At 46.4% G+C, this 72,089-nt stretch overlaps 1 protein-coding gene and 2 long non-coding RNA genes across 3 annotated transcripts; 1 reads left to right on the plus strand and 2 right to left on the minus strand.

Annotated features, from left to right (window-relative positions):
- Positions 1 to 11,494: 11,494 nt before the first annotated feature.
- Positions 11,495 to 16,662, minus strand: LOC134956864 (uncharacterized). The gene is made up of 6 exons (XM_063938757.1): positions 16,568 to 16,662; positions 16,166 to 16,185; positions 15,318 to 15,432; positions 15,046 to 15,236; positions 12,601 to 13,365; positions 11,495 to 11,645 (listed from the first exon to the last, which is right to left on the minus strand). Exons 2-5 carry the CDS (start codon positions 16,181 to 16,183, stop codon positions 12,853 to 12,855), a joined length of 837 nt encoding a protein of 278 aa, XP_063794827.1. The 5' UTR covers positions 16,184 to 16,185; positions 16,568 to 16,662; the 3' UTR covers positions 11,495 to 11,645; positions 12,601 to 12,852.
- Positions 16,663 to 17,127: 465 nt separating this feature from the next.
- LOC134956867 (uncharacterized) lies at positions 17,128 to 52,273 on the minus strand. Its single transcript, XR_010186242.1, has 5 exons — positions 52,251 to 52,273; positions 40,868 to 41,009; positions 37,956 to 38,097; positions 17,306 to 17,407; positions 17,128 to 17,223 (listed from the first exon to the last, which is right to left on the minus strand). It is a non-coding gene; the product is annotated as an uncharacterized LOC134956867 (long non-coding RNA).
- On the plus strand, positions 30,969 to 35,184 carry LOC134956865 (uncharacterized). The gene is made up of 3 exons (XR_010186241.1): positions 30,969 to 31,071; positions 31,504 to 31,607; positions 34,923 to 35,184. It is a non-coding gene; the product is annotated as an uncharacterized LOC134956865 (long non-coding RNA).
- Positions 52,274 to 72,089: the final 19,816 nt, after the last annotated feature.

Raw genomic sequence — 72,089 nt, forward strand, 5'->3', positions numbered from 1 at the left:
TCTATATTAGCAGCAGACACAGTACGTTAGTCCACGGCTGTAGCTACCTCTGTGTCGGCACTCGGCAGTCCATCCATAAGTATACTAGTATCCATCCATCTCCATTGTTTACCTGAGGTGCCTTTTAGTTGTGCCTATTAAAATATGGAGAACAAAAATGTTGAGGTTCCAAAATTAGGGAAAGATCAAGATCCACTTCCACCTCGTGCTGAAGCTGCTGCCACTAGTCATGGCCGAGACGATGAAATGCCAGCAACGTCGTCTGCCAAGGCCGATGCCCAATGTCATAGTACAGAGCATGTCAAATCCAAAACACCAAATATCAGTAAAAAAAGGACTCCAAAACCTAAAATAAAATGGTCGGAGGAGAAGCGTAAACTTGCCAATATGCCATTTACCACACGGAGTGGCAAGGAACGGCTGAGGCCCTGGCCTATGTTCATGGCTAGTGGTTCAGCTTCACATGAGGATGGAAGCACTCAGCCTCTCGCTAGAAAAATGAAAAGACTCAAGCTGGCAAAAGCAGTAGCACCGCAAAGAACTGTGCGTTCTTCGAAATCCCAAATCCACAAGGAGAGTCCGACTCCAATTGTGTCGGTTGCGATGCCTGACCTTCCCAACACTGGACGTGAAGAGCATGCGCCTTCCACCATTTGCACGCCCCCTGCAAGTGCTGGAAGGAGCACCCGCAGTCCAGTTCCTGATAGTCAGATTGAAGATGTCAGTGTTGAAGTACACCAGGATGAGGAGGATATGGGTGTTGCTGGCGCTGGGGAGGAAATTGACCAGGAGGATTCTGATGGTGAGGTGGTTTGTTTAAGTCAGGCACCCGGGGAGACACCTGTTGTCCGTGGGAGGAATAGGGCCGTTGACATGCCTGGTGAAAATACCAAAAAAATCAGCTCTTCGGTGTGGAAGTATTTCAACAGAAATGCGGACAACAGGTGTCAAGCCGTGTGTTGCCTTTGTCAAGCTGTAATAAGTAGGGGTAAGGACGTTAACCACCTCGGAACATCCTCCCTTATACGTCACCTGCAGCGCATTCATAATAAGTCAGTGACAAGTTCAAAAACTTTGGGTGACAGCGGAAGCAGTCCACTGACCAGTAAATCCCTTCCTCTTGTAACCAAGCTCACGCAAACCACCCCACCAACTCCCTCAGTGTCAATTTCCTCCTTACCCAGGAATGCCAATAGTCCTGCAGGCCATGTCACTGGCAATTCTGACGAGTCCTCTCCTGCCTGGGATTCCTCCGATGCATCCTTGAGTGTAATGCCTACTGCTGCTGCTGCTGCTGTTGTTGCTGCTGGGAGTCGATCGTCATCCCAGAGGGGAAGTCGTAAGCCCACTTGTACTACTTCCAGTAAGCAATTGACTGTCCAACAGTCCTTTGCGAGGAAGATGAAATATCACAGCAGTCATCCTGCTGCAAAGCGGATAACTGAGGCCTTGACAACTATGTTGGTGTTAGACGTGCGTCCGGTATCCGCCGTTAGTTCACAGGGAACTAGACAATTTATTGAGGCAGTGTGCCCCCGTTACCAAATACCATCTAGGTTCCACTTCTCTAGGCAGGCGATACCGAGAATGTACACGGACGTCAGAAAAAGACTCACCAGTGTCCTAAAAAATGCAGTTGTACCCAATGTCCACTTAACCACGGACATGTGGACAAGTGGAGCAGGGCAGGGTCAGGACTATATGACTGTGACAGCCCACTGGGTAGATGTATGGACTCCCGCCGCAAGAACAGCAGCGGCGGCACCAGTAGCAGCATCTCGCAAACGCCAACTCTTTCCTAGGCAGGCTACGCTTTGTATCACCGCTTTCCAGAATACGCACACAGCTGAAAACCTCTTACGGCAACTGAGGAAGATCATCGCGGAATGGCTTACCCCAATTGGACTCTCCTGTGGATTTGTGGCATCGGACAACGCCAGCAATATTGTGTGTGCATTAAATAAATATGGGCAAATTCCAGCACGTCCCATGTTTTGCACATACCTTGAATTTGGTGGTGCAGAATTTTTTAAAAAACGACAGGGGTGTGCAAGAGATGCTGTCGGTGGCCAGAAGAATTGCGGGACACTTTCGGCGTACAGGCACCACGTACAGAAGACTGGAGCACCACCAAAAACAACTGAACCTGCCCTGCCATCATCTGAAGCAAGAAGTGGTAACGAGGTGGAATTCAACCCTCTATATGCTTCAGAGGTTGGAGGAGCAGCAAAAGGCCATTCAAGCCTATACAATTCAGCACGATATAGGAGGTGGAATGCACCTGTCTCAAGCGCAGTGGAGAATGATTTCAACATTGTGCAAGGTTCTGATGCCCTTTGAACTTGCCACACGTGAAGTCAGTTCAGACACTGCCAGCCTGAGTCAGGTCATTCCCCTCATCAGGCTTTTGCAGAAGAAGCTGGAGACATTGAAGGAGGAGCTAACACAGAGCGATTCCGCTAGGCATGTGGGACTTGTGGATGGAGCCCTTAATTCGCTTAACAAGGATTCACGGGTGGTCAATCTGTTGAAATCAGAGCACTACATTTTGGCCACCATGCTCGATCCTAGATTTAAAGCCTACCTTGGATCTCTCTTTCCGGCAGACACAAGTCTGCTGGGGTTCAAAGACCTGCTGGTGAGAAAATTGTCAAGTCAAGCGGAACGCGACCTGTCAAAATCTCTTCCTTCACATTCTCCCGCAACTGGGGGTGCGAGGAAAAGGCTCAGAATTCCGAGCCCACCCGCTGGCGGTGATGCAGGGCAGTCTGGAGCGACTGCTGATGCTGACATCTGGTCCGGACTGAAGGACCTGACAACGATTACGGACATGTCGTCTACTGTCACTGCATATGATTCTCTCACCATTGAAAGAATGGTGGAGGATTATATGAGTGACCGCATCCAAGTAGGCACGTCACACAGTCCGTACTTATACTGGCAGGAAAAAGAGGCAATTTGGAGGCCCTTGCACAAACTGGCTTTATTCTACCTAAGTTGCCCTCCCACAAGTGTGTACTCCGAAAGAGTGTTTAGTGCCGCCGCTCACCTTGTCAGCAATCGGCGTACGAGGTTACATCCAGAAAATGTGGAGAAGATGATGTTCATTAAAATGAATTATAATCAATTCCTCCGTGGAGACATTGACCAGCAGCAATTGCCTCCACAAAGTACACAGGGAGCTGAGATGGTGGATTCCAGTAGTGATGAGCGGGTTCGGTTTTACTCGGTTTTACTCGGTTTTACTCGGTTCTCAAAACGGCATCTTATTGGCTCACGGATGTCACGTGTTTTGGATAGCCAATAAGATGCCGTTTTGAGAACCGAGTAAAACCGAGTAAAACCGAGTAAAACCGAACCTCGCTCATCACTAGATTCCAGTGGGGACGAATTGATAATCTGTGAGGAGGGGGATGTACACGGTGATATATCGGAGGATGATGATGAGGTGGACATCTTGCCTCTGTAGAGCCAGTTTGTGCAAGGAGAGATTAATTGCTTCTTTTTAGGTGGGGGTCCAAACCAACCCGTCATTTCAGTCACAGTCGTGTGGCAGACCCTGTCACTGAAATGATGGGTTGGTTAAAGTGTGCATGTCCTGTTTATACAACATAAGGGTGGGTGGGAGGGCCCAAGGACAATTCCATCTTGCACCTCTTTTTTCTTTAATTTTTCTTTGCGTCATGTGCTGTTTGGGGAGTATTTTTTGGAAGGGCCATCTTGCGTGACACTGCAGTGCCACTCCTAGATAGGCCCGGTGTTTGTGTCGGCCACTAGGGTCGCTTATCTTACTCACACAGCTACCTCATTGCGCCTCTTTTTTTCTTTGCGTCATGTGCTGTTTGGGGAGGGTTTTTTGGAAGGGCCATCCTGCGTGACACTGCAGTGCCACTCCTAGATGGGCCCGGTGTTTGTGTCGGCCACTAGGGTCGCTTATCTTACTCACACAGCTACCTCATTGCGCCTCTTTTTTTCTTTGCGTCATGTGCTGTTTGGGGAGGGTTTTTTGGAAGGGCCATCCTGCGTGACACTGCAGTGCCACTCCTAGATGGGCCCGGTGTTTGTGTCGGCCACTAGGGTCGCTTATCTTACTCACACAGCTACCTCATTGCGCCTCTTTTTTTCTTTGCGTCATGTGCTGTTTGGGGAGGGTTTTTTGGAAGGGACATCCTGCGTGACACTGCAGTGCCACTCCTAGATGGGCCCGGTGTTTGTGTCGGCCACTAGGGTCGCTTATCTTACTCACACAGCTACCTCATTGCGCCTCTTTTTTTCTTTGCGTCATGTGCTGTTTGGGGAGGGTTTTTTGGAAGGGACATCCTGCGTGACACTGCAGTGCCACTCCTAGATGGGCCAGGTGTTTGTGTCGGCCACTAGGGTCGCTTATCTTACACAGCTACCTCATTGCGCCTCTTTTTTTCTTTGCGTCATGTGCTGTTTGGGGAGGGTTTTTTGGAAGGGACATCCTGCGTGACACTGCAGTGCCACTCCTAGATGGACCCGGTGTTTGTGTCGGCCACTAGGGTCGCTTATCTTACTCACACAGCTACCTCATTGCGCCTCTTTTTTTCTTTGCGTCATGTGCTGTTTGGGGAGGGTTTTTTGGAAGGGACATCCTGCGTGACACTGCAGTGCCACTCCTAGATGGGCCAGGTGTTTGTGTCGGCCACTAGGGTCGCTTATCTTACTCACACAGCTACCTCATTGCGCCTCTTTTTTTCTTTGCGTCATGTGCTGTTTGGGGAGGGTTTTTTGGAAGGGACATCCTGCGTGACACTGCAGTGCCACTCCTAGATGGGCCCGGTGTTTGTGTCGGCCACTAGGGTCGCTTATCTTACTCACACAGCTACCTCATTGCGCCTCTTTTTTTCTTTGCGTCATGTGCTGTTTGGGGAGGGTTTTTTGGAAGGGACATCCTGCGTGACACTGCAGTGCCACTCCTAGATGGGCCCGGTGTTTGTGTCGGCCACTAGGGTCGCTTATCTTACTCACACAGCTACCTCATTGCGCCTCTTTTTTTCTTTGCGTCATGTGCTGTTTGGAGAGGGTTTTTTGGAAGGGACATCCTGCGTGACACTGCAGTGCCACTCCTAGATGGGCCCGGTGTTTGTGTCGGCCACTAGGGTCGCTTATCTTACTCACACAGCTACCTCATTGCGCCTCTTTTTTTCTTTGCGTCATGTGCTGTTTGGGGAGGGTTTTTTGGAAGGGACATCCTGCGTGACACTGCAGTGCCACTCCTAGATGGGCCCGGTGTTTGTGTCGGCCACTAGGGTCGCTTATCTTACTCACACAGCTACCTCATTGCGCCTCTTTTTTTCTTTGCGTCATGTGCTGTTTGGGGAGGGTTTTTTGGAAGGGACATCCTGCGTGACACTGCAGTGCCACTCCTAGATGGGCCCGGTGTTTGTGTCGGCCACTAGGGTCGCTTAGCTTAGTCATCCAGCGACCTAGGTGCAAATTTTAGGACTAAAAATAATATTGTGAGGTGTGAGGTATTCAGAATAGACTGAAAATGAGTGTAAATTATGGTTTTTGAGGTTAATAATACTTTGGGATCAAAATGACCCCCAAATTCTATGATTTAAGCTGTTTTTTAGTGTTTTTTAAAAAAAACACCCGAATCCAAAACACACCCGAATCCGACAAAAAAAATTCGGTGAGGTTTTGCCAAAACGCGGTCGAACCCAAAACACGGCCGCGGAACCGAACCCAAAACCAAAACACAAAACCCGAAAAATTTCCGGCGCTCATCTCTAATTACAGAGTAAACAAATAAGCAAAACTTGAAGACAGTGACTTACTGTTCAAAACAATATAGGAAAAGTACATATATTAATTAATATAAACACATACCTCCCAGCTGTCCCGATTTTCGTGGGACAGTCCCATTTTTTGGGGACTGTCCCGTTGTCCCACCCGCGGGCTGCAGTGTCCCGCGGTGTGTGGGGGGGCAGTTGGGAGGCTCCTGCACTCCTGCAGTGGTAAATAGATGCTGTGCGCGTGCGCACAGCGTCTATTTAGTGGAGACAGAAGAAGATGGGGCACGCCAGTGGCTCACGGAGCGCTGTGCATGCACCCTCAGTGACTAAAACGGGGCGTGACTCGCAAAGCCACACCCCTTTTACACAGGGCATGCCCCCTTTTCGGGAGCGCGCCCCGCGTGTGTCCCTCTTCAGATGACCACAAAGTTGGGAGGTATGTAAACATATCTTCATCAGTAAACAGCACTGAAATTAGTATCAGGGTGGCAGAAAACCGAAAGATTTGGTGCCATTAAAGGGAGTATAGAAAAGAAGAAAGGTTAAGTAAGAGACATAAAAGCACATGAGGGAAGAGGACCCTGTTCGTGAGAGCTTAAATTCTAAAGGAAAGGGGCACTCAAACAGGGGTGACCAGTGACAAATGCAGGATTTCTAGAGGGGGGTTTCTCATGGTAAGACTCCTGGCTCCTCTTCTTCATAGCTACTCTCTGGTCCAATGCACATATTGAGGACTCAGATCCACACACAAATCAAACTTGGTAGAAGAAGCTGCTATCACTGAGCATGTGCAGCCGCAATGCTCTATCTCTTAAACTGTATAATGTTGTGGCAGCTTTTGTACTTATATTCAGGGGCAAACGCAGGATTTAGTGAGGGGGGTTTCCGTGTGGGTGTATGTGTGAGTATGTGTGTATGTATGCATGCACAGTATGTATGTATGTATGTATGTACATACGTACGAATATGTATATATATATATATATATATATATATATATTACAGGTGTGCGGTGGGTACTTTTTTCGTGTTTTGTGTTTTGGTTCTAATTCCCCGCTCGTGTTTTGGTTTTGGATTAGTTTTGCCAAAACCACGCTTTCGTGTTTAGGTCTTGGATCTGGATGATTTTTTAAAAAAACATAAAAATGGCTAAGATCACAGAATTTGGGGGTAATTTTGATCCTGTGGTATTATTAACTTCAATAACATTCATTTCCACTCATTTCTAGTCTATTCTAAACGCCTCACACCTCACAATATTGTTTTTAGGCCAAAAGGTTGCACCAAGGTGGCTGTATGACTAAGCTAAGCGACACAAGTGTGCAGCACGAACACCTGGCCCATCTAGGAGTGGCACTACAGTTGCAGACAGGATGGCACTTAAAAAAACTAGGCCCCAAACAGCACATCATGCAAAGAAGAAAAAGAGGTGCAATGAGGTAGCTGGATGGCTAAGCTGAGCGACACAATTGGCCCACCTAGGAGTGGCACTGCAGTGTCAGACAGGAGGGTAGATATAAAAAAAAAGGCCCCAAACAGCACATCATGCAAAGATGAAAAAGAGATGCAATGAGGAAGCTGTATGACTAAGCTAAGTGACACAAACAATTGGCCCATCTAGGAGTGGCATTGCAGTGTCAGACAGGATGGCACTTAAAAAAAAAATAGTACCCAAACAGCACATCATGACAAGAAGTAAAAGAGGGCAATGAGGTAGCTGTATGACTAAGCTAAGCGACACAAGTGTGCGGCACAAACACCTGGCCCATCTAGGGTTGGCACTGCAATCCCACTGCACTAATGGCGGATACCAGACGCATGTCTAACACCAGCATAGTTGTTATGGCCTCAGTAATCCGCTTTGCAACAGGGTATATACAGTATATATATGGCAGTATCACTGGAATTATATGGCAGTACCACTGGACATATATGGCAGGATCACTGGAATTATACGGCAGGATCACTGGAATTATGCAGCAGGATCACTGGACTTATACGCAGTACCACTGGACATATACAGCAGTATCACTGGACTGGACTTATACGCCAGTACCACTGGAATTATACAGCAAGATCACTGGAATTATATGGCAGAATCACTAGAATTATACAGCAGGATCACTGGAGTTACAAGACAGTACCACTGGAATTATACGGCAGGATCACTGGATTTATACGCCAGTACCACTGGAATTATACGGCAGGATCACTGGAATTATACAGCAGGATTACTGGATTTATATGCCAGTACCACTGGAATAATACGGTAGGATCACTGGAATTATATGGCAGGATCACTGGATTTATACGCCAGTACCACTGGAATTATACAGCAGGATCACTGGATTTATACGCCAGTACCACTGGAATTATACGGCAGGATCACTCGATTTATACGGCAGTACTGCTGGACATATACGGCAGTATCAATGGACATACTCAGCAGTATCACTGGACGTATACGGCAGTACCACTGGACTGGATTTATACGCCAGTACCACTGGAATTATACGGCAGGATCACTGGATTTATACGGCAGTACAGCTGGACATTTACGGCAGTATTAATGGACATACACGGCAGTATCACTGGACATATACGGCAGTACCACTGGACATATACGGCAGCACAGGGACACCACCACTGGACTGATGCAGGACAACACAGCACCACTGCAATGGACTGGAGTTATACAGCAGCACTGGACATATGGCAGCAGAGGACACCACCACTGTGACTGGACTGATGCAGCACAATACACCACAATTGAACTGAGCAGCACTGGACATATGGCAGCAGTGGACCTCACAACTGTGACTGGACTGATGCAGCACAAGACACCACCACTGGACTGATGCAGCACAACACAGCCCCACTGGACTGGACTTATACAGCAGCACTGGACATATGACAGCAGAGGACACAACCACTGTGACTGGACTGATGCAGCACAAGACACCACCACTGGACTGATGCAGCACAACACAGCACCACTGGACTGGACTTATACAGCAGCACTGGACATATGACAGCAGAACACACAACCACTGTGACTGGACTGATGCAGCACAAGACACCACCACTGGACTGATGCAGCACAACACAGCACCACTGGACTGGACTTATACAGCAGCACTGGACATATGGCAGCAGAGGACACAACCACTGTGACTGGACTGATGCAGCACAAGACACTAACACTGAACTGATGCAGGACACTTAGCACTGAGGATGGAGACATGTCCTCTCTATACACTCACCAATGCCGGAGTGAAAATGGTGGCGACGCGCGGCTCCTTATATGGAATCCAAACCCTGCGAGAATCCGACAGCGGGATGATGACGTTTTGCCTCGTTCTGGTTTCCGAGTCAGGTGGGAAAACCCGAGCCTGACTCAGGGTCGGGCTCAGGTAGTGAAGTCCGGTAGGGTTCGGTACCTGAGCCCGTACTGTATATATAACAAAAAGTAGGCACTCACTGTTGATGTGGCTCAATACCGAGGTGCCCTCCTTATATGTAATAGGTGCAATGGTTCCCTGGGTGGAGACTGGCATGCCCCCCCCCCCCCTCCGTGCAGTAGAAACCAGGCGGCACTCAGCGGTCTCTGTGAGTAAATGAATGTATTAAAGTACAAAAGGCATAGTGTACAGATGTTTCAACGTCACACAAGGCGGGTTTTTTTTTCAAGCCTACAGTAAAGCACCGTGAAAAAATGCCCTGTGCAGCATTGAAACTTCGGGACTCTATGGCTTTTGTACTTTAATACATTAATTTACTCACAGAGACCGCTGAGTGCCGCCTGGTTTCTACTGCACGGAGGGGGCATGCCAGTCTCCACCCAGGGAACCATTGCACCATATAAACAACAGACACACACACACACACACATATACACAAACACACACATACATACACAATCACATACACACTTAATCACATACACACATACATAAATTACTACAAATACAAACATACACATAGATACAGTATGTGCATACCGTTCCACCAGGCACTGGCAGCAGACGGGCAGCAGTGTAAGGATGGAGGGAGCTGCTGTGGCCGAGCATGCGCAGCCCATAGCTCCCACTTCACCCCTCCGGACAGTCTATAGTAGAGAGCAGTGCTAGCTCTCAGCAGTGCAGTGGCTTCGCGGTTGTGGCTTTTAACTGATACGGAGACAGCTGTGTCTCTGTCTCAAGAACAGAAGATTCAGCCCATGGGGGGAGGGGTCCAGGTACTTGGAAACCCCCCTGCGTGCGCCACTGTTGACACAGATGAGGTGTCAAATATAAACTTGCACTATTCGTGGACAACCTACTGGCTGTTCTATCTAGCCCCAATGTTTCTATCCCCAGCCTGATGCTTGAATTTCGTAGATTTGGATCCCTATCTAACTTTAAAATCTATTTTTAAAAGTTTGTGGCAGTGAATGTGTCGGCTTCATCTCAATCATTAGAGGGTTTAGTTAAATCTTTCCCGTTCACCTGGGATGATTCCTTTCCCTACCTTGCAGGCACAGTGGAAGCTTGCACCAACAGAGATTTGGAAATATCTCCAATTGAAGCATTTTGCCATGGGGAGCATAGTTCGTTCTGGCGCTACTAGACCTCTGACAATTGTTGAGAATATGTCTGTAGAATCCTCCCATCCTGCGCACTTTCTTTCCAAATGTTATAGACTTCTATTTGAAAACAGGTTCCCTTATCTCCCTAAATATGAGAGGGATTGGGGATATGACTTGCAGATCGACCTGGCAGAGGAGGACTGGGATAAAAGCTTCCAGGCCACCTTTTGTAAGCTCGATTAGCTACTCTGTATTCGAAAAACAATTCAAAGTCCTATTACATTGGTATAGGTGCCCCCTGACATTGCCTAAAATGTTTCCTGGGGTATTAGATGTGTGTTGGCATTCTGCTAATGACACGTGCTCCCCGATTCATATCTGGTGGAGCTGTCGCTCACTATGCCTCTTTTGGTACAATGGTGGTCATTCCGACTTGTTCGCTATGTTTTTCGTTCGCACAACATATTCGCAAAGTTGCGATTATGTTTTAAAACTGCGAACATCCGCCCCCAACGTACATTTGCTATTTCATACGCAGTACTACACAAAGTAGGCGTATGCCAAATCACAACGCATTAATGCGAATCCATCGCATACGCACACTCCTCATCGTAAAAAAACGATCTCATCGTAGATTTACGCATTCCTCTTAAATGTGCTAGGGTTTGTGCAAACAAACGCACAGCAATGGTTTATTTTTCATAATTTAGATGACACCTTGCAATTCAAACTCAGCAAGCGTCCCTCAATTATAAATCCAATTAGTGTAATAATTGATTGTGTGCATGACCAATTAAGTCTGCAAATAATACCTCAAGAACACTTTGTAGGCATAATTGGACATTACCATGTTTGTTTTTTAAGAAGTGCAAGAGATGTGTAAACTGTGCCTGACATAAATGTAAATAGCATAATTTGGTGTGGATGTTTAGTGTGTGAATGTATGTGTTTACATGTTTATTTTAAAAATAAGCTACTAACTATTTTAAAAATAAGCTACTAACTAACCTAATTTGTATGTAATAAATAAGACTTAAACTCGTAATTTGTTTGTGTTTTTTTTTGTTAGGTAACCAATTTCTGATTTGCAATATGCTTTAATATTTTGGCATTAAAAACATCACAAGCGCATAACAGTAAATTAATTTTTTTTATTTTTGGAACATTTTTTGTTTTAAGCTTTTTATAAACATATATATATTTTTTTTTTTAAATTAAATTTGCCAAATGGTTTACTTCGGCCAACATGGCCTCCAAATGTGCCTGCATCCGGCCAACGATGCCTGCCAGGCTTGTGGGATCTCCAATGGCACCATCTGAAATGCAGAGTCAAAATGCAAATTAAAACAAAACTCACATTACCTATTACATCACAATTCCAAAAAGCACACTTTCATATCAAATGATATACATCATGGATGTATAAATGACAAAACAGTAGCATACCAACACACAAGCATACTCAGCAATGTTTGTCCTTGCAAAATTTCAATGTGTAAAAGTCTACCACACCATGATGTACATTTACTAAGATGGGAGTTATATTTAGGGTGTGATGTTGTCCATAGCAACCAATCACATTCTACTTCTCTTCTAGAAGGTGGGAAATAACTGAAACTTTGTTTTTGTTTGGTTGCTATGTTCAACATCCAATCTTGAATCACACCCCCAAATTAGTACATGTAACCCCATACTGGTCTTCATTCACATCTGTAGTGAAGCAGACTTGTCTTTTGTGCTGTTTTGCCCTGCATCATCACACTGCATATCAACATCTTCAGAAGGACAACATATCCTAGCATGCCCACACTCCCTGAAAGCCTGCCTTACTAAATAAATAAGGTCAAACAGGTTTTGAAAAAGCAAATAAGCATTTTGGGAGTGTAACTTTCACAACACAAATCATTGTGTCGTTAGGCTGGCTAACAAAGTGACTCCTGCGACTTTTTACGGAAAATATTGCAATACCCAAGCTCAATTGTAAAAGTAAAACCACACAAAAATGAACACTCAGGTCTAAATGTGTTGCATATAATGTTTCACATACAAACCTTGTTGTGCAGGCAAACCTGTCGACATAGTGATTAGCAACCAGATGTAGACACTGTACATATAATGTCCCGCACACAAATGTGAATGCATCATCCATACCATGCTGAAGAAGACAAGCATTTAACCTTGTCAAAAGATTGGCCACAGTACAACACAGCATTTATTTGAATGTGTTTTGTATTTTTAAAAATTAAAAATAAGGAATGTGTGCGAACTTACTCTCCTCTGCCACTTGGCCACCTCCCTCTAGTGGCTCTGGGGCCTCTGCTGCCCATTCTGTAGGCGATGTTGGCTGGCTGGGGGATGGAGGCTGGATGGGTGAGGTTGGCTGGATGGGGGATGGGGGCTGGCTGGGGGATGGAGGCTGGATGGGTGAGGTTGGCTGGATGGGGGATGGGTGCTGGATGAGGAAAGGAGGCAGGATGGGGGAAGGAGGGTCCAATTGGGTGAGAGGATGGAAGGGGGAGGTACTTACAGAGGGTGTTTGGGAATGATAGGGTGAGGGTGGTGGTGTGCTTTTTTGTGACACAGAGGGGAAGGGGGGCAGAGAGGGGAATTTGGAAAGAGAGTGGGATTGGGCTGGAGAGGGGGTGTGGGCTGTAGAGGGGAATTGGGAAAGAGAGTGGGCTTGGGCTGGAGAGGGGGAGTGGTAAAATGAGGCTGAGGTGGCTGGAGAGGGTGAGGTGGCTGGAGAGGGGGATTAGGCAGGAGAGGGGGATTGGGCTGGAGAGGGGGATTGGGCAGGAGAGGGGGATTGGGCAGGAGAGGGGGATTGGGCTGGAGAGGGGGATTTGGCAGGAGAGGGGGATTGGGCAGGAGAGGGGGATTGGGCTGGAGAGGGTGAGGTGGCTGGAGAGGGTGAGGTGGCTGGAGAGGGAGATTTGGCAGGAGAGGTGGAGGGGGAGCCAGAAGGGGATGGTGTTTGTGGATGTGCCTGTTGTGGCCTCCCTGCACCAGCAGCAGCACCTTGCCGTTGTGCTCGCCCTAGAATGACATATGTAATTTTTAGGTTTTAACATATACATTTAGAACATCCGCATATTCATATTACTCTGTTCTGTACCATGTTAAAGAGACAGGGGTAACATTACTAAGTTATTAAAATGTTTATACTGGTGATGTTGTCCTTAGCAACCAAACATAATATAATTAAACTTTCTTAAGCACCTTCTATCCGATAATATATAGAATATGAATGTTTGTTATAGCCAACATCACCAGTTCTCAAAACCACCAACATTTTTTAAAAGAAACCACTGAGCAGGTTATTGTGTTCAGTTGTGAGCCTGTGTAGTAATTATGCCCAACAACATACAGTCAGTACCATACCTCCCAACATGACCCTCTCCAGGAGGGACAGAATGTTGTGCTCTGTCACTTCCCTCTTAATGTATGATTGCCATCATCTGTGCTGAAACACCTTTATTTACTAAATTAAGTGACAAGTCCAGAAGCAGAGTATTCTGTCCCTCCTGGAGAGGGTCATGTTGGGAGGTTTGCAGTACTGCTTGCCTAACCCACACACACTCATGTTTATTGTAAGTGTGCAAATTTTCACACTCTCACTTAGTGAAAGTATGCAAAGGTTATGCGTAAAATCCGTCATGCGCCGAAATGTTACTTACTGCGCCCACGTAGGGTCCGGATCTGTTGGCGTAGCTCCGCCAACAAGTCCGGCGTACGCCTTCGCTCCAGCGCCTCTCCAGCTGGATAATGGTCCTCCGGCTGCGGATGCAGCTTCTTAACAAGCGGCGGACCTCCGCGTAGGCCTCGCACTTTACCCGGTTTGGGATAAAGCGCCTTACGCGGCCTACGCGGCGGTCCATCACCGCCACCAGGACGCGGAGCTCACGCCGTGTGAACGGTTCAGCACGCATCATGGCAATGGCGTTTTCCATATATGGGCATATATTTATAGTGTGTGTTGGCATGTGATTGGTGTAAAATCTGTGCTGTCATCTAAATTAACTTTATTGATGTGTGCATTGAATAAACTTTATTGCTGTCTGCAGTGCTGTGAAGAGCAGAGGGGTTATTTCGCGAAAGCAGAAATTCGCAGTCGCGGAAGAACATGATAATAAAAGAACCTACCCTCACAATTCCACACACACACACACACACACACACACACACACACACACACACACACACACACACACACACACATTTTTACTAAAATACTTGTGACAATCTGTGTACTCACCACATTTTGGAGGAACAATCAGCTACACAGTCAGAAAGTTTTCCACATTTAGTATCATATGTTGTGTATTTGGTTTTGAAAACAGGATTAGTATAAAAAAAAAAACATTTTAACAACGGAAAAATATTTTAAAATAAAAAAAAACATTGTAAGGTTAACATGTTTGAATATTTACAGAAACAACTAATAATATATTCACACACACCAAAACAATTACACAATGAACTTTCAAAAGCTACCTAAATGACATCAGAGCAAAATGAACATAAACATACATTGACTTTGTGTTATATATTTTTAATTTGTTAAAAAACACTATACCTGAAATATTCCCGAACAATGCGTGCCCTTACTTCGTTTCCCCTCCGGGAAACACTCCCCCCACCGACTCTCCGCCCAACCCCTGGCTCCCTTACAGCGATGTTATGTAGAATGGCGCACAGGACCACAATTTTACTTACCATCTCTGGCGAATACATGATGTCGCCACCAGTGCGGTGGAGCACACGAAACCTCCCTTTAAGGACACCAATCGTGCGCTCCACCAGCTGTCTAGTGGCAGTAAGCGCGGAGTTAAATGCCGTCTGTGGTCCTGGCCTGGGCTTACTGTAAGGAGTCATGAGCCAGGGGGTGCAAGGATATCCACGGTCTCCTGTTTGATGAGAAGAAAATAAAATAATTAGAATGTAAATTTAAAAAATATTATTGTAAGTAAATAAATAAAAACACTCACCCAATAACCACATGTCTTGTCCTTCCATCGATCTTAATCTGTGCCATATCCCTGATTGTCTAATGACATGGGCATCATGGGAGTTCCCCAGGAACTTAGCATTCAGGGACAGGATCTGGAGGGATGGCCCACAAACAACCATTACATTCAGAGAATGAAACAGTTTCCTGTTTCTATAAATTTCTTCATTATGTCTTGGTGGTACAATAGCTACATGTGTGCCATCCACAACCCCAATAACATGTGGGAAGCAACTACCACCTTCCTCAAATTGCCGCTTCACCACATCTAGGGCCCCAACATCCAAAGGCATAGCAATAAATTGCTTAACGCGCTTAATAAAAGCCTGGCTGACACGCCGCAGGACCTTACTGAACTGGCCCTGCGACATGCCAACCAGATCGCCCACAACATGCTGGTATGAACCAGTGGCCACAAAATGTAACACAGCAAGGAATTGTGTCAATGCTGGTATTGCTGTAGGATACCTAATGGATTGTTCTAGATCACTCTCTATTATGGAGAGAGTGTCTAGGATTAGATGAGGTGGCAGCCTGTATCTGAGCAAAACCACATCATCAGGCATCCCAAAAAGGAGGACACGGGTACGGAAAATTGGTGGCCTAGCACGCCTCCGTTGCCTTGGATGATGAGGAGCCGGTTGCGGTTGGAGGGCTTGCAGCGGTTGGGGTGGGAGTGGTTCCGTGGGTTGGGGTGGGAGGGCTTCAGCTGCCACATGAACGGACATCACCAACTTAAAATGAAGGTAAGAATCATTTTTATAAAATTTAAAAAAAAAAAACATTGTCAGCCATAATTAAAGGCAAAGTGTATGGGTGTTAACTTACTGCAGGAGCATACTCCATTTCTTCAAGAATAAAATACGGGTCCAAAACACAAAATTGGAAACAAAACAAAAAGAAACCTTTAGCTAATTATTTCAAACATAGGTTAACATCACAAATCAAAAAGTATTTGAGATTTCAAACATACACATATAATAACTGACACAATATATATTCAAACAACTAAGTATGAATAATGTAAATTAGTTTGTTAATTAAAAAAACCTTTATAAAAAAAGGGGGTCCTTTAGTAGCTAATACAGCAAAAATCAGCCCTACTTTGTCAAAAGTAAATGCTTTGTAAACCAAGAAATAACACCTACTAGATAGAGAAATGGCCAATCAAAAATAACATACACACTTGCTACAAACACACTCCAGGACACACAGGGATAGACTACTTACCTGGTCAATCAATGAAGTTACAAATTTATTTGAAAAAAGAACAAAAAATCAACCAACTTGGTCAAAATCAAAATATGGATCCTAAATCCAACAATGAGACACCTACAAGAGACACATAAGGAGTCTAAGAGATCATATAGACAATTACAACAAACAGCAGCACACACAGGGATAGGCTACTTACCTGGTCAATCAATGAAGTTACAAATTAATTTGAAAAAAGAACAATAAATCAGCCAACTTGGTCAAAATCAAAATATGGATCCCAAATCCAACAATGAGACACCTACAAGAGACACAGAAGGAGTCTAAGAGATCATATAGACAATTACAACAAACAGCAGCACACACAGGGATAGGCTACTTACCTGGTCAATCAATGAAGTTACAAATTAATTTGAAAAAAAGAACAAAAAATCAGCCAACTTGGTCAAAAACAAAATATGGATCCTAAATCCAACAATGAGACACCTACAAGAGACACAGAAGGAGTCTAAGAGATCATATAGACAATTACAACAAACAGCAGCACACACAGGGATAGGCTACTTACCTGGTCAATCAATGAAGTTACAAATTAATTTGAAAAAAAGAACAAAAAATCAGCCAACTTGGTCAAAATCAAAATATGGATCCTAAATCCAACAATGAGACACCTACAAGAGACACAGAAGGAGTCTAAGAGATCATATAGACAATTACAACAAACAGCAGCACACACAGGGATAGGCTACTTACCCTGTCAATCAATGAAGTTACAAATCAATTTGAAAAAAGAACAAAAAATCAGCCAACTTGGTCAAAATCAAAATATGGATCCTAAATCCAACAATGAGACACCTACAAGAGACACAGAAGGAGTCTAATAAATCAAACAAACTGTGTGAACAATATAACATACACACTGTAAAGTACAGGTAAGAAATAAAAACATATGGCATACTAAACCATTTAAATATCAAACAGATATCCTCCAAAATACATAAACCCAGTTCCATTGCACCACCATACATACTTGGCTTGATAATTGACTAATGTAGGAATACTCACAAAAGAAACTTAGCAAAAAAAACGCACTACGCTATACAAAATGTTTAAAGCGAATAAACGGACATCTGTCTGCAAGACAATGCAAAAATTACTCACTGCAAAGTTGTACCAAAGACGACCACCTTCGAAGATAACACACAGCAGTTTTTATCATCATACACCCACTCACACAGGCTGCAAACAAGGCTCTTAAATAAGCAGTACAATCAGTCACACAATTAGCATAATTTACACCTGTGTGATTTTTCGCTGCGCACGTAGCTATAAATACCTACACACCTGTGCGTACAGACATGTCATTAGCAACATGGCTACTCGTGAGGATTTGGCAGCAGAGATGGACCGCGTGCAGCGGCAGCAGGCCGCATTGGCACAAAGACAAATAGCATTGCGTCGGCAAATGCTGGAATCCGCCTCTGCGGATTCTGAAGAAGCAGGACTCAGTACTAGAGACATTCCACCTTCTGATACCCAGCAGTTAGGAGGGGTTACCCTGCCAGACAGACAGACTGGGGAAACTGAGGGAGATTCAGCATTAGCCGCACAACCACAACATACACAAGCAGCTAGTGACGAGGAAGATGGTGAGGAAGAACAGGAACAAAGCTCACAGGCTACTTCAAGGCGAAAAAAAAGGCAGCCCGCATTCACTAAGAGGGAGTTGCGTGTTTTGGTCACACAGGCCATGTCAAAAATACATAGAGGACCAAAAAACATGGGTGCTGCTACCAAAGATCGAATCTGGAGGGACATCACTCATTCTGTGAATGAAGTCGGCTCTATAGTCCGAACATCACAGGAAGTTAGACGACGGTAAGTGTATATTGGCAGTCCATTATCTGTGCAAAGTATTCTTAAAAAGCAAGTTACATGTGATGTTGGCTATAGCAACCAAATGCAGAACATGTGTCCTATATATTAGATGTGATGTCTACAGCAACCAAATGCAGAACATGGGGTATATTTACTAACATTCGTAATTTTCGGAAAAAGGTCAAAGTTCAATCACGAATGACATCGAAAGTGTAAAACTGCAACTTTTTGAATTTATTACGCCTAATTTACTAAGCTGTCGTATTCGGATTTTTCATTTGTTCCGATTTGTTCCGATGTCGATGTCATTCGTGTTTTTTCCCGTTTTTTACGGCAGTGATTAGCAAAACACTGCCGACTTTATCACAATGAATCTCGGCCGGATCTGTGTGATCCGTGCTGGGGTTCATTTTTTTTTTTTTAAATAAAAACACTGTAAAACGGAGAAAAAAAATGCATAAGCATAACCAGCCTCGGGCTCTTTGAGCCGACCCTGGTTGCAGAAATATGGGGGAAAAAATGACAGGGGTTCCCCCATATTTAAGCAACCAGCATCGGGCTCTGCGCCTGGTCCTGGTTCCAAAAATACGGGGGACAAAAAGAGTAGGGGTCCCCCGTATTTCTAAAACCAGCACCGGGCTCCACTAGCTGGACAGATAATGCCACAGCCGGGGGTCACTTTTATATAGTGCCCTGCGGCCGTGGCATCAAAAATCCAACTAGTCACCCCTGGCCGGGGTACCCTGGGGGAGTGGGGACCCCTTCAATCAAGGGGTCCCCCCCCAGCCACCCAAGGGCCAGGGGTGAAGCCCGAGGCTGTCCCCCCCATCCAATTGGCTGCGGATGGGGGGCTGATAGCCTTTTGTGAAAATGAAAAGATATTGTTTTTAGTAGCAGTACTACAAGGCCCAGCAAGCCTCCCCCGCATGCTGGTACTTGGAGAACCACAAGTACCAGCATGCGGCGGAAAAACGGGCCCGCTGGTACCTGTAGTACTACTACTAAAAAAATACCCAAAAAAAGACAATACACACACACCTTGAAAGTAAAGTTTTATTACATACATCCACACAAACATACATACATACTTACCTTATGTTCACACGAGGGTCTGTCCTCTTCTCCAGTAGAATCCATGGGGTACCTGTTGAATAAATTCTACTCACCAGATCCAGGGTACCAGGCTCCTCGGATAATCCTTTTGTAATCCACGTACTTGATTAAAAAAAAAAACGGAGAGCCGAGCCACTCACTGAAAGGGGACCCATGTTTTCACATGGGTCCCCTTTCCCCGAATGCCAGAAACCCACTCTGACTGATGTCTAAGTGGGTTTCTTCAGCCAATCAGGGAGCGCCACGTTGTAGCACCCTCCTGATCGGCTGTGTGCTCCTGTACTGACTGACAGGCGGCACACGGCAGTGTTACAATGTAGCGCCTATGCGCTCCATTGTAACCAATGGTGGGAACTTTGTAGTCAGCGGTTGACCGAAAGTGACCTCACCGCTGACCACAAAGTTCCCACCATTGGTTACAATGGAGCGCATAGGCGCTACATTGTAACACTGCCGTGTGCCGCCTGTCAGACAGTACAGGAGCACACAGCCGATCAGGAGGGTGCTACAACGTGGCGCTCCCTGATTGGCTGAAGAAACCCACTTAGACATCAGTCAGAGTGGGTTTCTGGCATTCGGGGAAAGGGGGCCCATGTGAAAACATGGGTCCCCTTTCAGTGCGTGGCTCGGCTCTCCGTTTTTTTTTTTAATCAAGTACGTGGATTACAAATGGATGCTAAGAGGAGCCTGGGACCCTGGAGCTGGTGAGTATAATTTATTCAACAGGTAACCCTTGGATTCTACTGGAGAAGAGGACCGACCCTCGTGTGAACATAAGGTAAGTATGTATGTATGTTTGTGTGGATGTATGTAATAAATCTTTACTTTCAAGGTGTGTGTGTATTGTCTTTTTTTGGGTATTTTTTTAGTAGTAGTACTACAGGTACCAGCGGGCCCGTTTTTCCGCCGCATGCTGGTACTTGTGGTTCTCCAAGTACCAGCATGCGGGGGAGGCTTGCTGGGCCTTGTAGTACTGCTACTAAAAACAATATCTTTTCATTTTCACAAAAGGCTATCAGCCCCCCATCCGCAACCAATTGGATGGGGGGGACAGCCTCGGGCTTCACCCCTGGCCCTTGGGTGGCTGGGGGGGGGGACCCCTTGATTGAAGGGGTCCCCACTCCCCCAGGGTACCCCGGCCAGGGGTGACTAGTTGGATATTTGATTCCACGGCCGCAGGGCACTATATAAAAGTGACCCCCGGCTGTGGCATTATCTGTCCAGCTAGTGGAGCCCGGTGCTGGTTTTAAAAATACGGGGGACCCCTACTCTTTTTGTCCCCCGTATTTTTGGAACCAGGACCAGGCGCAGAGCCCGATGCTGGTTGCTTAAATATGGGGGAACCCCTGTCAATTTTTTCACCATATTTCTGCAACCAGGATCGGCTCAAAGAGCCCGAGGCTGGTTATGCTTAGGAGGGGGGACCCCACGCAATTTTTTTAAAGAAAATAACCACTTTCCCACCCCTTCCCACTGATATACATGCACGGATCTCATGGATCCCTGCATGCCTATACAATCACGGATTAAAAAAGCAGGTCTGTTTTTTTTTTAGCACTTTTTTACGAGTTGTAATTTTTAACGGCAGTGTTTTATTTTTTTTTGCTTTGCACTTCTTAGTAAATGACCGAGATTCATACTTAAACAGCCGTGTTTTGACCGATGGTGTATTCATTCGTAATTATTTTCTTGGACTTCCCAAAAAATACGAATGCCCTCATCACTGCCGTGATTTGAGTTTAGTAAATTACCGAGATGACACTTTGAAGAAAAAACGGCATCTCGGTCAAAATCGGGACCTTAGTAAATATACCCCCATGTGTCCTATATATTAAAGCAGGATTTTTTAAAAAAAATATACCTTGCCCCTATTTTTCCTAATATATGTAGTTGGGCCGACTTCAAATCCCGCCTGAAGGGCAAGAGGTCTGCGGAGTGGAATGCCTCAAGGGCTACAGGGGGCGGACCATCTGTCGCTGTGGAGTATACAGAGTTGGAGGAGATGGCGATGGACTGTGTCAGTTATGAGGAGGGGTCAGGGGTGTCTTATATGGACACGGACCTGCCTGAAATACTGACGGAACATGACTTGCCAGGTAAGTTTACACACATATTTGTATTGTTTAATTGTTTTTGTTACAAAAGTCTCATATTGTTTTTTTCTACTCTTTTTCCACACATTCTTCTATTTGCTTTGCACATAACACAGCACAGGGGGGTGAGCAGGTAGAGTCACAGGAGGGTTATGTGGCTGAGGCTGAGGTGGAGGGACCTAGTGTGTCTGGCAGTGTGGGACCCCAAATCCCACCTATCCAGGTTCCAACTGGCCCCCCCACCCAACCCTCTGCTATCCCGGAGATCCTGCTTGAAATAGCTAGGTATGGTGAGAGCCTAAACGCTTTTCAGGACAGGATGATCCGGGAGGTAAGCCAGATAGCTGTCCGGCTCACTGAGCACAGAACCAGTGTGGAGCAAGGTGTTGCTCAACTCTGCCAAGGTCTGGCAGAGATCAGGCAGGGACAAGATCAACTTGCCTCCTCATTCCAAAACCTTGCAAATAGCATCTTGCAAGGGCTCCAGGCCATCGCTGTCTCCCTTGCCCACAGTGGCAGAGATCCAGCCACATCGGCTCCCTCCCCTGCCCCTGCCCAGGAAGAACATCCCACTGGGCAGGGCACACGAAGGTCGCTCCGCAGACCAAGCCAAGAAGAACAGCATCAGGCGGGGAAAAAAAAAAAGAAAGTGTTGTCTCTCCAGATGGGCAGCACCCATATTTTTCATGTTGTCTCTATGTTTTTTTTGTGTTGGCTTGTGTGGCCAGAATGGCTAACTCCCTCTTAGTGAAATTTATTATTTCTGTTTTGATATATTGTAGCCTGTGAGCTTTTTTTCCTGTACACCAGAGCCATCTTCCTCTTCCTAGTGTGCTGTGTATTGTTGTGTTTGTGTGCTGGCTCCTGAATCTTTCTCAGTTCCCCAAATATATTTGTCTGGCAGGGTGTTTACACCATATTATTTATTTGCATTAAAATTATTATTTTGTCAGAAGATGGAGTTTCCCTAGTACTGAGTTCTGCTATGTCATTTGTGTCAGTGGCATCTGCTTGCTGCTTGGTCCATCTTTGCCTGTGATACTCACCTGTAGCCTTGTTGTTTGGATCACTAAATATATTACAGCAGTAATAAAACAAAAAAAAACAAAAAAAGTTTGTGTACTTTATTAAAGTTAATGCATTATGTTAATCTTAGTCCAGGAAAGTTTAGCAAAGCATATAGACACTTGGGGAACAAGGGAACAATCCGAAAAAACATACAAGCATTGCATCTTTAAAAATGCAACAGGTATGCCTTGCACCACACTTTAATGTCCATATTATAAAAATAGTCACAACTCAGGTTTTGTTTTACTATGGGCAACAGGACATAATTTTAAACATTGTCAGATATTCTAACCAAAGATAAAAGTTTTATTTAAGTAAAAAATTAAGTGTATGCTGCATTATGTTGGTCCTGATATTTGGGATATACAAAGGTAACATTTTATGTAGTTTAGATGTTGCTGATGTAGTTTTGCAGTTTTGATAATTTCACTGGTTTGCATTTGGTAGTATTTAACACATTAAAACATGCACTTAACATGAATGTTTATCCAAAAACTTGACTCACAATAAAAACCTTATTTGGCAGCGTTACAGATTTATAGGTGCTTAGAATAAACATGTAATGTGTCCACACAATTGCTGTTTGCAGTACTTCAGCAGAGCAGTGTTTAGCAAGTAATTGGACAACAGATGAATGGCCTCTCCAATTAACTGCTAATTATTGCATACACACTTGTAACACTACTTCGCAAATGCAGAGTAACTGCAGACCTACTCGGCTGCTGCGTCAAGATTGCGAGGAATTGCTATGTTAAATTTAACATCGAAAACGCATTTCTGCAAAAACACGCCTACTGCTAGTTGCATACTCCCACACTAGACGCCCACTTTCACGCCCATGTCGTCAGATTGCGAAGTCGCGCCTCTGTCACGCCTTCGCCACTGCCCGTTTTCGTTTCTGTGTAACGAGCAGTTTTCTTTGTAGTATTTCTGCACAAGTGTCGTATCGCTATGCTCGCGCATGCGTATTTCCGCTTTTGCGCATGCGCGTTTAGTTGTTTTCTGCCCGTTTGCGATGCGATGATTCACTGCGATCAACTCGGAATGAGGGCCAATGTTATCACTACAGTATATCTAGGTTGATAATGGGGACGGATGTTCCTACTAAGTCTGCTTTTTGGCTTCTTAATTTAGTCCATGGCTCTTTAACGACATACAAGAAGTCTTTGCTAAACTTCCTAAATAGTGCAGCCAAAGCAGTGATTCCTGTTCATTAGCGCTGTACCTTCCCACCTACTGTAAAGGAATAGTTTAGCAGGATTGATATGTACATGTCAATGGAAGAACTGAGGGTAACGCCTGAAAATCATCATAGATTTAAAGCCACATGGTACCCCTGGCTTGATTTTAAGTCCACACAGACGTACCACTTGTACGTGTCTTGAGACCAGGCTCACATTTTTTCAGGTCTTCTAATTTGAAACGCTATGGGTTATTGATATAAGTAGGATTGTCCTCTTGTCTTGAATATTTGTTTGGGTTATTTGGATTGCCACACAACCCTACCTCCTCTTCATCCCCTCTTTTGTCTTCTCATCTCTTCTCTCGAACTTCTTTCGCTCTTTCTTTCTTTGCTCTTTGGATTTGTTTCATGTTAAAGTTTGGTATTGTCTAGGCAGGATTTAACACTTGGTTGCTATGTCGATTGATTTTCGAGTATCATTCTGGACTAATATTGATTTACTGTGTCTCAATTCTTGCTTTTCCTAATTGAATTATGCTTCTCTGTACTGCCTCATTTTTGTGTATTCCTTGTTTGACATGCAAAACTAAATAAAAACATAATAATAATAATAATAATAATAATAATAAAAATCAATACACAGTAACTGCTTTCAGGGTGGTTCTGCTCTTTGTCAGGGGTTTTGCTCATTGTCAGGGGAACCCCTCCCCGGCGGCCACCATAACGGATCAGTGGTCCCGGCGGGGGCTGTTCTACACGCCTGCCCCTTCAACCGTTGGAAAATGTCCCTCCCAAAATGCCCATTTTAGGAGGGACATTTTCAATACTTCCAGTCAAGGCCCTCTCAGCAGTGGTGGGTAGCAGGGGTTGTGGGCGTCCCGGGCTTTCCACTCTCCCAGGGCCGGGACAGTTGAAATAGCAGTTGATAATGTTTGCACGCCCATATTGGTGCGGCATACGTCCATGTGAAACCCATTTTTTTAACACACCCGGGCCACTGCCTGGTACTCTCTTTTTGGGAATTTCAAATAGCCTTTACATTTGTCGTAGATTTGCTGCATTTTCTTTCAGAAGGATCGCAGTTTCATTTATCTCATATTCAATGCAATCTGGGCATGATATTAGCACCCAGGATTGCATTGCAATATGTGTTTGCTTCGGGTAAATGTATTGCAACAGGGTTGAGGACTCACAACAGGCAGGTTCTTAGTGAAGAAGTGTTTTTAATGGCAGCAGACACTGGACTTCAATATGCATAGATATAAGCCTGGACAAACAGGCACATAAAATAAACAGGTCCAAGTAAATGTCCCAGCACTAAAGTGCTTAATGGTCAGACTCCTGCAATGGCCTGCAGCCACAATCTGCTATGCTCTTCTGGCACAGACAATATCATCAGGCTTGGCACTACAGAGACTACATATTCACTGATATTCACCATCAGTGTACAGAACACTGGGTGTATAAGAGTTTTTAACTTTCCTGTCTCTCAGTGCTAAGTTCCTGCTGAATCTGTGCAGTTTGGAAAATCCAGAATCCCCAACCTCCACTGCTAGTGCAGACTGCACAGGTTTTGCTTTAGCTGGGCTGTTTAAGACAATTTGGCTCCCACTGCAAGCATCAAAAAAATGCGCCTCCCCCGTAGACATTACACCCCAGTTTTTGACCCTGCAACAACAGATTTCGGCCATCACAGGAAAAAGAAATTCCACCATATTAAGCCCCACACAGTAATGCCCCTTGCACCATATTATGCCCCTTGCACCATATTATGCCCCCTGCACCATATTATGCCATACACCACAATGCTCATGATACATTATGCCCTACAGTAAAGCTACTAATTACTGTTAAAGTACTTGCTTTTTGCCAGGGTTTCATGCACTGGGTGTCACGCTCGTTGCCAGGGGTTTCATGCGCTGGGTGTCATGCTGGTTGCCAGGGGTTTCATGCTCTGGGATCCATGTTCATTGCCAAGGGGGTGTATTTTCCCACCCGCCAGCACTGAAATCCCCCTCCCCCTCCTTCCTCTTCCCTAATACATCGCTCAGGAGGGGTGGAGTTTCGTGGAATGATGCGATTGCATCATTACATCACAACGCAACCGCATAATTCCACGAAACTCGGCCTCCCAAGCAGAATACTAGGGAAGAGGGAGGAGCGGAGCAGGATGGAGCCACAAAGTGCCACGGCGGGCGCCCCGTGTGATCACATGGCTCGCCCGCCGCAAGAAATGGCACTGTACTTTAGCCTCCCTTGGAGGGAGCTGATCCCACAGGAATATGGGTAATTCAGGTGAGAGACAACCCCTCTCATCACAGTATAATCATGCACCCGCAGGAAAATGGGCTCCAACAGGATTCCATCCCAGTGATATGCTGTAAGGGTTTCCGGGGCTTCTGGAGATCCTGCTGACTGCACATGCACAGTGGCCATTCCTGGCATTTGCGTTGTGTAGCTCATAGGCTACAATGGGCTGCCGCCATATTTAGATGGCTGTAGCTGTGGAGACCAATCTCTGGAATGCTAAGCATTCTGGAAAATGGTAAATCTGGCAGCATCGCATCTCCCTTAGAAACCCATGGAGAATGTGGCTGCTGGTGGGAATATAGGGATTGCAGCAGACATTGTGATGCCTGCTGCGATCCATCTGTGATATATTCAAGGGATACTTAATATTTGCAGTTAACCAGCAAAAACAGTTGTTTTGGGGGATTAAGCTGCAAATATATAATGAAAAATGGCCCCTTGGTGGTTTGGCAGCAATCTATGGTGGGCACATAACATCTTTCAGCAAATATAAACACTGCTTATGTCTTTTGGGGCCTCCTACAACCCCAAAGTCCTAACCAATGATCACACACAAGATTCTGAATATAAAAAGAATAATATTGCAAAAAGTTCTATTCCACCATGCCCTACCTCCCACCATCAAGCTCGGGTTTTGCTAATAGAACTCCTACCAGGCTCATCCTGCAAACTCCATACTGTAAGACACAGACATAACTCTACCCTATGCATCTCCAGAGACGTCTTTACCCACCTGCCTATGAAGAAATCGCTGCAGGAAAAGCCATGTTGAAGATTCTTCTGACCATGGCTGAGGAAGTAGAAAAACCAGGCTGCTGGGAACCTCCCTTACAGAGAGGGGTCAGTTTTGCCACTTCATATGCAATCAGACCAGGGATTACTACTGGGGGACATAAGAGAGGGTCCCGGCCATTGAAACTGTCCCTTCACACTTATCCGGCATGTCAGATGCCTTGAAAAACAGTTTTTACTCAAAACGCGTTGGTAAAGGAGGTGCTACACAGCTGGATCCAGTACCATTTTCTGGGGGAAGGTACGACCCTGGGTTATATTAAATTTTACCTCAAGTTTTTCAAATTGGCGATAGGAGGTGGTCTTACTGGTAACCACTCCTTGAAATCTCACCATTGGTCCTTACTTCTCCCAGATGGTACCTCCGCTGTTTAACACTATTCATGTTTTATATTGTTTGACAAATATGTATTTTTAAACACGTTTTTAATTAACGTATGACTATTGAATAACTGTGGAGCCAAAGAAACCGTTATAGGAGAATCTACGCTACTCTACCTGTGAATGCATGGTACGCATCTGTCTGTACACATTTTACAGATACCTGTATGGGCGTGAGCACACCTTTACCTTTGTAAGTCAGGCGTGTTTTATCATAACACTCTGCCTCTGATTGTTTTGTGCTGACAAAGATAGCTTTATATATGTCAACATACCTGCATCTATGTAAGTTAGGTGTGTTGATTATTATAGCAGTGAAATTTTGTCACTCCTACCACATTTGAAAACTATGCCACACATGGCCCTCTACTTACTTGTCATTTTTCCTTATGTCGAGTGCTGTAATTGCCGACTGAAAGACCCTACTTTTGGATGACAGTTTGGAAAACATTACGCATAGCTAAGTGCACCCACAACTTCATTCATGTTCCTGTATGTTCATGGACCATTCTGGGATAGGTCCTACAGTGGATATAGAAGGCAGCAAACATTTTATACAGAAGTGCCTCCTAGGACTCCCAACCCACAATCCTGTCTCCAATCCAAACTGCTCATCTCTAATTTAAAGGTAAAGCTTGCATTTCCTGAGACAGCAAACAGTAGAATACGCACTTATCATGTAAGTTATGTTGGGGTCTATTCATGTAGAAAATGAAAAGTGAATTGTTACTTACCACTATGCATTGCATCCATTTGATGCGATATATAGCTTTGATAAGAAATAATTAATGTATACTTCCCCTTCCAGCAATGCGATCCGGTATCCAGGGCTCCAGCAGTGCTGTCTTTTCCTGCAGTCCCTCTGTGAAGCCAGCGGGTCCCTTCTGTGCATGCGCCAGCAGCTGAGGTCCCGGGAGGCTGCCAACTCAGGATGGTACAATCTGAACTGCAGGGATGGTGCAATCTGATGGGCAGGGAAGCACAATGGTTCCCAGCCCATTTCGCAGTGCAGTTCAGATTGTTCCATCCTGAGATGACAAATCTAAACTCCCTGGAGAAGCAGAAAGCTAAGCTTGCCGTTCTTTCATGAATCTCACTCACCATATTAAAGTATGGTGATTCGATTCAGATATGGAGTGGGGGTGCTTCTGGGGGAGTCAAGAACTTCTCCATGATAACCCGCTTTGTGAATAGCCCAAAGCAGAGTGATAACGGCAAGTTGTCACATAACCATGCTTATTTATAAAGGAAAGGTTTAACGGCCGGAGAGTAAGAGAACACACACACTTATGGTGTTCTAGCAGTACTGTCTTTATTAAGCATGGAAGGGGTTTATATAGCTTTTAGAATCAAACATAATTTCATATTTAGAGCATGTGTTGAGCTTCACCAAAACATTATCAAGTCATGTACACACTATAAGCTGTATTTTCTATTAGCAGCAGGAGGCAGTATTGCCTAAATTATTATTATTATTATTATTATTATTCAGCAGCAAATAATTATTGATTTTCTAGCCTATTCTGCTGTCCCTGGGAACACATAGATAATGGCATTCCATTGAATTCCATTTGCAACTTTGTATATTTTGCACCTGCTAAGCTCATGGGAATTGAAGCTGAGCAACTCTGAGAAAATATGTGAGAATATGAACCTTTAAAAACAAATGCCTGTTTCTACATGTTAGCATAATTTGAACAACCCATCATTCTGAACTTAAATCTATCAAGATGGGCATTTCTCAGCTTTATAAATAGACTCCATTGTTTCTTGATGTGTCTGCTGTAATTTGTTTGTTATTCAATGCAATGTTTCATTGTTTACATTATGTTGTTACAAATTGTAGTGCCCTGTCACAAGCTGCACTCACACAAACTCAGCAGCGATGTCTCTGAGGATCATCTTCAGTGATTCTCTTGGACTCTACATGGCTGTGCTGTCCCTACTTGGTGCTACTGTCCCGGCTTTCCCACCAATATGGATTTTTGCTGCTATTGCCCACCAGTGTGTACAGAGGCTCTGCCCTAAATAGCTTTCTAGTTCAAAGTGCATGTGCTGTTTCATCTTTTTGATACCTTACATGGATGACATTATTGGACTCCAGCCTATTTAAGGAGATCTGCACCTGCCTGTATTTCCCAGTTATTGGAGGTTCCTTGTGTCTATCTCATTACTACTGGACTGCTCTCATTGAAGCTACTGGATTATTCTTGTTGAAATCTACCCTCTTGACCACGTCTCTTGGATCCTATTTGTCTGTTCTCTTTGGTGATTATTCTTACTGTGCACTGACCTCTGGCTTCCCATACCATGTATTCTCCTCCCACTACCACTCACCTGTTTCCAGCCACTGAAATACAGTTTAAAGTCCATTAGGTACTAATACCTGCAGTATGTAATAGTGCACAAGGCAAGCGGTTATTATTTGTACATTAGGTCAGCTGAGTTATAGTGCCCTTATACTTTTAGTTATATAAGGGCAGGTGTACTAAGCATCGGAGAGTGATAAATTGTAGAGAGATCCCAACCGATCGGCTCATAACTGACATTTTTGCAAGGACAGCCTGTAACATGGCAGTTTGGAGCTAATTTGCTGGTACTTTCCCTCTACTTTATCTTTCTCCAGTGCTTAGTATATCTCCCCCATAGTGTTCTAGCTGGGTGGACACACTGTTAGGTTGAGTGCATAGGACAGCATTGTGTTTCCTTGCAGGTGCACTGTATATGGTGAGCAGCTAGCAATGTGACAAGAGCTTGACCAATGAGTATCTACTGTGTGTTTTGCTGTCATTCCTTCTCCCCATCATAGGCAGTCTATAGTGCAGTGATGGAGGGACAAATACCTTATCCTGAGTGTGCAAGCGCTCCATAAGCATAAAAGGCACCATCCCTAAAGTCTCCAGTCTTGGTATGGAAAGGGCAGTGGCTCAATCTGTTCTCTCTTTACCTAGTGATGTTGTTCCTGTGCTGCCACGCTGAGAGTAGGCAATGGTTGAGGTACATATCCTTCTATAACTTTCTTTCACCTACAAATGGAGAGCTGTACTGATCATGCTGTAGAACAAGATTTTTTTCTGATCTTTGCAGAGAAATAATAAAACTGTACAAAAATGTTGTACTCTTCACTTCTGTATATTTATACCCACATACCCTCTGCATGTGTGTGCACGTGTATTTAACAGAAGTTATTTAGCGACAATATGAACAAAACATGTGCCTGAATCCTGAGAGATGAAACAACAAAGTACAAATATTACTCTTGACTCGAATAAATCTTGAAATGTTCTCTCAGCTTGGGAACAGCTTCGCTGATTGTTAACTGTTATGTAATAAGTGTCTGTTAGCTTCCAAACTTCATAATGTTTTATTTATTTATGAGTTGGCTTTCACATGTTGTGCAATAGAGAACTCATGTGAACTCTGGGACTTGCATCAACTTGTGTAATGTGAAAATCGGCATATCCATACTGTTCATGTGCACAAACATTTTCAAGATGTATGCATGTTTTAGCATTGATTCCCAACTCACATGAAGAGCTGGCATAAGGAAGGGTGTAGCATGTCCCCTGCAGATACAACATAATTAGATATGGATGTATTCCCAGATATACCTTTATAGAGTCATATTGTGAGAGCTGGTGTACAGATATTGATGATGATGATGGATGTCAGCAACACTGCCTACTCACTACTGACTTACAGTACGTTTTGTGTGTTGACCACTCCAGATAAGTAGATTATGTCAAGTTGTGGACGGTAGTGCAGATTAGTCATTTCTAGTTGGACTACTGCAGAAAATAAAGTTGCTTCTTAATTTCAAAGTAGTAAACAGATGTAATTTTTTTGTACTTAATTCAGTGTTACTGTATATGGAAAATGCAGCTTTCGAACATCTTACTGACACTGTCAAGTCACTATTTTATCTTGTGCAGATGATACTGTATTGCATTATTGTATTGTGCACAGATTGGAAAATATGTATGTGCTTTTATAAGTAGCCACATTATTGTTAGTCATAAGTATTGTTTGTATATCTTATGTACATTGTGCCTAACACACAAAATGTGTTCAACTGTAAATGAGACCCTTTGTCTGTGAATAATTATAAATAAGGACTCCGTTCTGTCTTACAGCCTCACTAGGTTGTGTGTGGAATCCTGGAAGCAGTCATGGCCGGAGGATGAAGATAAGTGACACAGGCTGGAAGAAGAAAGGAGGAAAAGGCACCACTGGCCAGGTCAGTGCTAGAAGAAGCCAACATCAGAGCCATGTGGTCAGCAAATGGTTTTTGCAAAAAAGCTTCCACAGCTGTCCCCTGTGGGGATGGGCTAGCACAGGGGTTAACCCCCTGTGCCCGCCAAGGTCACCAGAGCCAGTAAGGTCCCAATGGGAAGCGCTTGGTCTACAATACTACCCAAGATCACCAGGGTTTCAGGAACTAAGCCTATGGCCATACTTGTGCACAAGGCCTGTGGCTGCAGATCACATTCAGGCAGGGCTGTCACCAAGGGGGTGCTGGGGGTGTTGTCCGCATATGGGTGTCACCCTCAGAAGGGGTGACACCAAAATGCCAGCTCATCCACAGTTAAAGGAGCTGTGTGCTGCAGTGTTACATTCTCCTGCAACATTCGGCTCCTGTCATAGAGGAGGAGCCGACAGTGCATGCATTAGTTAGTCTCCAGGGGCAAGCCAGCATCTCCTGGGATGCTGAGCACACCCCAGAGTGAGGTAATCAAGATTCCTTACAAGGCCACGTTCCATTTAAGTTAGGCCACACTCCCTTTTTCAAGCACATGTGCCAGAGGTGCACAGGGGGATACAGAGTATGCCCCGGGTGTCACCAGACCTGGTGATTTCTCTGCATTCATGCACTAGGCCTGTGACACTGGATAGACTTTGGCACTTTGTACTTAATTCAGTGTTACTGTATATGGAAAATTCAGTGTTACTGTATATGGAAAATGCAGCTTTCGAACATCTACAGCCTACAATGCAGACTTTCCTCTGTACGGGAGTGGAGGGCTTATAGGCACCTGTACAAAACAAGACTTATTTTCTACCAATAAAGCACAAGGCCCTAATACAGGGTTTCCCAAACTTGGTCAATGCATCCTGACAGTTCATGTTTTAAGGATATCCATGTTTGTGCACAGATGGTATAATCAATCAGAATGAGGTAGTAATTAGGGGCCTAATTCAGAGGTGAAAGCAGTACCGATGTTTGTGCAGTTGAGAGATTATTTGCTATTATGCATGCACGAAAAAGTCCAGGAAACCTTACTGCTCACATGCAAACCAAGGTGTGCATATGTGGCATATGCATTAGATGGCTTCTGTGATTCATGTGCTGCTCAGGGTGGAGATGTCATGGGTGTGCCATCAGCATGTTTCGGCATGCAGCTGCGATATTTTTCATAGCACTACAGCCCAGTGGCCATATCTTAAGAAAGTTACAAGGGAGGCTGTGCGCGAGGCAGGAGCTGCTCGAGGAGTCGCTATTGATCGGATCCACAGCACACTTGAGCATTACTCAGATATGCACAGTGGGCATTGCAGGGGTTGCTAAGTCCGTCACATGACAGTGCAAAAGGGAACTGCTTAAACAGGCATTTAGATATTTTCACACTTGAGAATCTGTGAGAAATCGCATCCCCACATGATCTGCACGCCCCTCTGAATTAGGCCCTTTGTCTCCTGGTCATAATATGGATATCCTTGAACCTGCACTTTATGGGGGGAATTCAATTAGTGGTGGGGTTTACCCCACCGCTAATTGCAGTGCTGGATGTATTCAATTAGCGGTGAATAACCTGCGTACTAGTTCCCGCAGTCAGACTGAACCTCACAGCTCAAAGTATTTCCAGCCTCCTGAACTCTGTCACTCCATCCTACTGTATTTTCAGCTTTCTATCCCTGTAATACCAGCCTCATGCTCATGACACTCCAGCCTCCTACTCCTGCCCATGTTCTGTCTCACACTCTGACCAGCTTCAGCATGCATGGCTAGGAAGTGATGCCAGGAAGAACTGATTGGACGGCTGTGCATAAACCTTTAACTAAAAAGTACAAGGACAAAAGAGACAAGGGTGCTGGGCAGGGTTCCATGGTTATAGGGAAAGGCAGCTATGGATAGGTGCCAGTGACCTGAGGTTAGGTCAATGGCTAGGGAGGCACTGGCTACTATCAGTTAGATTTACAAATGGTTCATGAGGACATTATACAAAGGTGCAGCAGTTTTTACTTTGTTACTCTACATACAAAATAAATAATCACATTTTTTTCCACTTACAAATAAATAAAATAAAAACACTTGCAGAAAGTCGTAGGTAGAAAATAAGACTGGCCACAAAAGTCAAGCAGAGAGCACAAAAAAGGTTTTAAACCCCACTTTACCACATTGACCTTCTTGTCCTCTAGATCAGAGGCAAACTGCCATAGACCCCCCAGGGAAGATTCCCGAGGCACCGACACCTGTGAACTGGCTTTTTTTTTTAAAGTGTAAACATCTAGGGGGGCGCCCCATGGGAATTTAGGGTCAAAGATGGGGTTTCTCTGCCACAAGTGGACATACCAGAGTAAGCCAAGGCCAAAATGCGGTGGCCCAATACCCAGTAGTGATGTGCTTGCATGACAGGCATTCCGCTGGCGCTTGTCATTGAAAGCAAAGCAGCCTGCAGAGGATCTCCCAGCATGAGATGAGTTGCATCCACTCTTGTCTTGTGAAACATAGGCAGCTGAGCACAGCACACAGTGGAGCTTTAAGCAAGTGACGAACATGCAGTTATTAGCCTGGAGCAGCTCTCCTACTCCTGCTCCTCCTGGCAAGATCACTGCAACCAGATTGCCGCAGTGGGGAAAGGGTGGGTTGGAATGCAATGCAGAGCTCTGGGAAGAATTAAAATGTTGTTGTCAAATTAAAATTCCCTGCCTGCTTATTTAGTGAAAGGGTTGTTTTGTACTTCCACAACAGCTGGATAGCCAGTTTGTATAATCCTACTACTGGGTTAGTGCATGCATAGTGTAAATTATTCCTTACTTTAAAATAAAAGTAAAAAGTATAGTCTAGGAATTGAATAGTTACAACAAGTGTGCAGAGCTAATAGTTGACCTAATCTTGCTACAGCTATATAACATATGGTACATTTTCCTTAAACAGCAAAACGAAAACAAAAAACTAATAATAAGCTGACAAAATAATAATATGGGAACCAACGTGCTGATATTACTGTAAATTCAGGTGCGCCCTGATCCTTGGTTATACACATTGTTTGAGGGGATTATAGGAGACATGGTTACGGAATATGGTGAAAAATCCTCAGAAAAGAAACCTTTATAGGCAGAATACACACCCTTATTGTGTGAGTACAGTACGCCACCTCGTACAGTACCAACTAATGAGATTGAGAGTATTTGAATCATCTAGTCTCCCAGACCCATAATCCTGTAAACCACTAAGGGTGTTGTGAAATCCCCCATTCAGGACATACTACACTATTGTGTCTTTTCCGTTTTTGTTTGCATGTATTTGGAAAAAACCGCCATTGAAAAAAAGAAGGACTTTGAAGTTTGAACCAAGGATTATGAATTGAAACTGAGATGACATCAAAAGATTCACATATTACTGACTCTTTATTACCATATTGTTTGTAAGTGCAAGTGATTACTGTCTAAATAATTTCTTGTATCTCAATTGTGTATTTTGTGTGCTCTACACTCACATCGTATATACCTGCAGCTCCAGGTGTGCGCAGGATCGCTCTTGTTTGTTTTTAAGTTACTATTGTTTATCACTATCTGGTGCCATGCCTATTACTGGCAAGGTGGTATGGTGCCACAGTAGGTGAGTGTGCCATCCCTTTTACCTCTTGTCTAGCCTCAGCAGCCACCCACTAGCACACTCTCCTGCATTTTAGCCATCTTGATCATCAGTATCTCCTTTATGTTGGCTGCCCCTAGTTGGGTGATAGGGAACATCCAGGACAGATCACCTGACATTACAGCAAGCCATGCCCCCCTCAGTTAGGCAGAACTCCTCCCCTTGTACATTGCTTGTAGTATTATTGGCCACAGTGTGGTACCGCCCACAACTCTAGGCAGTTTCTGACTTTCACAGAGTGGAAGCTGAGCTCATAGAGGCCTCACCTCTGGTCTCTCATCTTAATAGTCAAAACTAACCAAATTTGTATCACTCAACTGGAGTATGACAGGTTTAGGCTCCCCTGCATATCCTTGCACCCAGGCTCTGCCTGCATACTGCTGCATGGCTGTGTGACTCACAGAGGCTGGAAGTGCCTGTCACTATAAACTTGGAGGTGGAGCTCTCAGCTCTGCCTCACACAGTCACAGCCAGGTGCCAGTGGCAGTGCGGCACTGCACCATACAGTCCTTAATAAAGACTGAGACACCAGGCCAAAACAAGGGACAAACTGCATTCCATATTGAATCAACAGGACACAGCATGTCCCTGTCAATTATGGGATAATCCTATATAACAAAGGATGGGCGAGAACCCTAGTTGAGGGCCCTGTTTGCTCAGAAGCTCTGTGGTCTGCCTTAGTTTAAGGTAAGGCCCCACACAGTGGTATTTGTTGTCTCCTTACAGCGATCTGTGAGAGGGCAAGAGAGTCAAGGTGACAAGTGTAACCCTGGTAAGAACATTTAGATACTGCATTGTCCTCTTTTCTTCTGGGTGAGAGTGGGACTTACACCCAGTAAAAATAAGAGTATTCAATTCAAACCAATGTGGTTAAACAAAAAGGCAAAAGAAGAGATGGATAAAAAGAGGCGAGCATTCAAAGTTTTCAAATCAGACGGGAAGGCGTAGTCATTCCAGTGCTACAAGGAGTGTAACAAAAAATGCAAAAAGGAAAACAGAGCAGCTAAAATAGAAAACAAAAAGCAAATCACTAAGGAGAGTAAAACTAACCCTAAAAATTATTTAAGTACGTAAATGGTAAGAGGCTAAAAAAAGAGACTATAGGACCATTAAAAAGCGAACTGGGATTACTAATAAATGACGACAAAACTGAAATAATGAACACATTTTTCTCATCAGTGTTTACTAGAGAGGACCAGATTGTGGTATTAGTGAGTAACAATAACAAGAGTATTGATAAAGGCCCATTACTTAATACTTATCTGTCTAAGGAAGTAGTTCATGAATGATTAAAAAAAATAAGACTGATAAATCTCCTGGTCCAGATGGCCTACATCCTAGGGTTCTGATGGAGCTAAACGCTGAAATAGCAAGACCACTGTATCTGATTTTCACTGAGTCACTTAGATCAGGCATGGTGCCAAAGGACTGGCGTATAGCGGATGTAGTCCCAATATTTAAAAAGGGTATTAAATTTCATCCTGGTAACTATAGACCGGTTAGTCTGACATCAATAGTGGGGAAACTATTGGAAAGCATACTAAGGGACAGCACACAGGAGTACTTTGATAACTCCCATGCTATTAATAAGAACCAGCATGGTTTTGTGAGAAATAGGTCATGCCAAACTAATTTGATTAGCTTCTATGAGATAGTAAGTGACCAGGGTAACACAGTTGACGTGGTTTATCTAGATTTTGCAAAAGCTTTTGACACAGTACCTCACAGGAGGCTGACTTTCAAATTAAGGGAGCTCGGTATAGGAGAAACTATTTGTACATGGGTAATTGGCTTGAAAACAGGGAACAGTGAGTGGTGATTAATGGGATGTTTTCCACCTGGGCTAAGTAATTAGTGGAATACCGCAGGGTTCTGTGCTGGGGCCACTATTGTTTAATATATTTATTAATGATTTAGGAGAAGGACTAGAAAGCACAGTGTCAATTTTTGCAGACAACACTAAAATATGTAGGGTAATCTAGTCAGATGTGGAATCTCTTCAGAGTGATTTATTTAATCTGGATGTGGAGTCTCTTCAGAGCGATTTATTTAAACTGGAAGTTTGGGCAATTAAATGGTGTATGAGTTTTAATGTGAAAAAATGTAAAGTTATGCACTTTGGGACTAAGAATAAACATGCAACCTACCAATTAAATGGAGAAAATATAGGGGAAACTGTATTAGAAAAGGATTTGTAAGTGTTCATTGATAATAGATTTAGCAGCAACACATAATGTCAAAGCGCAGCAAGAAAGGCAAATAAAGTGTTAGCATGCATTAAAAGGGTAACTGAGACAAGGGATGAGAGCGTAATCCTGCCATTGTACAAATCATTGGTACGGCCGTATCTTGAGTATTGTGTACAGTTAAAAGGAACATATTAGAACTTGAAACGTTCAGAGGCAAGCTACCAAATTGATTAAGGGGTTGGAGACACTGGACTATGAGGAGAGGCTTTCTAGGTTAGATATGTTTACACTAGACATGAGATGACTAAGAGGAGATATGATTAATATTTATAAATTTATATATATATATATATATATATATATATATGCGGCAAAGAATGAGGCGGCACTCAGAGGCTGGAATTGCAAAGTGACTTTAGTGCAAGAGCTGCATCAGCAAATCAACGTTTCGGGGGTATTTCACCCCTTCGTCAGGATAACAATAAAGTGCATGAAAAAACACATTTATAGATACACTCACCCCTTCCGTCCTCCCCCATGTCTGGCTCCCGCTGGCTGCGCCATTCCGGGCCCGTTCGTCCGCCCACCTGGTGTGACCACTTCCGCCGGAAGTGGCGTCACATGGTGACGTCTCGGGTCCCGGCCGCGTTGCCCCGGTAACACTGTGAAACAAACAAAGACATGCTTACAGAAACGCCGCTGATAATGCTCCAGAGGGTGTACACATAACTTAATCGTGTAAGAGGACATCCCTAAGTATCCATATATAGTGTGTTAATAATATACAGAAAATACCTAAAACAACAACCATGGTGTGAAAACGACTGCTGAGGTAAGTGTGCTTGAAAAAGGACTAACTTTTGTACCCACTAACAGACCCAATAAATTCCAGTGGAAAGTTGACACGTTCAGATTATACCGAACACTGAAATTGAAAGAACATTTTGAAAAACAGCCTAAGGTTTTGTCTAGTAGTACCCTTCCAGCTAGAATAAAAAAATTGGGACCTAATTCCCGATTTGATCCTGTGTCTAGTAATTCATCCTTAAAAGCCTTCAGCAGGTTATTAGAACTGGCCGGGACGGAAAAAACACCCCACATGTTTGACAACCTCTCTAAAGAGGACAACATCGCTCTTAAAGCTTTGAGTGAAAGACAAGATATTATCATCAGGGGGGCGGATAAGGGGGGTTCTGTGGTAGTTCTAAACACTGCTGATTATGTGGAGGAGTGCTATAGATTATTAGGTGATATGGATACCTATTGTGTGTTAGACAGGGACCCAACCATGCTCTATAACAGTGGTTCTCAAACTCGGTCCTCAGGACCCCACACAGTGCATGTTTTGCAGGTAACTCAGCAAGTGCACAGGTGTGTTAATTATTCACTGACACATTTTAAAAGGTCCACAGGTGGAGCTAATTATTTCACTTGTGATTCTGTGAGGAAACCTGCAAAACATGCACTGTGTGGGGTCCTGAGGACCGAGTTTGAGAACCTGTGCTCTATAAAGAAGAATTGTCATGTCTCCTTCCACCTTTTTGATTCGTTGTATATTTTTTAAATTGAATTTTAGCCACATTGTATAGGGTAGAACGGTGTCTCCTGATGGTGTAGCGCATATGCATGCGTTCCACCGCAGTAACACTTCTTGACGGACACTTCCTGACGGTGGAGCGCATAATGGCCGTGCGTTCCACCGCCGTAATTATAATAAGTTTATCTTTCCCCAGACCATCACCCATCTAGCTACGGCGGAACGGTCGGCGTCATTGCGTCCCATCGGGATGTGGTCTACCCCCCGTAGAGGAGCGCATGTTATTCTGTATGTTGTATATACTTAAGGTTACATTTTTCAGCGCTGGTGGAACACACTTCCGGTTTCTGTATTTCCGGTTGTTGGAACGCGGAAATGTGCGTTCCACCTATATTAATTAAGCTTTATCTTTTGTTATTTTTGTTTATTCTATTTATTGAATAAACTATTAGGTTTTTGACACATACACTATTGTCTCCATTTAATAATTTGATCCCTACTTTAATCATGTATCAAGTTTTCTTTCATTTTGTCAATTAGACTCCATTACCTACCCCAGGAAGTGATGTAGTTTCAATTTTGGTATAAATATCCTGCTGGTGGTGCTCTCTTCCAGTTACACTCTGGACTTTGAGAGAACCACTACATGCTCATCTAGTAAGTACCACTGTCACTGTCTTGCCTCCATATATTGATACGGGGATGGTTTTGTTTATTTAATGTATATTTATTGTGATTGTCCCTATATTGTATTAGTGGGCTAAATATATTTTTTACCTACCATTATAGGTTTCATTCACTGTGAAGAAATATTAAATTGAGGTTGAGCGTTAGTCTTCTTCACATAGAGCCAGAGTATATTTATCTTGATTATATGGCTGGTAGGTATTTGGACTTCTATTCCACTCGGAGTCTCTAGTCACCCCATGTCTAGTTTGATTGACTTTTGAAATACTGGTTCCTCTTTTTTTATATTTTTAGGTAATTTTTTCATGTTCTGTTAAATATGGTCCGTTTTTAAATACGGAAACCTATTGACGGATTATCCGCCATTTACCAATTCTGGGTATGTAACATCTTTTTCCTCTCGCTTTTCTCCTCCGCCTCCTCATCTTTCAATTTATAAGATCTCTCATTAATTTTATTTTATTTTTTTGCTCTTTAGGTTTATACCTGTTTTATCATTTTTAATGCGATATACGTCCTTTCAGGATATTCTATAAACAAGTCTGGCACTTGGTATGTATAGGCTCACTAAATACGAACAATGATTAAGAGTCTCTAGATCTTATACCTAGTTATTTCTATCTAGATAAACACCCCTGAAGAAGTCCCTGATTGGGACGAAACGCGTTGGGTTTCCACAAGTACTGTTTCCACCATCATACACAGTCTGTTTGATAATGTTTCATTAACATTGAATGTACACTGTTCATCGTGTATTGGTATGAATTGTATTGTCTGAAAATCCTGCAAGAACCATTCGGTTTTTATGTGAAGGGAAAAATCCCCTGTTTTTATGTAATAAATATTAAATTTCTGGATCACTGTTTCTATTTTTCATGGTTGTGGATGACAGTGCAATTTTAGCGCACCCAGATCCCCCCCCCCCCTTTTTTTCCATACCTTATATTGGACCTCATCTAACAGGAGGTTCCCTCTGGTGTGCAGCTCGTTCTATATACACACAGCGCTAAGGGTTACCCCCCCTTTTGTCTTGATATATATATATATATATATATGCGGCAAAGAATGAGGCGGCACTCAGAGGCTGGAATTGCAAAGTGACTTTAGTGCAAGAGCTGCATCAGCAAATCAACGTTTCGGGGGTATTTCACCCCTTCGTCAGGATAACAATAAAGTGCATGAAAAAACACATTTATAGATACACTCACCCCTTCCGTCCTCCCCCATGTCTGGCTCCCGCTGGCTGCGCCATTCCGGGCCCGTTCGTCCGCCCACCTGGAGTGACCACTTCCGCCGGAAGTGGCGTCACATGGTGACGTCTCGGGTCCCGGCCGCGTTGCCCCGGTAACACTGTGAAACAAACAAAGACATGCTTACAGAAACGCCGCTGATAATGCTCCAGAGGGTGTACACATAACTTAATCGTGTAAGAGGACATCCCTAAGTGTCCATATATAGTGTGTTAATAATATACAGAAAATACCTAAAACAACAACCATGGTATGAAAACGACTGCTGAGGTAAGTGTGCTTGAAAAAGGACTAACTTTTGTACCCACTAACAGACCCAATAAATTCCAGTGGAAAGTTGACACGTTCAGATTATACCGAACACTGAAATTGAAAGAACATTTTGAAAAACAGCCTAAGGTTTTGTCTAGTAGTACCCTTTCAGCTAGAATTAAAAAATTGGGACCTAATTCCCGATTTGATCCTGTGTCTAGTAATTCATCCTTAAAAACCTTCAGCAGGTTATTAGAACTGGCCGGGACGGAAAAAACACCCCACATGTTTGACAACCTCTCTAAAGAGGACAACATCGCTCTTAAAGCTTTGAGTGAAAGACAAGATATTATCATCAGGGGGGCGGATAAGGGGGGTTCTGTGGTAGTTCTAAACACTGCTGATTATGTGGAGGAGTGCTATAGATTATTAGGTGATATGGATACCTATTGTGTGTTAGACAGGGACACAACGATGCTCTATAAAGAAGAATTGTCATGTCTCCTTAAAAAAGCGGGTGAACAAGGGTTGTTGTCCAGTATTGTTATTCAAAAACTTACGACTGATTATCCTGTGGTACCCATTTTCTATACACTTCCCAAAGTCTACAAAGACGCACAGAGGTCCCCTGGGAGACCCATCATCTCTGCCTGGGGGTCTCTGTGCGAACCGATAGCAATTTTCCCTGATGCATATCTTCAGCCATGCATACAACAAACATTTACACATCTAAAAGATTCCAATGTGTTATTAAGGCATTTTTTAAGGATTGACAAATTGCCAGCTGATATGCTGATGGCGACCATGGATGTCACAAATCTCTACACCTGCATCCCTCATGATGGGGGATTGCAGGCTGTGAGGAGACTGCTTACAGGAAACATTGCCTACACAGGACCTGATATTGAACTGTTTATACAATTGTTGGAATTTACTCTCACTCATAATTATTTACTGTTTGAGGATAAGTTCTTTAGACAGACAACGGGTTGTGCGATGGGGTCGGCAGTGGCACCGGCCTTCGCCAACACGTATATGTGGGAACTGGGAAGTGGAGAAAAGTCTGTTTTACGAGAATCCGGTAATAACAAAGGAAATTTTCCTATATTACCGGTACCTAGATGATTTATTCATGTTTTGGACAGGGAGCGAGCAAACACTCCGTGAAATAATCGTGGAACAGAACAACTCTTCCAGCCCCATTAAGCTGACCATGCACAGTAGCCAAACACACATTGAGTTTTTGGATATTTCCATCAGTATCCAAAATGGTGAGATCATCACCAACCTATTTACTAAACCCACGGATAGGAACACCATTTTAAGCTGTAGCAGCTTCCATCCCTCTCCTTCCACTCATGGGCTACCCTATTCCCAGTTTTTACGGGTATGTAGAATCACCAGCCGAGCCGAGGATGTTGAGAAACAACTAGACCTCATGGAGAACAAATTCTTATAGAGGGGATACCCCATGCCCCTATTAAAATCAGCTTGAGCAAAAGCACTATCACAGGAAAGAAGCAAGCTTTTAACTAATGAGATTTCCCCAAAAGGCAAGGACAGGCTCCCGTGGGTCAATACATACGACACAAACAGTCGTCACACGAGCAGAAGGGCGAAGGTACTATGGCCAATAGTCACCTCGGACCCTGACCTGAGATCTTTAAAAAACACTAGGATTATGCCAAGCTACAGGAGGGGCAAAAACATCAAAGACCTAGTGTTGAAAACTGATCTTAGTAAATTTAAGAAAAAGGCCCCGCAACATTTTCGAAGTAGAGCTAATGGCTGCTACAGGTGCATTGGCTGCACAACTTGCAGCTATATGTCCACCAGTGATGTCATTGGACATCCACATTTTGCCAAGAAATACACGATAAACTGGCCTCAGTCTGGCCATTCGAAATTCGCTATCTATGTAATTATGTGTCCTTGCGGACTCTATTACATAGGAAAGACGAAATGCCAGTTTAAGGTAAGGATGGCGCAACACAGACAGGCCATCAGGGCTGCCATTAACACCGGGTCTAGTGACCAACCTGTAGCCTGCCATTTCCTTAACTTTAAACATGGCATGGCAACCCTAAGATATCGGGTGATTGACCATGTACCTGAGTCCATCAGGGGGGGAAACAGGTCCCTCAAGCTGCTTCAACTAGAATCCAGATGGATCTTTAGGCTGGATACGATACGACCCAAGGGGCTCAATGAATCATTGGGCCTCAATTATTTTTTATAGGGTAGCGACATTTGATATGTACAGGAGGGAGAGAACTGAGTATATGTAGCCGTTCTGTAGTAAAACAGTTTGAACCAAGCTGAATATGTTAACAGACTTTCTTTTGGTGTAGAGTTTACATGTGCTTTTTATGTTGTTATGTTTTATTGATATTAGATTTTTTTAGGGTGCAGTAGTATAAGGAAGGAGTATGTGGCCTGCGTGCCAAATGTGTATTATGATGGTTTTAGATAGTGTATTCATGTCACATTGTGGGGTATTTTTTTGTGATACATTAATGCCGCTGGAAGTCCATTGGGTGTGAGAACTTGCACATACTGACATCTTTTCACATAGCAACTGCTGGGTCGCTAGTCAGTAATTTTTACAGCTCTGTCTTCAGATACCTACATTGCAGAGTCATCTCACGGTATTTCACAGATTTTGTAATTTGTTTGCACTCGTTTTCACACCATGGTTGTTGTTTTAGGTATTTTCTGTATATTATTAACACACCATATATGGACACTTAGGGATGTCCTCTTACACGATTAAGTTATGTGTACACCCTCTGGAGCATAATCAGCGGCGTTTCTGTAAGCATGTCTTTGTTTGTTTCACAGCGTTACCGGGGCAACGCGGCCGGGACCCGAGACGTCACCATGTGACGCCACTTCCGGCGGAAGTGGTCACTCCAGGTGGGCGGACGAACGGGCCCGGAACGGCACGGCCAGCGGGAGCCAGACATGGGGGAGGACGGAAGGGGTGAGTGTATCTATAAATGTGTTTTTTCATGCACTTTATTGTTATCCTAACGACGGGGTGAAATACCCCGAAACGTTGATTTGCTGATGCAGCTCTTGCACTAAAGTCACTTTGCAATTCCAGCCTCTGAGTGCCGCCTCATTCTTTGCCGCATGTATATGGGGTTAATACCCTAGTGGAGGGCACCAGAGCAAGGTAGCCAATTGGGGCAGACCGAGTGCCGGCGATTGGTGTGGATATATATATATATATATATATATATATATATATATATAAAGGGGCAATATGCGGAACTATCATGTGAGTTGTTTACTAAGAGACCTCTACACAAAATGCGCGGAAACCCGCTAAGGCTTGAGGAGAGGAAATTAATTTTCGTGCTCTGCGCAGGTAGGGTTTCTTCACTGTAAGAGCAATACGAATATGGAATACACTGCCAGAGAAGGTTGCAACGGCGGACTCAGTCAATGCATTTATAAATGGGTTAGACAAATTTCTAACGGAAAAAGATATACCAGGATATAGCCTTTAATCTGCATAGAATAGGTAATGCAATATAATTCATATTGAACTCGATGGACTACTAGTCTTTTTTCAGCCTCACCAACTATGTTACTATGTTATCACCTACCTGGTACACAAGTACTAATAGGTGGTAAAATGGGATCTGAGGCCAAAAGTGCTGCGGATGATTTTTCACTTAGTCCCGTAATAAAATCTCATTAGATGAATTGGACTGGTAGGGTGTTGTAGTCAACACAGAGGTGGGATGGTTCTCACATGTTGTGCTTTTTCTGGACATCCTTGGTGGTAGCCTGCATCTTGCTGTGCAAGTCAAATGGGAAACCTGTCCTCTAGAGCATGAACAACTGGACCAGAGGTGAGCACCCATGAGGGACCAGCCCTTACAGTAAAACTAATTCTAAAAATGCCTCCTTTACCTTTAATGATAGTTGACAGTTAACCAGAATATTTCAACAATTGTCGAAAAAAGTAATCAGGAGGACTCACGCCATTCATAGTTGGTCATGTGCTACCATTTAATTTAGCACTTTATCACTTTCATATCATTTTCTACTAATATCACTTTTTTAATGACACTTTTCATATGTATCTTCTTTTATCTATAGCCTCTGCTTCCTAATATCCACTTACACTTTAATCTCACACTGGTGTACTGCCCTTGGGTGTCTGGCCCTTGCCGGTTTGTGGGGTATCATGCCCCAGACGTGGACTTAATGTTTGGGATCCCCAGTACTCAGGGACACCTTGAAGTGGCCTGGGGGCTTCCCATATCTTTGCAAATTTATGCAACTGAGACCTCCCTCCCTAACCCCTCCCTTTCATGTACCTGGATAACATTACTAATAGGATAAGAGCAGCAGGAGTGTATCTAGGGGTCCCAGACTTCTTCTGGAGTGCCGCCACTGTCTCCCCCGTTGCTGGGGGAGACAGTAGCGGCACTCCAGAAGAAGGATCGTGCGAGCCCCGAAACAGTGGTGTATTTTTCATGCATTGAACATAAATTTGACTTCTTCACTAAGTCTCTGGAGTGCTGCTTCTGTGTTCCCCAGCAACGGGGGAACCATCATTGTATAGACCTCACACTGAGGGCACCGGACCATCTACACTTTTGTTGAGTGTAGTGCCAGTCTGAATGTTTTTTGATATATATATATATACAGTGGTCAAAGTGGAAATTTTGAAGTGGGGGTATGGGAAAGTGAAGGTTGCAATTATGCGCGTGCTGCTCCAGAAAAGGGGCATGGCCACTCAAAAGGGGGCATGTCCTTCAGTGTAGTTTACCACACCATATACCCCTTATATACATTATGCACCACAATAGTAGGACCCCTTTCACTATCTAGTACTGGTGCCCCTTTCACATTATAGCACACAGTATGAACCGAAATTTACACTATACCACATGGCATGAGCCAAAATTCACATTATCGCACACAGAATGAGCCGAAAATCACATTTTACCACATGGTATGAGCCAAAATTCACATTATAGCACACAGAATGAGCCGAAATTCACATTATAGCACACTATACCACATGGTATGAGCCGAAATTCACATTATAGCACATGGTATGAGCCGAAATTCACATTATGCCAAATGGAATGAGACACAATTCAGGGAGAGTGACAGCAGGGACATAGGGACAGGGAGAGTGACAGAGGGACAGGGAAAGTGACAGCAGGGACATAGGGACAGGGAGAGTGACAGAGAGAGGGACAGCAAGGGCATACAGTAGGGACTAGGGAGAGAGAAAGGCAGCAGGGTAAGATTACCTATTTAGCAGCAGCAGTTCTGAGCATGCTGTGATCTGCAGTGCGGTGGATGAGGAGGCTGTGGTCGGCATGGTGCGGAGGAGACGGAGGTGAAGAGAAGGACTGAGGGAGGCGGTGGTGTAGCACAGGAGGAGGCAGAGGGTGGCGGTGCAAGGAGGAGGAGGCTGTGGTCAGCGGCACTGCGGCTCCTATGAACGCGGCGCTACTATTTCAAATCTGCTGCGGACCAGCAGCCAAATCAGGAGTGGCCGCTCCTGATCGGCTGCCGGTCCGCGGCAGATTTGAAATAGTAGCGCTGTGGTCATAGGAGCGAGAGCTCAATGCAGCGGCGGGGGCAGACTAACTCAGTGCTTGAAGAAGTGCCGGTATGTCATACCGTTGTATACCGGCCCACTTCGAGCACTATATATATATATATATATATATATATACATATAAATATCTCCTATATAATAGCCCAGATCTGTCACTCTGTGACTGTGTGAATAACGCTGGGCGTGGCTAGGAGCTCTCATTGGGTTAGCAGCAGGTCTATCACACCCAGTCCACAGCTGGTCGGGCGAGAAACGCCCTCCCACACAGGTTACATCCAATGGGAGGCTCTGCCCTTTGGCTGCTGTGTGTTCCCAGAGCAGGATTAACAATGGGGCTGATAGAGCTGCAGCTCCAGGTCCACACCCCAAAATAGGCCCACTGCATCTGCAGCAACATACCCTCCAACAATTTACACATAAAATTTGCTACAAATTCGAAAAAGCTGCATGGCCACGTCCCTTTTCCTATAATTTCAATGAAAGTTTGGAGAGTCAAAAATCAGTACAGACCATAAAATAAAGGTACTGTACCTGCCAAAAAGGTACAGCTGGAGGGTATGTCACTGCATCTGCAGCAAGTCTCTGCACTGTAGATAGGGAAAAAAATCCCCTTACTGCAGTGTCCTATGTCCTGCTGCCAGTCCCCCTGCCTCCTCCGGCATCAACAGTCCCCACTCCCTAGCTGCGGCGCAGGTAGAACAAAAGCTGCTGCGGCCACTGGCATAGATGTGTATGAAAGCGGTGCAGCGGAAGGCTTTCATAGCCCTCCCTGCATTGCATACTCTCTAAGCCCCAGAGCCTCCTCTGCGCATGATGTCACAGGAGTGCCTCCCAGCCACGCCCAGATCCCCAAAGGCCCTGATTTCGCAACACAGCACCTGGGCTGCCGGCCTGGAAGCCCCGAGATGGCTAATGTAACGGATAGAGTGGGTGATATCGCGGAGGGTAATGTCTGGATGCTGAATCAATGTAAAAGGTGACAGAGCACTCTCACCTTTTACATTGATTCAGCCAGTTCTACTAGCCAGTCAATATTGTTAGCGCTGGTGTCCCAATGCACCACATTACAGGGAAGTAGACGCACTAAATAAACTACAGCTCCTAGCAGCCCTTAGCGCCGGAGCATTCCTGCGCTAAGGGCTGCTGGGAGCTGTAATTAATCGACCAGTGAATAATTAAAATATAATACTATTTGCACAATAGTATTATATTTTAATTATTCACTGGTCGATTCATCTGAATCCTTATAATAATTGATATATTCACTTTTCCAAAGCCATACCGTAATCACTTTGTATCTAACCAATTGGTATGGGTTTATGAAACTCTGTTTTATTTATTGTTTAAGTTAATGTACTTTTATTGTTCAGATCTAGTACCCCTGAGGAAGTCCTATGGGACGAAACGCGTTGGGTTCTTCATTTGATCAATAAAACCGGTGCACACTGAATGTTTGCCAAATAAGATACTGTACTCAGACTGAATGTCTATTTTGTTATCTGTACAGCAAATTCATGTATCTTTGTAAACGATGTGTTAATGGTCATTATTGACTTTGTGATTAAACCTTTTAAATACAATGTTTTTAAAGTATTTGTAGTAATTGTGGATAAAACTATAACTATTTCATTACGTTTAGTGCCCTCAGATCTGTTTTGTATATATACTGTATATATATATATATACATATATAATTCTTGCACTTTTAGAGGCAGTAGTTTAATCGCTCTCCTCCCGGTAATTCCTCACCTGCACCGCTCTACGAACAAGGAACTCTACATAAACTACACCTTCCAGCACCCCTTGCTGCCAGGAGCTCCTGGTTGCAAGGGCTGCTGGGAGGTGTCATTTATGTAGAGTTTCTTGTTTGTAGTGCGGTGCAGTGCCGGACCCCGGCGCCCGCTGCTGTTCCGCACCATGCTGTGTTCATTGCTGGCACTAACAGCAGGTGAGGAACTACCCGGCGTGGGAAGAGGGGGAAGAAGAACAGAATCAGCTGCTACCTACTGGCCACGGGTGGCATCCCTGGTGAGTGCCATCCTGGCCAATAGGTAGATACGCCCCTGAAGAGCAGTTGCCAAACCTTGTTATTTTTCAAACCCAGCCTGTAACATGGCAGTTAGGAGCTGATTGGCTGGTACTTTATCATCATAAAATGTATCACTTTTCAAGGCTTAGGGTGTGTACACATGGTGAGATTCGGGCAATGCCCAATTCTCACTATGCGACAGGGGCCGGGTCGTCAATATCACAAGCACATAATGAGGGTGCTTGTGATACTGGCTATGTGCGATTTTGGCTAAGTGTCAATTTTGACTATCTCTTCTATAGAGATAGTCAAAATTGACGTACCTGCACAGTCTATCTTTTCTTTCGATGCCGACCGCGCGGGACCGCGCATCGGCATCAAATCGGGATCGCAAGGTGACTGTCACCTTGCGATATGCACTAACTTTTCTTCCGATTCTGACTATATAGTCAGAATCGGGAGAAAAAATCTCACCGTGTGTACACACCCTTAGTATCATTGCGGGACCGGAGGCGCATCCATGTCCAAAAAAAGGGCTGTGACCTCAGATGAAGGGGATGGATCCTCGCTTCATGACCCCCATTATTGTCATTTTGGGGGTATGCCCAGCACTCCCTGAGCAGCTGGGCAGCCCCCGGCTCACCTCCCCGCACTTTTAGATGCCAAGCACATGCGCACGGCATCTATTCAGTGATCACCAGCTGCTTTACAGAGCAACAGTGATCACAGGCTCTCCCAACCTGCCCCTGCCCACGGGATACTGCAGCCCATGGACGGGACAGCAGGACAGTGTCTGAATAGCGAGACAGTTGGGCGGTATGAGGATATAATGATATGAACAAACAGATGGCTACAGATACCATGGATGGAGCTTCTGCTAAGGCTGTCACACAGAAGAAAAAAAAATGTAACTTATTTCTTCTGACATCCTGAGTCTATATTAACGGAGAATGTAATAAAAGTAAAGGTTTTATTCACTGTATTTTTTTGTGGAATTGCTAGCAGTGATCATATAAAACACTTACGGTATTTAAAAAAAAAAAATCCTAACTCCAAAACTGCAGAAAAGTATGCATAAATTGTGTGTCCACAAAAATGACACACATCATTTAGGGTACAATAGACCCTGAAGCACTTTATTTTTTTATTTATTAACAGTTTCTTATATAGCGCAGCAAATTCCGTTGCGCTTTACAATTTGAAATAACAATAACAAACTGGGTGATAACAAGCAATCATAGAGGTAGGAAGGCCCTGCTCGCAAGTTTACAATCTATAGCACTTAAAAGGATTAGGAGTTATTTCAGAAAATTAGAAATAATTTGGCCGGACCTCGAGGTTGGCCGCATTTTCTCTGCTCCCCTCTGCCAACGGCACTGATTACAGCTGCTAGCACTGACAGCTATGACCTGCTGTGACACCCGCAGTTACGGGAGATATCGGTGGGTAAGTGGGCACATTCCCCGGCTCCCCACCTCTCTGCTCACACCTGAATCCAAGCATTAGTATCTGCGCCACTGCCCACGGCATCCATCAAGGATTCGGCCAGGCACCCTGCCTGCAGAGGTAACATAACACCCGGAGCAGGCTCACCTCACGGTGCCCCATCCCCCACGGTAACACACATATATATAGATTAACACACATATAGGCACAGACATACATAAACACACACATACAGTACACACACACACACACACACACACACACACACAAACACAGATATATACACAGACATATACAAATAAACACACACATACTGTATACTGTACACACACATATACACAGACATACAGTACACATACTGTATGCACAGACATATACTCACACAAACTGTATACAAAGAAATAGACACATAAACACACATGTACACAGAAATACATAAGCACTCACATAAACATATATACACAGACATACATGTATACACATAAACTTACACATATGCACACATATAAACACATTTACACACACTAACACACACATATTATGTACAGACATATACACAGTTGCACACAGTATACACAGACATCAAAACACAGTATACACAGACATAAACACATACACATAAACACACAGATATACACAGACAGGCTTGGACTGGCCCACGGGTGTACAGCGGAATCCACCGGTGGGCTCCACTGCCGTGGGGCCCACCTCCTGCTCTAAGGATCAGGTTCCAGACTGTGCACTTGAATTATACATTATACTTATGTTACCTTATACTGGACTATGGTGTATTTTCTACAGTGCATTACTGTTATTAATCTGTTACATTATCATGCATGCAGCAGCTGAATTTACTGTATATATTTATGAAGGGGCCCAGACTTTGCACTCTGTAATGGTTAGTCAAACCAATGAGGTGGCAGGCCACACCCCCTCTGCAGACTGGCCGTACCCCTAACACGGGCCCCTACCATGCATTCTCCCAGAGCCCTACATGCCCCAGTCTGACACTGTACACAGATACACACATCAATTCTCACCAAGAAGGCAGCAGCTCCTCGTTCTAGCATGGAGGGGTGGAGCTTCTATGTGATTGATAGGCAGGGCCTCTGTGGGCAGGAGGAAAGGACTGTGCAAAGGGAAGGGGTAGCCACCACACTGCCTGCATGTTCCATATCAGAGAAATGCAGATACAGTACCTGACAGCCAGAAAGGTTCTTCTGACAAGCCTCCAAACCTCCCCTCTTCCCTAACAACACACTGCACTGCACTTGACTCTGGTGGTCATTCCGAGTTGTTCGCTCGCTAGCAGTTTTTAGCAGCCATGCAAACGCTATGCCGCCTCCCACTGGGAGTGTATTTTAGCTTAGCAGAAGTGCGAACGAAAGGATCGCAGAGCTGCGGCAAAGTTTTTTTGTGCAGTTTCTGAGTAGCTCAATACCTACTCAGCGCTTGCGATGACTGCAGACTGTTCAGTGCCTGTTTTGATGTCACAAACACGCCCTACGTTCACCCAGCCACGCCTGCGTTTTACCTAGCACGCCTGCGTTTTTTCGAACACTCCCTGAAAACGGTCAGTTGACACCCAGAAATGCCCACTTCATGTCAATCATTCTGCGGCCAGCAGTGCGACTGGAAAGCTTCGCTAGACCCTGTGTGAAACTACATCACTCGTTGTAATAGTACATCGCGCGTGCGCATTGCGCCGCATACGCATGCGCAGAAGTGACTTTTTTTTGCCTCATCGCTGCACAGCGAACGAATGCAGCTGGCGATCAACTTGGAATGACCACCTCTATGCGCTGCAATCAGTGACATGGAACATGCAGACAGTGTGGTGGCCACCCCTTCCCTCTCTTACAGTCATCTCCTCCTACCCTGAGTCCCGGTTCCCAGCTCTGTTATAGGGAGCCGGCGCCTGGAGCTCAAGCTCCACTCAATCCACCCTCACTAAGCCCCAGCCTACCTGCCTCCCTTCCTAACAAAGCACCATACTGCTTTGTTCCCTCTGCTCTTACCCTCTGTTGCTGAGGGACTCCTTCCGCAGTCTAAAAGAGATGATGGGATTAACAGTGCTTCTTTTATTACAATTACTCCCTTCTCCACTGTGGAAAAAGCCTGCCATTAGGTTAACACTCCCCCTCCTGGTCAGGACTGCACAGTGCTAGCTACAGTATATTCTGGCTTGATCACATTACTGATGTTTGCTGATGGATACATTTGTGGCTAAATCTCAGAGGGGTAGCAGAGGTGGAACAGCTGACAAACAGAGGGAGACCAGAGCCTTAGCTTTTGCACCTGCCAGCCCCCTATGCCTCCTGACAGGTAGGGCTCTCTAGTTTTTTATCCTATTCAAAGCTAAGAAATCTATTTCCAGGAACTGGAGAAATCTGCGGTCAAGCAAGCTGCCCTTCCACCAGAAAATGTTGAATATTAGGCCCACTCCAATATCCCCCCCTCACCTACGATTTAAGCACCCCCTACCACACTGGAAGTCATGTACTAGGACCCCTTCATTCAGCCCAATGCTCCCTTCTACAGTTTAGTGTTCTCCCTCCCTCCCCATCTGTGCAGCGATGGAGTAATTAACAGAAATTACTGCTCCAGGTCCTACATGCTGAGCGGAAGATACAGCACCCCCTATCGCCCGTGGGACATCAAAGCTGCCGCTGATAGCATACCCCACCACTACCACTGGAGGATGGGTAGGGGGCCCAGTGCACTGCTGTGCCCAGGGGCCAACAATGCTGTTAAGACGGCCCTGTGTGGGCCGCACCCCCCTTGTGATGACACTGGTCCTTGGTAATATAAATGAAGAGTGCTGCGGCAGTGCAAGAGGTGATTATTAGCACTGTGCTAGTAATAGGTGTAGGATGTACATTGTAGTAATGTGTGCATGTTGCACACATACACATATTAAAAGTGAAAATAAAACCCTCAGGTATTTGAATAAAATAGGTAGCTGCTTCTCTGCTATGTCTAGATACAGTGGTAGCAGGTGAGTGTGTCCTCTACAACTGTGTCCCTGGTCTGGCCCTGATGTAATCAGTTCGGGTCCTGATGTAATCAGTGCAGGGTCAGCTGTGGGGACACTGTGTAATGAGAGAACCCTGGAGAGGAGATAATTATCTATATTTATTATAAGAAATGCCAGTTCCACTGGATTGGAATGCTACTGCCAAACATGCATGGGAAAAACTCACAGTGAACAAAGGTGAGCAGTTCACAAGCAGCCCCTGGTATTGGAAAGAAAGATAGTGGAGCAGAAAATAAGAATTTACTTACCGATAATTCTATTTCTCATAGTCCGTAGTGGATGCTGGGAACTCCGTAAGGACCATGGGGATTAGCGGCTCCGCAGGAGACTGGGCACAAAAAGTAAAAGCTTTTGACTAGCTGGTGTGCACTGGCTCCTCCCCCTATGACCCTCCTCCAAGCCTCAGTTAAGATACTGTGCCCGGACGAGCGTACATAATAAGGAAGGATCTTGAATCCCGGGAAAGACTCATACCAGCCACACCAATCACACCGTACAACTCGTGATCTGAACCCAGTTAACAGTATGATAACAGTAGGAGCCTCTGAAAAGATGGCTTCCAACAATAAACAACCCGATTTGTTTGTAACAATAACTATATACAAGTATTGCAGACAATCCGCACTTGGGATGGGCGCCCAGCATCCACTACGGACTATGAGAAATAGAATTATCGGTAAGTAAATTCTTATTTTCTCTGACGTCCTAGTGGATGCTGGGAACTCCGTAAGGACCATGGGGATTATACCAAAGCTCCCAAACGGGCGGGAGAGTGCGGATGACTCTGCAGCACCGAATGAGAGAACTCCAGGTCCTCCTCAGCCAGGGTATCAAATTTGTAGAATTTAGCAAACGTGTTTGCCCCTGACCAAGTAGCTGCTCGGCAAAGTTGTAAAGCCGAGACCCCTCGGGCAGCCGCCCAAGAAGAGCCCACCTTCCTTGTGGAATGGGCTTTTACAGATTTTGGCTGTGGCAGGCCTGCCACAGAATGTGCAAGTTGAATTGTACTACAAATCCAACGAGCAATTGTCTGCTTAGAAGCAGGAGCACCCAGCTTGTTGGGTGCATACAGTATAAACAGCGAGTCATATATTTTCAGGGCCCTGACTACGTCCAGCAACTTGGAGTCCTCCAAGTCCCTAGTAGCCACAGGTACCACAATAGGTTGATTCATGTGAAACGCTGAAACCACCTTAGGGAGAAATTGAGGACGAGTCCTCAATTCCGCCCTATCCGAATGAAATATCAGGTAAGGGCTTTTATAGGATAAAGCCGCCAATTCTGATACGCGCCTGGCTGAAGCCAGGGCCAACAGCATTACCACTTTCCATGTGAGATATTTCAAATCCACTGTGGCAAGTGGTTCAAACCAATGTGATTTTAGGAACCCTAAAACTACATTGAGATCCCAAGGTGCCACTGGAGGCACAAAAGGAGGCTGTATATGCAGTACCCCTTTGACAAACGTCTGAACTTCAGGCACTGAAGCCAGTTCTTTCTGGAAGAAGATCGACAGGGCCGAAATTTGAACCTTAATGGATCCTAATTTTAGGCCCATAGACAATCCTGCTTGCAGGAAATGTAGGAAACGACCCAGTTGAAATTCCTCCGTAGGGGCCTTCTTGGCCTCACACCACGCAACATATTTTCGCCAAATGCGATGATAATGTTTTGCAGTTACATCCTTCCTGGCCTTGATCAGGGTAGGGATGACTTCATCTGGAATGCCTTTTTCCTTCAGGATCCGGCGTTCAACCGCCATGCCGTCAATCGCAGCCGCGGTAAGTCTTGGAACAGACAAGGTCCCTGCTGGAGCAGGTCCTTCCTTAGAGGTAAAGGCCACGGGTCCTCCGTGAGCATCTCTTGCAGCTCCGGGTACCAAGTTCTTCTTGGCCAATCCGGAGCCACGAGTATCGTTCTTACTCCTCTCCTTCTTATGATTCTCAGTACTTTTGGTATGAGAGGAAGAGGAGGGAACACATATTTTGGGATATTTAAAATCCACCCGTGCTGACGTAGCACTACCTGAGATAGTGCTACTCCGACCTCTAACTGTTCCCTGGACCTTGCCCTTATCAGGAGATCGTCCAAGTAAGGGATAATTAATACGCCTTTTCTTCGAAGAAGAATCATCATTTCGGCCATTACCTTGGTAAAGACCCGTGGTGCCGTGGACAATCCAAACGGCAGCGTCTGAAACTGATAATGACAGTTTTGTATCACAAACCTGAGGTACCCTTGGTGAGAAGGGTAGATTGGGACATGGAGATAAGCATCCTTGATGTCTAGAGATACCATATAGTCCCCTTCTTCCAGGTTCGCTATCACTGCTCTGAGTGACTCCATCTTGAATTTGAACCTTTTTATGTAAGTGTTCAAAGATTTTAGATTTAAAATTGGTCTCACCGAGCCGTCCGGCTTCGGTACCACAAACAGCGTGGAATAATACCCCTTTCCCTGTTGTAGGAGGGGTACCTTGATTATCACCTGCTGGGAATACAGCTTGTGAATAGCTTCCAATACTGCCTCCCTGTCGGAGGGAGACGTTGGTAGAGCAGACTTCAGGAACCGGCGAGGGGGAGACGTCTCGAATTCCAATTTGTACCCCTGTGATACTACCTGCAGGATCCAGGGGTCCACTTGCGAGTGAGCCCACTGCGCGCTGAAATTCTTGAGACGGCCCCCCACCGTGCCCGAGTCTGCTTGCAGAGCCCCAGCGTCATGCTGAGGACTTGGCAGAAGCGGGGGAGGGCTTCTGCTCCTGGGAAGAGGCTGCATGGTGCAGTCTTTTTCCCCTTCCTCTGCCCCGGGGCAGGAACGAGCGGCCTTTTTCCCTCTTGCCCTTATAGGGACGAAAGGACTGGGTTTGAAAAGACGGTGTCTTTTTCTGCTGAGAGGTGACCTGGGGTAAAAAGGTGGATTTTCCAGCCGTTGCTGTGGCCACCAGGTCCGATAGACCGACCCCAAATAACTCCTCCCCTTTATACGGCAATACTTCCATATGTCGTTTGGAATCCGCATCACCTGACCACTGTCGCGTCCATAACGTTCTTCTGGCAGAAATGGACATCGCACTTACTCTAGATGCCAGGGTGCAAATATCCCTCTGTGCATCTCGCATATATAGTAATGCATCCTTTAAATGCTCTATAGTTAATAATATACTGTCCCTATCCAGGGTATCAATATTTTCAGTCAGGGAATCCGACCAAGCCACTCCAGCGCTGCACATCCAGGCTGAGGCGATCGCTGGTCGCAGTATAACACCGGTATGTGTGTATATACCTTTTAAGATATTTTCCAGCCTTCTATCAGCTGGTTCCTTGAGAGCGGCCGTATCAGGAGACGGTAACGCCACTTGTATTGATAAGCGTGTGAGCGCCTTATCTACCCTAGGGGGTGTTTCCCAACGTGCCCTAACCTCTGGCGGGAAAGGGTATAGTGCCAATAATTTATTAGAAATCAGCAGTTTTTTATCGGGGGAAACCCACGCTTTATCACACACCTCATTTAATTCATCTGACTCAGGAAAAACCACTGGTAGTTTTTTCACACCCCACATAATACCCTTTTTTGTGGTACTTGTAGTGTCAGAAATGTTCAAAGCCTCCTTCATTGCCGTGATCATGTAACGTGTGGCCCTACTGGACATTACGTTTGTCTCGTCACCGTCGACACTGGATTCAGTATCCGTGTCAGGGTCTGTGTCGACCATCTGAGGTAACGGGCGTTTTAGCGCCCCTGACGGTGTCTGAGACGCCTGAACAGGCACTAATTGATTTGTCGGCTGTCTCATGTCGTCAACAGTTTTTTGCAAAGTGCTGACATTGTCACGTAATTCTTTAATTACTACCATCCAGTCAGGTGTCGACTCCCTAGGGGGTGACATCACTAACACAGGCAATTGCTCTGCTTCCACATCATTTTCCTCCTCATACATGTCGACACAATCGTACCGACACCCAGCACACACACAGGGAATGCTCTGATAGAGGACAGGACCCCACTAGCCCTTTGGGGAGACAGAGGGAGAGTTTGCCAGCACACACCAGAGCGCTATATATATACAGGGATAACCTTATATAAGTGTTACTCCCTGTTATAGCTGCTGTATTTATATATTAGCTGCCAATAGTGCCCCCCTCTCTGTTTTACCCTGTTTCTGTAGTGCAGGACTGCAGGGGAGAGTCAGGGAGCCGTCCTTCCAGCGGAGCTGTGAAAGAAAATGGCGCTTGTGTGCTGAGGAGAAAGGCTCCGCCCCCTTCACGGCGGCCTTTTCTCCCGCTTTTTTCAGGAAACTGGCAGGGGATAAATGCATCCATACAGCCCAGGAGCTATATGTGATGCATTTTTTTTAGCCATATAAGGTTTTTATATCGTTTTTATTGCGTCTCAGGGCGCTCCCCCCCAGCGCCCTGCACCCTCAGTGACCGGAGTGTGAAGTGTGCTGAGAGCAATGGCGCACAGCTGCAGTGCTGTGCGCTACCTTATTTGAAGACAGGAACGTCGTCTGCCGCCGCTTTCTCCGGACCTCTTCGCTCTTCTGGCTCTGTAAGGGGGCCGGCGGCGCGGCTCCGGGACCCATCCAGGCTGAACCTGTGATCGTCCCTCTGGAGCTAATGTCCAGTAGCCAAGAAGCCCAATCCACTCTGCAGTCAGGTGAGTTCGCTTCTTCTCCCCTTAGTCCCACGATGCAGTGAGCCTGTTGCCAGCAGGACTCACTGAAAATAAAAAACCTATTTAAACTTTTACTTCTAAGCAGCTCAGGAGAGCCACCTAGCTTGCACCCTTCTCGTTCGGGCACAAAAATCTAACTGAGGCTTGGAGGAGGGTCATAGGGGGAGGAGCCAGTGCACACCAGCTAGTCAAAAGCTTTTACTTTTTGTGCCCAGTCTCCTGCGGAGCCGCTAATCCCCATGGTCCTTACGGAGTTCCCAGCATCCACTAGGACGTCAGAGAAATGCATGTGTTTTAGTGCTGTGCTGTGTTACTAATACCCCTTTCACACCAAAAATGCAGGGGTCTTACCCGGGAATACGGTCCCTGGATCATGCAGGGACATTCCCGGGTAAGACCCCTGGCATACTGCAGTCAGCGGTGACGCGGAGGGGCGGCGCAAGAGATCACATGCTCTCCAAGCACCGCCTGCTACATAGAGAGTGAACGGGAGCCGGGGCACATTGACCCGGCTCCCGTTCACACTGACCAGGTTCCCGGGAAGATCCCGGGACCAACCCTGGTTGATTGTAGGGTTGAAATGCCGGGGCAGGAATCCCGGGATTTTGTCCCTGTACCCTTTCACACTGAGAAATTTCCCGGGTTGATGCACGTTCATGTGCAATAACCCAGGAAATTTTGGTCTGTGTGAAAGGGGTATAAGTTTTGGGGCTGGTCAATGTGATGGCAAGGGGACCCCATACTGAGTGTCCCCCTGTTACGTCATTATCCCCTTGGCTGGTTCAACTTGGTTATTTTTTTGGGAAAATAGGATGAACCCCACTGTGGTTTTTCCCAATTTTCATAACCAGGTCAGGCTGAGGGGTCCAGGGATGGTATTGAGTTTTTGGGAATACTCCACTATTTTTTTATTTTTTATTCTTTTAATATGGGAAACATTCACATCAATTATAATATTCCCAACTCCTTCTACACTGTTGTCACTAATAAATTCTTCCCCTTCCCCCACCACATTATCATTAATAAATACCCCTTCCCCCACAGCCAAATGTTATGTTATCAGCAGATTGATTCAGCAGATGCAGATTGGAGGTCTGCTGCAGAATTGGACAATTGTTTAGGCATGTATTGGATGCAGAATCTGTGAGCAGGTCTGTAGGAGGATTGTATAATAAACAGTCTAATCTGGAGTCTGATCTGCCAAGGATTGGACAAGTGTGCGCCCAGCTTAAGTGCACCACCTACTGTACTTGGCTGACAATGCAGCACATACTGTATGCAGGAGAAGTGTTTTGATCAGAATAAGGGAAAAGCAAGCATCAGATCATTACGTGTATGCTGTGGACTATTCCTGCCATTTGATTAATATAATTGCAGAACATTCATCTAAAATTCACTTACAATAATTGAGGATTTTTTATATTATCAATTATAGAAAAAAAATTAATTTACTGCAAGATACTAGAGATGAAACCAGCCGAACGTCTGGTTTCCAAGTATTTCCAAGTCCTCGCTTGGTATTTCCCACCATGCTCAGATCTGAATATGAGACAAAACGTCATCCACCCAGCGTCGGATCTCTTGTGTGTCTTGGATTTGATAAAAGTCCTTCCCTCATTGGGGGTCATTCCGAGTTGATCGCTAGCTGCATTCGTTCGCTGTGCAGCGATGAGGCAAAAAAAAAGGCACTTCTGCGCATGCGTGTGGCGCAATGCGCACGCGTGTCGTACTTTTACAACGAACGATGTAGTTTCACACAGGGTCTAGCGAAGCTTTTCAGTCGCACTGCTGACCGCAGAGTGATTGACAGGAAGAGGGCGTTTCTGGATGTCAACTGACCATTTTCAGGGAGTGATCGTAAAAACGCAGGGTGCCAGGAAAAACGCAGGCGTGGCTGGGCGAACGCAGGGCGTGTTTGTGACGTCAAAACAGGAACTGAACAGTCTGAAGTGATTGCAAGCGCTGAGTAGGTTTAGAGCTACTCAGAAACTGCATAAAAAAACTTTGTAGCCGCTCTAAGATCCTTTCGTTCGCACTTCTGCTAAGCTAAAATACACTCCCAGTGGGCGGCGGCATAGCGTTTGCACGGCTGCTAAAAACTGCTAGCGAGCGATCAACTCGGAATGACCCCCATGGTTCCGGCACCATTTCACACAGAATGCCAGGGGAGAGAGTTTGTGTGTGTGTGTGTGTGTGTGTGTGTGTGTGTGTGTGTGTGTGTGTGGGGGGGGGGGTTTGGCTGAGGTGTGATTAAGGGCAACTGTGACTGTGATTAATGGCAGTGGGATAGTGTCACCCCCAGAGCCATACTTGCCTACCTGACCCTCTCCATGAGGGAGAAAATGCTCTGTTCCTGGACTTTCCTGGTAATGTATGATTGCCATCACCTGTGGTGAGATAGTTAATTGATAAGAAAGGTGTTTCACCACAGGTGATGGCAATCAGAGCCGGCCATAGGCATAGGCAAACTAGGCAATTGCCTAGGGCATTTGATATGCCTAGGGGCATCAGCAGCTTCTGCTGATTAAAATGATATGCAGCATGCCTATATTCTGTGTGTGTAGCATTTCATATGCAGATACATCCACAGTCTCACACAGTATGTAGGCATGCTGCATATTATTTTAATCAACAGAAGCTGCTTGTGCATCCTAGCCACATAGCAATGCAAAGAAGATGCATTTTCATAAAAAAAGGTGCCCGACGTTAGCATTGAGGCAAGAGTTATGAGGACACATTTGTATCCAAGCAGAGGCAGAGGTCACAGTGTTAGTGGCAGTGTGAGTGCTGTGTGCATGTGAGTGGGTTGATTGTGCAGTAGTGTTCGGAATATGTGTAAGGAGCATTATGTGTGTATGTAAAAATGCATTAATAATGTGCAACATATGTGTTGGGGGCACTATGTTGCACATAAATTATGGACACAATCACATGATCAAATGTGAATAAAGTTGCAGTATTGTGTGGCGTAATTGGAATTGGGGTTACTATTGTGTGGCCATGCCTCTTGCCAGCAAAAACACACCCCTTTTTGGGCTGTGCGTCAAATGTGCGAACTGTTCCTATTTAAAATATAGGGGGTGCAAACACCAAAATAAGGACTGCTATGGGTGAGGGGTGATGGTGCTGGGAAAGAGGTGCAAGGTCAGATGCAGAACCAGCGGTGGTACTAGGGGGCACCAGCCAAAATCTTGCCTAGGGCATCATATTGGTTAGGGCCGGCTCTGATGGCAATCATACATTACCAGGAAAGTCCAGGAACAGAGCATTTTCTCCCTCATGGAGAGGGTCAGGTAGGCAAGTATGCCCCAGACTCTGTGTTGTCATTGTCAGTAGAATGATAAAGGTCTACTGTTACTATTATTATTAAGAAGAAAAAAATAATAGCTACTGTGACTGTTAATAAGGACAGTGGGATACAATGTCACCCTCAGACTCTGTGTCCTTAGCAGGGCCGGCCCGACACATACATGAGCTACGTGACCGCAGAGAGCGCCAGGCAGTAGAGAGCGCCAGGCAGACAGTGAGTCACCGTGACTCACTCTCCACAACGCCGCAGCGCCTTCCATGGACAACGCTTCTCTGCTTCACTGCATCCTCCCGGCTCCCAGCCCTCCACGATAGCCAGAAATAGGCAGTTTTAAGGGGCTCTCCTGCCAATTGCCTCTGCCGCAATATGCAACGTCAGCTATAGGTTCGGTGCACAGCACACAGGAATCTGCATTTGCAGTACTGGGTAATAATCCCAGGAGACTCTGCACTGCAGAGGGGTCAGAGAAGCATGTGCTGGGCTCTGATTGGAGGAGAGCCATCACATGCTCCTCTGACCCATGGAGATGATCAGCAGCAGCAGCCTCATGAGAGGCTTCCCAGCCAGGCGCACAGTTACAGACAGCTTCTACCACACAAGTGACCATCACCCTGCAGGCATAGGCACCCACCCACACTGTGAGCAGCTGGTGTGAGGTGGAGCTGAGGAGCAGCTGCCAGCCAGAGCCAGGAGTTCCTCAGCCTGCTCCTCCCTCATCAGTTCCCCTGCCTATGACAGACATGAAGATTCACCTCACAGAGTAGAAAGGAATGTAGCTTATAAAGAGCAGGAGAGAAGCAGGAAAAAGGAACAAGGAGTGGGCTGCAGTTACAGATAGATGATGTAACCATCTGTCTCATCAAGTATATAGTAAAGCCATTATTGGCAAGCAGGGCCTTTACTGCAAGGGAGGGGTCTCCTGAGTGTAGCGCCACCAGTCCCATCTTTGCCATTACTTGCATGTGTAGCCTAGGCTGTGCAGTCCTGCACAGGAGCATTGCAGGTTGAGTCTAACTATAAAGTGGGCTAAAGAACCTTGCCTTAATCTAATCATCCCCCCAGTATCTAACCTCCCCTCCTGCAGTCTTACACTAACTTCCCCCCTAACCCCCCTCTCGCAGCCTTACCCTAACCCCTTCCTACCCTGCGGCGCTGGTGTCATCAATTCAAATATGAAGGTCAATCATTCTTTAGTTCAGCAGCTGGCCCAGCATGGCATGCTGGGAGGGAAAGGACAGAGTTCAGCTGCCTGACTGTGTGGACAGTAGCACTGGGGATGCAGCAGTGAGGACTGAGGAGCCACTGGCAACCATAGCCAGCCAGCCAGCCAGCCCAATTATTAATATTGCCTTAAGTTAGGGGTGGGTAACCTTTTCTCTAACGTCCTAAGTGGATGCTGGGGACTCCGTCAGGACCATGGGGAATAGCGGCTCCGCAGGAGACAGGGCACAAAAATAAAGCTTTAGGATTAGGTGGTGTGTACTGGCTCCTCCCCCTATGACCCTCCTCCAAGCCTCAGTTAGGTTTTTGTGCCCGTCCGAGCAGGGTGCAATCTAGGTGGCTCTCCTAAAGAGCTGCTTAGAAAAAGTTTTTAGGTTTTTTATTTTCAGTGAGTCCTGCTGGCAACAGGCTCACTGCATCGAGGGACTTAGGGGAGAGAATTTCAACTCACTTGCGTGCAGGATGGATTGGATTCTTAGGCTACTGGACACCATTAGCTCCAGAGGGAGTCGGAACACAGGTCTCACCCTGGGGTTCGTCCCGGAGCCGCGCCGCCGACCCCCCTTACAGATGCTGAAGATTGAAGGTCCGGAAACAGGCGGCAGAAGGCTCTTCAGTCTTCATGAAGGTAGCGCACAGCACTGCAGCTGTGCGCCATTGTTGTCACACACTTCACACCAAGCGGTCACGGAGGGTGCAGGGCGCTGCTGGGGGCGCCCTGGGCAGCAATATTTAATACCTTTATGGCAAAAGAATACATCACATATAGCCATTGAGGCTATATGTATGTATTTAACCCATACCAGATATCTAAAACTCCGGGAGAAAAGCCCGCCGAAATAGGGGGCGGGGCTTATTCTCCTCAGCACACAGCGCCATTTTCCTGCTCAGTTCCGCTGTGAGGAAGGCTCCCAGGACTCTCCCCTGCACTGCACTACAGAAACAGGGTAAAACAGAGAGGGGGAGGGCATTTTTTGGCGATATTTTGATATATTTAAGCTGCTATAAGGAACAACACTTATATAAGGTTGTTCCCATATATATTATAGCGCTTGGGTGTGTGCTGGCAAACTCTCCCTCTGTCTCCCCAAAGGGCTAGTGGGGTCCTGTCTTCGATAAGAGCATTCCCTGTGTGTCTGCTGTGTGTCGGTACGTGTGTGTCGACATGTATGAGGACGATGTTGGTGTGGAGGCAGAGCAATTGCCGATAATGGTGATGTCACCCCCCAGGGAGTCGACACCGGAATGGATGGCTTTGTTTATGGAATTACGTGATAATGTCAGCACATTACAAAAATCAGTTGACGACATGAGACGGCCGGCAAACCAGTTAGTACCTGCCCAGGCGTCTCAGACACCGTCAGGGGCTGTAAAGCGCCCTTTACCTCAGTCGGTCGACACAGACCCAGACACAGACACTGAATCTAGTGTCGACGGTGATGAAACAAACGTATTTTCAAGTAGGGCCACACGTTATATGATCACGGCAATGAAGGAGGCTTTGCATATCTCTGATACTGCAAGTACCACAAAAAGGGGTATTATGTGGGGGGTGAAAAAACTACCTGTAGTTTTTCCTGAATCAGAGGAATTAAATGATGTATGTGATGAAGCGTGGGTTAACCCAGATAGAAAAGTGCTAATTTCAAAAAAGTTATTAGCATTATACCCTTTCCCGCCAGAGGTTAGGGCGCGCTGGGAAACACCCCCTATGGTGGATAAGGCGCTCACACGCTTATCAAAACAAGTGGCGTTACCGTCTCCTGATACGGCCGCCCTCAGGGATCCAGCTGATAGGAGACTGGAAACTACCCTAAAAAGTATATACACACATACTGGTGTTATACTGCGACCAGCCATCGCCTCAGCCTGGATGTGCAGTGCTGGGGTCGTCTGGTTGGATTCCCTGACTGAAAATATTGATACCCTGGATAGGGACAGTATTTTATTGACTATAGAGCAATTAAAGGATGCTTTCCTTTATATGCGAGATGCTCAGAGAGATATTTGCACTCTGGCATCGAGAGTAAATGCGATGTCCATATCTGCCAGAAGGAGTTTATGGACGCGACAGTGGTCAGGTGATGCGGATTCCAAACGACATATGGAAGTATTGCCGTATAAAGGGGAGGAATTATTTGGCGTCGGTCTATCGGATCTGGTGGCCACGGCAACTGCCGGAAAATCCACCTTTTTACCTCAGACCCCCTCCCAACAGAAAAAGACACCGTCTTTTCAGCCGCAGTCCTTTCGGTCCTATAAGAACAAGCGGACAAAAGGACAGTCATATCTGCCTCGGGGCAGAGGAAGGGGTAAGAGAGGGCAGCAAGCAGCCCCTGCCCAGGAACAGAAGCCCTCTCAGGGTTCTGCAAAGCCCTCAGCATGACGCTGGGGCCTTACAAGCGGACTCAGGAGCGGTGGGGGGTCGACTCAAGAATTTCAGCGCACAGTGGGCTTGCTCACAGGTGGACCCCTGGATCCTGCAGGTAGTATCTCAGGGTTACAGGTTGGAATTCGAGAAGTCTCCCCCTCGCAGGTTCCTAAAGTCTGCTTTGCCAACGTCTCCCTCAGACAGGGCGACGGTATTGGAAGCCATTCACAAGCTGTTTTCTCAGCAGGTGATAGTCAAGGTACCCCTGCTACAACAGGGAAAGGGGTATTACTCCACGCTATTTGTGGTACCGAAGCCGGACGGCTCGGTAAGACCTATTCTAAATCTGAAATCTTTGAACCTGTACATACAAAAATTCAAGTTCAAGATGGAGTCACTCAGAGCAGTGATAGCGAATCTGGAAGAAGGGGACTTTATGGTGTCCCTGGACATAAAGGATGCTTACCTGCATGTCCCAATTTGCCCTTCACATCAAGGGTACCTCAGGTTCGTGGTGCAAAACTGTCATTATCAGTTTCAGACGCTGCCGTTTGGATTGTCCACGGCACCTCGGGTCTTTACCAAGGTAATGGCCGAAATGATGATTCTTCTGCGAAGAAGAGGCGTATTAATTATCCCTTACTTGGACGATCTCCTGATAAGGGCAAGGTCCAGAGAACAGCTGGAGGACGGAGTAGCACTAACCCGACTAGTGCTGCAACAACACGGGTGGATTCTGAATTTTCCAAAATCTCAGTTGACCCCGACGACACGTCTGCTGTTCCTGGGAATGATTCTGGACACGGTTCAGAAAAAGGTGTTTCTTCCGGAGGAGAAAGCCAGGGAGTTATCCGAACTTGTCAGGAACCTCCTAAAACCAGGGAAAGTGTCTGTGCATCAATGCACAAGAGTCCTGGGAAAGATGGTGGCTTCTTACGAAGCGATTCCATTCGGCAGATTCCACGCACGAACTTTTCAGTGGGATCTGCTGGACAAATGGTCCGGATCACATCTGCAGATGCATCAGCGGATAACCTTATCGCCACGGACAAGGGTGTCTCTTCTGTGGTGGTTGCAGAGTGCTCATCTGTTAGAGGGCCGCAGATTCGGCATACAGGACTGGGTCCTGGTGACCACGGATGCCAGTCTGAGAGGCTGGGGAGCGGTCACACAGGGAAGAAACTTCCAGGGAGTATGGTCAAGCCTGGAGATGTCTCTTCACATAAATATACTGGAGCTAAGAGCGATTTACAATGCTCTAAGTCTGGCAAAACCCCTGCTTCAGGGTCAGCCGGTGTTGATCCAGTCGGACAACATCACGGCAGTCGCCCACGTAAACAGACAGGGCGGCACAAGAAGCAGGACAGCAATGGCAGAAGCTGCAAGGATTCTTCGCTGGGCGGAAGATCATGTGATAGCACTGTCAGCAGTATTCATTCCGGGAGTGGACAACTGGGAAGCAGACTTCCTCAGCAGACACGATCTACACCCGGGAGAGTGGGGACTTCATCCAGAAGTCTTCCACATGATTGTGAACCGTTGGGAAAAACCAATGGTGGATATGATGGCGTCCCGCCTCAACAAAAAACTGGACAGGTATTGCGCCAGGTCAAGAGACCCTCAGGCAATAGCTGTGGACGCTCTGGTAACACCGTGGGTGTTCCAGTCAGTGTATGTGTTCCCTCCTCTGCCTCTCATACCAAAAGTACTGAGAATTATACGGCAAAAGGGAGTAAGAACGATACTAGTGGCTCCGGATTGGCCAAGAAGAACTTGGTACCCGGAACTTCAAGAGATGCTCACGGAGGATCCGTGGCCTCTACCTCTAAGACGGGACCTGCTTCAACAGGGACCGTGTCTATTCCAAGACTTACCGCGGCTGCGTTTGACGACATGGCGGTTGAACGCCGAATTCTAAGGGAAAAAGGCATTCCGGAAGAGGTCATTCCTACACTGGTAAAAGCCAGGAAGGAGGTGACTGCACAACATTATCACCGCATTTGGAGAAAATATGTTGCGTGGTGTGAGGCCAGGAAGGCCCCCACGGAGGAATTTCAACTGGGTCGATTCCTACATTTCCTGCAAACAGGATTGTCTATGGGCCTCAAATTGGGGTCCATTAAGGTTCAAATTTCGGCCCTGTCGATTTTCTTCCAGAAAGAATTGGCTTCAGTTCCTGAAGTCCAGACTTTTGTAAAAGGAGTACTACATATACAGCCCCCGGTTGTGCCCCCAGTGGCACCGTGGGATCTTAATGTAGTCTTGGATTTTCTCAAATCCCATTGGTTTGAGCCGCTCAAATCGGTGGAGTTGAAGTATCTTACATGGAAAGTAACCATGCTACTGGCCCTGGCTTCAGCCAGGAGAGTATCAGAATTGGCGGCTTTATCATATAAGAGCCCATATCTGATTTTCCATACGGACAGGGCAGAACTGCGGACGCGTCCTCATTTTCTGCCTAAGGTGGTGTCAGCGTTTCACCTGAACCAGCCTATTGTGGTGCCTGCGGCTACTAACGATTTGGAGGATTCCAAGTTGTTGGACGTGGTCCGGGCATTGAAAATATATATTTCAAGAACGGCGGGAGTCAGAAAGTCTGACTCACTGTTTATATTGTATGCACCCAACAAGATGGGTGCTCCTGCTTCTAAGCAGACGATTGCTCGTTGGATTTGTAGCACAATTCAACTTGCACATTCTGTGGCAGGCTTGCCACAACCTAAATCTGTCAAGGCCCATTCCACAAGGAAAGTGGGCTCATCCTGGGCGGCTGCCCGGGGGGTCTCGGCATTACAACTCTGCCGAGCTGCTACTTGGTCAGGGGCAAACACGTTTGCAAAATTCTACAAATTTGATACCCTGGCTGAGGAGGACCTTGAGTTCTCTCATTCGGTGCTGCAGAGTCATCCGCACTCTCCCGCCCGTTTGGGAGCTTTGGTATAATCCCCATGGTCCTGACGGAGTCCCCAGCATCCACTTAGGACGTTAGAGAAAATAAGAATTTACTTACCGATAATTCTATTTCTCGTAGTCCGTAGTGGATGCTGGGCGCCCATCCCAAGTGCGGATTGTCTGCAATACTTGTACATAGTTATTGTTACAAACAAATTCGGGTTGTTATTGTTGTGAGCCGTCTGTTCAGAGGCTCCTACGTTTGTCATACTGTTAACTGGGTTCAGATCACAAGTTATACGGTGTGATTGGTGTGGCTGGTATGAGTCTTACCCGGGATTCAATATCCTTCCTTATTGTGTACGCTCGTCCGGGCACAGTATCCTAACTGAGGCTTGGAGGAGGGTCATAGGGGGAGGAGCCAGTACACACCACCTAATCCTAAAGCTTTATTTTTGTGCCCTGTCTCCTGCGGAGCCGCTATTCCCCATGGTCCTGACGGAGTCCCCAGCATCCACTACGGACTACGAGAAATAGAATTATCGGTAAGTAAATTCTTATTTTTTCTACCAAAGGCTATTTGGATATTTATAAAATCCTTCGGGGGTCCATACAAAAATTATCAACTTAAAAATTACCCTGCTCCCCAGTAGTTATGCCCCCAGTAGTTATGCCCCTTAGTGGTACTGAGTGCGCATGCCAAAAAATGGGTGTGGCCAATTAAAATGTGACGTGATACACATATGCCCCCAAAAGTGCAGTGCCAGATACACATATGCCGCCACAGTGCCAGATACACAAATGCCGCCACAGTGCCAGATACACAAATGCCCCACAGTGCCAGATACACAAATGCCCCACAGTGCCAGGTACACAAATGCCCCACAGTGCCAAGTACACATTGCCCCACAGTGCCAGATACACATTGCCCCCCCACCCCACTGTGCTGCTCACCGCTGCTGCTGTGTGTCAGGGGAGGAGAGCACAGCGTGTGCTTCTCCTGCCCCTTAGTGCTCAGTCCAGCAGTGTGTGTCATGTCAGGGGCCAGGCAGGGAGGCGAGTGCAGCTATGTCGGGTGGCGGCAGCAGCGTGTAGGACCTTAAACCAGCCGCTGGTTCATGAGCCAATCACAGTTCGCGGACCGGCAGTGGTGGCTCCTGATTGGCTGCTGGTTCGTGAGCTCTGTTTGGCTCATGAACCGGTGGCTGCTTTGAGATCCTACCTACCGCCGGACATAGTTGCGCTCTCCTCCCTGCCCTGACAGCCGAGACGTCGCTGCCGGACTGAGGGGCAGCGTGTCTCGCTGACACACAGCAGCGGGCCAGAACAAGTGGCTTTGTGGGCCTTATACTGCCCGTGGGCTGGAGGTTCCCGACCCAGAGCTGGATTAAGGCTTTGGGGGGCCTGGGGTACTTACGACAGGGGGGCCCTAAAATGTAATATTAAAATCGTAATCACCACAAAGTATAATATAAATATACACACACATATATATGTGTGTGTGTATATATATATATACACATAGAGTGACACACACGCACATATACATATATATATATATATATATACACATATATACATACATATATATATATATATTATAAGGGCACGGTCGTGCCCTTATATTAAGGCTGAATCGAACAAACGGAATTCTCCCATAGGGAACTTCTGAGATGGGGGCATGGTGTTTGAGGGGCTACACCTCAAAACTGATTGGACGTACCGAGCTGAAATTTGGCATGGACGTGTAGAATCGTCACCCGCTGCTGCATGCCAAATTTCAGGGCAAAATAAAAAAAAATGAGGAATTGGGAGTAAGCTAAAGTTCCAACTGTCAGTTTTTTTCTGCAACTCCCTCTGTGGCTTTTTGACACCGTTTTCCTATAGAATGAATGAGGATTTTTTTGGGAAGGCATAACTCAGGATAGAGGACAAATTAAGACTTGGGGTTTGTTTTATTAGATAGAGTATGTCCCAGTGTAGTGCCTTTTGGGGTTGTGGTTTTTCAAAAAGTTATAGTTTTTTTTTAATTAAGTAAAATATGCCCCATTTTAAAGATAGGGCTTTTCAATTTGTTGCGCCTGCGCAGTGGCCGCCAGCAGGGGGTGGCATAATGGCTCTAGTAGCCTCACGCGCTGTGTACTGGCAGTTGTGCACGAGGAGAGCGCGGGAAGCAGTGTCTCGTGCATGACGAGGACAGCTGCAGGCGGCGGGAGGAGGAGAAGGAGGGAGCCTCTACAAGACCCGGAGGAGATCGCGGGACGTGAGCGACGGAGGGAGCCTTACTGGGGGAGGAGAACGACGGAGCAGTCACACGGAGAGAGCCGGAAGAAGTTGGAAGAAGCCGGGTCCCCTTCAGGAGTGTCAGCGGGAGGAGATAGCCGCAGCTCGGAGGAAGCCGGGCCTACTTAACTCAGCGGGAGCGTCGGCAAGATGTATGCCATCCTTTCTTATTTTACTTATACTTCTCCCGCCCGCCCTGCTGTGTCCGCCCCCCGCCCGCCCTGCTGTGTCCGCCCCCCGCCCGCCCTGCTGTGTCCGCCCGGCCGCCCTGCTGTGTCCGTCCAGCCTGCTGTGCCCGCCGCCCGCCCTGCTGTGCCCTCCCGCCCGCCCTGCTGTGTCAGCCCGGCCGCCCTGCTGTGTCAGCCCGGCCGCCCTGCTGTGTCCGCCCGGCCTGCTGTGCCCGTCATCCGATGCTGTGTCCGTCCTCCGCCCGCCAGCCCTCCCGCCCTGCTGTGTACGCCCCCCGCCCTCCCTGCTGTGTTCGCCCTCCCCCCCCACCCCCCCTCCCTGCTGTGTTCGCCCTCCCCCCCCACCCCCCCCTCCCTGCTGTGTACACCCTCCCTGCTGTGTACGATAACCCACCCTCCCTGCTGTGTACGCCCCCCCCCCACCCCCCCTGCTGTGTACGCCCCCCCCCCACCCCCCCTGCTGTGTACGCCCACCCCCCCTGCTGTGTACGCCCACCCTCCCTGCTGTGTACGCCCACCCCCCCCACCCTCCCTGCTGTGTACGCCCACCCTCCCTGCTGTGTACGCCCACCCCCCCCACCCTCCCTGCTGTGTACGCCCACCCCCCCACCCTCCCTGCTGTGTACGCCCACCCCCCCTGCTGTGTACACCCACCCCCCCCCCACCCTCCCTGCTGTGTACGCCCACCCCCCCCACCCTCCCTGCTGTGTACGCCCACCCTCCCTGCTGTGTACGCCCACCCCCCCCACCCTCCCTGCTGTGTACGCCCACCCTCCCTGCTGTGTACGCCTACCCCCCCCCCCACCCTCTCTGCTGTGTACGCCTAACCCCCCCCACCCTCCCTGCTGTGTACGCCCATCCCCCCCACCCTCCCTGCTGTGTCCGTCCTCCGCCCTCCTTGCTGTGTACGCCCACCCCGCCCTCCCTGCTGTGTACGCCCATCCCCCCCCGCCCTCCCTGCTGTGTACGCCCATCCCCCCCCGCCCTCCCTGCTGTGTATGCCCATCCCCCCCCGCCCTCCCTGCTGTGTACGCCCACCCCCCCGCCCTCCCTGCTGTGTACGCCCACCCCCCCCGCCCTCCCTGCTGTGTACGCCCATCCCCCCCGCCCTCCCTGCTGTGTACGCCCATCCCCCCCGCCCTCCCTGCTGTGTACGCCCATCCCCCCCGCCCTCCCTGCTGTGTACGCCCATCCCCCCCGCCCTCCCTGCTGTGTACGCCCATCCCCCCCGCCCTCCCTGCTGTGTACGCCCACCCCCCCCGCCCTCCCTGCTGTGTACGCCCACCCCCCCGCCCTCCCTGCTGTGTACGCACCCCCCTCTCTGCTGTGTACGCCCATCCCCCCCCGCCCTCCCTGCTGTGTACGCCCATCCCCCCCGCCCTCCCTGCTGTGTACGCCCATCCCCCCCGCCCTCCCTGCTGTGTACGCCCATCCCCCCCCGCCCACCCTGCTGTGTACGCCCATCCCCCCGCCCTCCCTGCTGTGTACGCCCATCCCCCCGCCCTCCCTGCTGTGTACTCCCATCCCCCCGCCCTCCCTGCTGTGTACGCCCACCCCCCCCCGCCCTCCCTGCTGTGTACGCCCATCCCCCCCCGCCTTCCCTGCTGTGTACGCCCATCCCCCCGCCCTCCCTGCTGTGTACGCCCATCCCCCCCGCCCTCCCTGCTGTGTACGCCCATCCCCCCCGCCCTCCCTGCTGTGTACACCCATTCCCCCCCCGCCCTCCCTGCTGTGTACGCCCATTCCCCCCCCCCGCCCTCCCTGCTGTGTACGCCCATCCCCCTGCCCTCCCTGCTGTGTCCGCCCATCCCCCCCACCCTCCCTGCTGTGTCCGCCCATCCCCCCCCACCCTCCCTGCTGTGTCCGCCATTCCCCCCC

Source organism: Pseudophryne corroboree, chromosome 9 (genome assembly GCF_028390025.1).
Source record: "Pseudophryne corroboree isolate aPseCor3 chromosome 9, aPseCor3.hap2, whole genome shotgun sequence".
NCBI classification, from domain to species: domain Eukaryota; kingdom Metazoa; phylum Chordata; class Amphibia; order Anura; family Myobatrachidae; genus Pseudophryne; species Pseudophryne corroboree.

Coding starts and splice junctions, on each gene's coding strand:
- LOC134956864 (XM_063938757.1), bottom strand. Junction 15,237..15,317: donor ACAAGACATGTGGTTATTGG/GTGAGTGTTTTT, acceptor CTCATCAAACAG/GAGACCGTGGATATCCTTGC. Junction 13,366..15,045: donor TCATGTATTCGCCAGAGATG/GTAAGTAAAATT, acceptor ATGTCATTCTAG/GGCGAGCACAACGGCAAGGT.